General features: G+C 43.6%; 1 protein-coding gene across 1 annotated transcript; it reads right to left on the bottom strand.

Annotated features, from left to right (window-relative positions):
- Nucleotides 1-38,049: 38,049 nt before the first annotated feature.
- On the bottom strand, nt 38,050-50,127 carry ATP5ME (ATP synthase membrane subunit e). The gene is made up of 4 exons (XM_073655143.1): nt 49,906-50,127; nt 41,017-41,071; nt 40,376-40,471; nt 38,050-38,208 (listed from the first exon to the last, which is right to left on the bottom strand). The coding sequence occupies exons 1-4, from the start codon at nt 50,110-50,112 to the stop codon at nt 38,183-38,185; spliced, it is 384 nt and encodes a 127-aa protein (XP_073511244.1). The 5' UTR covers nt 50,113-50,127; the 3' UTR covers nt 38,050-38,182.
- Between the last annotated feature and the right edge of the window lie 21,962 nt (nt 50,128-72,089).

The raw sequence follows: 72,089 nt of genomic DNA, 5'->3' as shown, positions 1-72,089 counted from the left end.
GAAGAAACTGAGTATTATCTAACAGAATTGCAGGGGTGCCAATACTTTTGGCCAGCACTGTATAACATTTATTTATTTTTTTATATAACATTTTTTGATCGCTTTCTATTCTGATTTTTGGGAGGCAGAATAAACAAAAAACAGCAATTCAGGACATTTTTTTTATGCCGTTTCTCATGTGGAAAAAGTGATAAGGCAGCTTTATTCTTACGGGTCAGTACGATTACAGCAATACAACATTTATGTAATTTTTTTATGTTTTTGCGCTTATTAGTGTTGAGCGAGTATATTCTGTTCAGAGTATGCTCGGGCCGAGCTCCGAGTATTTACAGCTGCTCGGTGATGTGTTTGAATCGCTCCCGTGTGCATGATTTGCAACTGTTTGACAGCTTTATTACATGGGAGGAATGTGTAAGAAATAGACATTCCTCACATGTAATAAACCTGTCAAACAGTCACAAATCACCCACACGGGAGCGATTCAAACATATCACCGAGCAGCTGTAAATACTCTGAGCTCGCCCGAGCATACTCGCCGAAAGGTTTAATAGAAATACTCGCTCAACACTAGCGCTTATACATAATAAAAACTTTTATAGAAAAAATAATTATTTTTGCATTGATGTATGCTGAGAGCTGTAACTTTGTAATTTTTTCACTGATGGAGCTGTATGGCGGCTTGTTTTTTGCCGGACAAGATGACTTTTTCAGCTATACAATTTTTATTTACATTCGTCTTTTTGATCGCGTTTTATTCCACTTTTTTCCAGAGGTATGATGAAAAGCCATAGTTTGCTATGTTTTTTGTTTGTTTTTTTACAGCGTACACTGAAGGGTTTAACTAGTGTAACATGTTTATAGATCCAGTCGTTTTTTTTACAGCATTGCATTGCATTATACCTATGCTGAAAGCTTCTTTTAGTTCATGCTTTGAGCATGGTCTCAGAAGCTTTCCGTAACTTGATGAACTGGCGGTCGTCACGACCCCAGGTCACCATGGCAATGATCGGGCCCCCGTGATGACGTCGTGGGGGCGCTGATCTGAAGCTCCCGTCCCTCTGCCTGCCTCCGGAATGTTGCGATCGCAGCATTTAACGGGTTAACAACTGGGAGTGGCACTGACACCGCTCCTGGCTGTTAGTGCAGGAGCTCGGCCACTGGCAGCTCTGAGCTCCTGCTCTGATCAGGCAGCAGGTGCTGATATTTCCGCACCTCCTGCGCGATTATGCTGCGATCGGTCAGTCAGATTGACTCACGGATCACAGCCCTATAAGTGCGGGGACCGAAGGAATGGGTCCCCACACTTGCTCCAGTGCCGCTCAGCTGTTAGTGACACGCAGTAACAGTTTCAAAGTCATAATGGGCATAGCACGTCATGGTGCGGGAAATCGTCTGTCATTGGTCGTAAAGGGGTTAAGGGTGCTTCATCATGTATGGACAGTAGTATACAAAAACAAATGAGAAAGGCCAATACATAGTGATGAGCACACCGAATTAGATATAGAGAATATACATGTCTTTATTAAACACCATTAAACATACACAATAAAACATTTAAAAAACATATCAAAACAGCTATTAAACACCCCTGAGTCTAAAATAGACAAAAACCCATAGAAGTACATGATATGGGGCTGCCAGTGTATTGAGTAGACAATGGTCACCCTTACGGCTCTTTCACACGTCCTGATATTTCTGGTACCGGAAAAAACAGTACCGGAGATGTCCGTGTGCACCTGTTTGGCAGCCGTGTGGCACATGTGTGCCGCATCAGGAGCACACGTATCTGCGTTTGGGAATCAGCGGTACAGTTAGAGCTGTTCCGAAGTGCCGGATGCTGAACGCTGCCCTCATCATTGTCCCCTACTGGTGCTGCGATCAGCGTGAGAAAGGGACAATGCTGAGAGTAGTAGTCTGCTCCCGCAGTTTTCAATTGTAAAAATAAGAATAACATAAAAAATTCATATACTCACTCGGCGCTTGGGAACAGCACAAACTGTACACTGATTCCCAGGCACTGGTACGTGGCATCCTTGTGTAGTATGTGTTTACATGGACCCATTGACTTGAATGGGTCTGTGTGATCCGTGCTGCTGGCCAAAATGTACATGTCAGCGTGTGGATCACACGGACACACGGAAGGTGGAAACACACTGACATGTGCGCAGACCTATTCATTTGAATGGGTCTGCGTGTGTCAGTGTCTCCGGTATGTGTGGAAACTGTCACCACACGTACCAGACACATTGACTTGTGAAAGAGCCTTTAGTGCAGATACCCAAGATAGCAGGAACCTAGATTCTATATAATACTCCACAATACCCAATACTTGTATATAGTGACACACTGCGATTGTAAAAACAGTTAGACCACCCTCATGTAAGATGGAGACTGGAAACTGCAGAATACAGACAATTATCGCATAAACTTGTCCAAACGGGCTACCCCATATACTTGATATTCCGGTAGGGTATACAAATGCAGTAGCCCAATTGAGTACGCATAAAATATGTGCACAAAACAAGAAGAGGGTGCATGGTATATGTACAGGAAGGGAGAGTAAGAAGGAGCAATCTAGCATGTAAGGAGTCCACAGGAGTGGGTAATGCAAAATAATGTATGGCCAAAACCACCATAACTCACGTTGCTCGAGTAAACGAAAATAAAAAGCTGTTATCAAAAAGAGGAACGGGTGAGAGGACGAACCCCACACATATCGCTGTGACAACAGCTTCGTCAGGGGAGATGGAGTCAATACAAAAAAATAGACAAGGTAAGTAGTTACCGGTGATTTGTGATGTCTATGATATATCTGGAATCAGGTATGAGAGAAGCATGTGCAATAGGTTGAAAGGTGAAGTGAATACATAATTAGCCACACTGCACAGCATTCCCAGGGGGGAGGAAGTAAGGAATACAGATCACGCATGCCCCAGAGGCTGAATGGACTAGTAAGGGCAGAGTAGTGATGGGCAGTCCGGCTCTTTTTGATGATCTGGCTACACTCACCAAAAAGAGCCAGCTCTTTTGGAACCTAAATGGATCCCTATTAAATATGTGTTCACAATAGGTGAACAGATATTTAAGATGATGCTAATGCGGCTGAAACCCCGCCCATCCGTGGCCAAAACCCCACCCACCTGTGGCCGAAACTCCACCTATTTGCAGTTAACTGATTAAATTTATGAGTGGGTGGAGTTTTGTTAGCGGTGAGCGGAGTTACGGCCAGTAACTCTCACTGGGGTGGCTGACTCACTGGGGTGCTCTCACTGGGGTGCTGACTCCCATCGTTAACAGCAGGGAGCCAGCTCTTTGTCTTGGTTCTTTTCTGAACAACCCATCACTAGGGCAGAGATCCTGCCAGTACTATGTATAATGACGTCAGAAGGTTTACGGCGTACACAAATATCACTGGTCCTGGCAGCTCGAGCAGCAATAAGTGGCAAAAAGCTGCCAAATCTTATCTAATGTATAGGCAGTAACAGTATGATCGGGCAAACCCGTAATATTGGAAAAGGTATGAAAACATTACATATTTTACTTGATCGTGATCATCGTACTGTGAAGAGATTTGTAGCTGATACAGAGCACAGACAGGTTCGTGCTGATAAAGGCATAATGAGGAAGGTTTCTGCCATACAAAATCATTGGATTAAGAGAGCAGCTGCTAAAATACCATTACAAAGCAGCAAACAGGTATCTGAAGATGCTGGTGCCTCTGGAGTCCCGCGAACAACAAGGTGTAGGATCCTCCAGAGGCTTGCAGTTGTGTATAATCCTACCGTTCAGCCACCCCTAAACAGTGCTCACAAACAGAAATGATTGCAGTGGCCCAGACATACATTCACACTCATTTTATAACACTCTTGTTTATTGATGAGTGCCATGAAACCCTGGATGGAGGAGTGGATGGTTGTTGGATGGCCACCATGTCCCAAAAGGCTGCGACATCAGCAAGCAAGTGGTGGAGTCCTATTTTGGTCCAGAATCATGGGGGAGAGCTGATAGTCCCCTTTTTGAGTCGCTAAAGGTGTGAAAATGACCTTGGCAATGTATATAGCGTTTTTGACTGATCACTTTGTTCCATGGTACAAAAAGAAGAACAGTGCCATCCTTAGAAAAATAATCTTCATGCATGCCAATGCACCATCTCATGCTTCAGAGAATACCTCTGAGTCATTGACTGCTGTGGGCATAAAAGGAGAGAAACTCATGGTGTGGCCACCAACCTCTCCTGACCTCAACCCTATTGCGAATATTTGGAGTATTGTCAAGCAAAAGATCTATGAGGGTGGGTGGCAGTGCACATTAAAAGACTAATCTGACAACCTGCAAAAAAGTCAAGCAGAAACTATCCAAAAACTCACAAATTCAATGGCTGCAAGAATTGTGAAGCTGATATCATAGAAGGGGTCCTATGTCAACATGTAACTTCACCTGTTAATATGTTTTTGATTGGACAAGCTTTTGATTTCAGTAACTGTGACCTCTTATTGCTGCAAATTCAACAAATGAGCATTTTCAGTTCTTTACAAGCTATAAAATGTATTGAAACGCTGTTGTGCATAAACAGTGGAACAGTGCATTTTGAGTTATTTTAGTTTTGAAAAAAAATACTGTTATCATTGGGAGATTTGTCCAATAAAATGTGATTTATACTCTAATGGTTGATGATTGGAACATGATACTGACTCATAAGCATTGCCCATTTAGGAAAATCAGAGAAAAATAGAATTTGCATAATAATTTGGAATGCGTTGTATAGTATTACATGCATCGTTCAGATGAATTGCCATCATGCAATACTTGGAACGCTCCTCAGCGAAGTGCAGCTTATTAGCTGGTCTATGCGATAGCTCATAGAGCTGACCTCTCCCACCAACCCCTTGACATCCCAATAAAAGCTATGTCCAAACACTATCGCTAACTTTTCTGCATTTTAAATGGATCTGTTATGGTCTGTTCAAACATCAGGCGCACAGTGGGATCATCTCTAGGCTCCAGTTGTTTAAAAAATAAATTAAAAAAAAAACACTTCGAAGGAAAGTGTCATTGACGATACTTTTCCTACAGTAAAAAAGGATGTAAAAAGTATATTTTTGGCATATTCTGGGTGCATGAAAGTGAAGGATTTGTCGCAGATGTAGTTAAAGGTCCCAACATAGTGTATACCTCTATGTATAGAAAACGGTCATAAACACAAATGTAGTTCACTGATCTCACATTTCCCTTATTGGATTGCAATTTGACTGATATGACCTTAATTTCTACTGTTATGTATTCTACAATTATGCTATTTGTGATTCAGGTCATTACTTATTTTTCTAAACAAATTCATACATATGTGGCACTCAGCAGGAAGTTTAGAACCATGGCCTAGTTGTTTGTTAATATACTGCCTAGTCAGTAGTCTATGACTCAAAGTCATGTATTCTTTCAATCAGTTTTGTAACTGTCCTTGAAAACAAAAAAATAAATTCCTGAAGTTGAGCCAATGAAATGCATTAGCTTACTATATTTGGGCTGTATTACTTTAGATGCCGTGTCTTGTATGCCATCTGGTGGTCAAATGAATGTAGTGCAGATGTTATGGTTCTTCATTCAATTTGAGTATATATTTGTATTTCTTCAGATACTTTGTTATGCCTGATGAAGAGACCCAAGTAGTCTTGAAAGCTTGCTTTGTAACATTACTTTTTTATTTTTGTTAACCATTAAAAGGTATCATAACTATAAGATTATTATTTTATTTCTCCCTCTGAGAACAATCAATCTTTTTTCAACTGACTAAGGCGCCCTTCACATGTCCTGATATTTCTGGTACTGGACAAACCAGTACCGGTGCTATCCGTGTCCATGTGTACAATCCGTGTAGCATCCGTGTAACACGTACTGGCATAGAATACATGGTTATTGGACCCTTCCCAGCCTAAAAATTCCAGCACGCAGGAGCCCCAGAATTGGCGTATTACATTAGATGCGCTAATTCTGTTGCTTTGCCTCGGCTCTTCACAATTGCCCTAGTGCAATGTCAGTAAGTATCAAGATCAGGGGTTAGTAATGATGAGGCATCTATCAGACACCCCCATTTCGAACCCATTGAGTTAAAAGGAAAGAAAACACACACATAAATATTTTATTTAAAAAAAAAATCCCTGGCTCCCTGGTTTACCAATTAAGTAATAAAAAAAGCCATTCTGGTCTGAAGTAGTCCAAGGATTCCGACGTAGTCCACAAATGGCAACCTGAAAGACATAAAAAGTGAAAATTAAATAAAGACAAGGGACAGTACCTTGTTTACCAAATTATTAGATCCATAAAAAACCATGCAGCTCCGACGTAATCCATGGTGATCCCACGATGTCCACTGATTCTGTATTAACCCCTTCACCCCGAAGCCTGTTTTCACCTTCATGACCAGGCCAAATATTACAATTCTGACCAGTGTCACTTTATGTAGTAATCCACTTCAGACGGATCCCACTAAATTTCAGACTGTTTTTTTCATGACATATTGTACTTCATGATAGTGGTAAAATTTCTTCAATATGACTTGCGCTTATTTGTAAAAAAAAATTGGAAATTTGGCAAAAATTTTTAACATTTTCCAATTTTCTAAATTTTAATTTTTATACCCTCAGGCTACGTGCCCACGATGCAGAAATGCTCCGGATTTTTCCTGAGCGTTTCTGCATCTCCCTGGCAGAAAAAACGCATGCGGATTGTACATGCGGATTGTGCATGCAGATTGTACATGCGTTTTTCCTGCCAGGGACAAGCGGAAGTGAAGCGTTCTTCACATGCATTTCCGCATGCCGGTTGTCAAGCGATTTTAGCATCACTTGGAAAGTGCTTGACAACTTGGTCACACTATATAAATCCATACAACCACCATTGATTTATATAGTGTGACCCCAAAGAATGGTTAAAAATAAAAAAATCTATACTTACCTTCCGATGGCCCCCGCAGTCTTGCTTCGCTCCGTCCTGGCTGCTGGCAGATCACGGTACACTGAAGGACCTGCCGTCACATGATTATGACGTCAGCGCAGGTCCTTCAGGCCATCGCGATCTGCCGACATGGGAGGACGAGCGCAGCGGGGGCCGTCAGAAGGTAAATATAATATTTATTTTTTATTTTATTCTTTTTTTTTACAGGTTCTATGGTACCCGGGTCTGGAGGAGAGTCTCCTGTCCTCCACACCCGGGTACAATCCGCACATTGAAACGCGTGGAATGCGCATCTACATATGCAGTGGTGCGTAATCCATGCATTCCAATGCAAGTCAATGGCGGCGAAAACGCAGCGCTTCCGCAAAATAATTGGTAGTGCTGCGTTTTTTTCCGCAATGATAATCCGCAGCGGAAATCTCCGCAGCATGTGCACAGCACATGCGGATTATCATTGGGGAACATGGCAGGCCTTCTACCATGCGTTTTTTAAGCGTTTCTGCACCGTTTTTACCGCTGCAGAAACGCTTAAAAAACGCATCGTGGGCACACAGCCTTAAACCAGAGAGTTACCTCACACAAAATAGTTAATAAATAACATTTCCCACATGTCTACTTTACATCAGCACAATTTTTGAAACATAATTTTTTTTGTTAGGAGGGTTAAAAGTTGACCAGCGATTTCTCATTTTTCCAACAAAATTTACAAAACCATTTTTTTAAGAAACCACATCACATTTGAACTAACTTTGAGGGGTCTATATGACAGAAAATACCCAAAATTGACATCATTCTAAAAACTGCACCCCTCAAGGTGCTCAAAACCACATTCATGAAGTTTATTAACCCTTCAGGTGCTTCACAGGAATTAATGTGGAAGGAAAAAATAAACATTTAACTTTTTTTCACAAAAATGTTATCTTAACTCAATTTTGTTTTTATTTTCACAGGGGTAACAGGAGAAAATGGACTTCAAAATTTGTTGTGAAATTTCTCCTGAGCACTCCGATTCCCCACACGAGGGGAATAGTTACTGTTTTGGCGCACGGCAGGGCTCGTAAGGGCGCGAGCACCGTTTGACTTTTTGACTAGCTGGAATTGAGAGCGGACGCCATGTCACATTTGGGGAGCCTTTGATGTGCCTAAACAGTGAAAAACCCCCACAAGTGACCCCATTTTGGAAACTAGAATCCTCAAGGAATGTATCTAGATGTGTGATGAGCACTTTGAACACTGAGGTGCTTCACAGAAGTTTATAACGTTGAGTTGTGAAAATAAAAAATAATTTTTCCCACAAAAAATTTATTTTAGCCCTAATTTTTTATTTTCACAAGGGTAACAGGAGAAATTGTACGATACAATTTGTTGTGCAATTTCTCCTGAGTACGCCGATACCCCATATTTTGAGGAAAACCACTGCTTGGGTGCACGGCAGGGCTCGGAAGGGAAAGAGCACCTTTGACTTTTTAAATACAAAATTGGCTGGAATCATTAGCGGACGCCATGTCACGTTTAGAGAGCCCCTGATGTGCCTAAACAGTGGAAACCCCCACAAGTGACCCCAATTTGGGAACTAGAATCCTGAAGTAATGTATCTAGATGTGTGATGAGCACTTTGAACACTGAGGTGCTTCACAGAAGTTTATAACATTGAGTTGTGAAAATAGAAAAAAAAATTTCCCACAAAAATTTTATTTTAGCCCTAATTTTTTATTTTCACAAGGGTAACAGGAGAAATTGTACCATACAATTTGTTGTGCAATTTCTCCTGAGTACGCCGATACCCCATATTTGGAGGAAAACCACAACTTGGGTGCACGGCAGGGCTCGGAAGGGAAAGAGCACCTTTGACTTTTTAAACATAAAATTGGCTGGAATCATTAGCGGACGCCATGTCACGTTTAGAGAGCCCCTGATGTGCCTAAACAGTGGAAACCCCCCACAAGTGACCCCATTTTGGAAACTAAAATCCTAAAGGAATGTATCTAGATGTGTGGTGAGCACCTTTAACCCCCAGGTGCTTCACAGAATTTTACAACGTTGATCTGTGAAAACGAAAAATTATATATTCTTCCCACAAAAAATGTTTTGGCCCCAAAATTTTTCATTTTCACAAGGATAGCAGGAGAAAATGGACCCCAAGATTTGATGTGCAATTTCTTCTTAGTACACCGATAGTCCCCTTTTTGAGTCGCTAAAGGTGTGAAAATGTACTATCAGCTCTTCCCATGATTCTGGACCAAAATATGACTCCACCACTTGCTTGCTGATGTCGCAGCCTTTTTGGGACATGGTGGCCATCCAACAACCATCCACTTCTCCATTGTTATTTATGTTCTGGCACTTTTACGCAATAAAAACTATTTTATAGAAAAAATAATATTTTTTGCATCTTTTATTTCTGAGAGCAATAACTTTTTTATTTTTTCACTGATGGAGCTGTATTGCGGCTTGTTTTTTTGTGGGACAAGATGACGTTTTCAGCTACCGTATTTTTCGGACTATAAGACGCACCAGACCATAAGACGCACCTAGGTTTTAGAGGAGGTAAAAAGAAAAAAAAATGTAAGCAAAAAATGTGGTCATGATGCCCTGTTAAGGGGGAGGGGGTCTGCTGCTGACACTGGTATTGGGGTAATGTCCCCCAATTCTGTTAATATCCTCCATCCTGGTATGTATGGCCCCTCCTTCCTGGTATATGTGGCCCCCACCCCATCTTGGTATACGTGGCCCTCATCCCTATCCTGGAATGCATGGCACCCCTTGATCCCCCATCCTGGTATTCATGGCACCTCCTTGATCTACCATCCTGGTATGCATGGCACCCCCTGATCCCCATCCTAGTATTCATGGCACCCCTTGATCCCCCATCCTGGTATGCATGGCACCCCTTTATCCCCCATCCTGGTATGCATGGCACCCCTTGAGCCCCCATCCTGGTATGTATGGCACCCCTTGAGCCCCCATCCAAGAATGCATGGCACCCCTTGATCACCCATCCTGGTATGTATGGCCCCCTCATCCCCATCCTGGTATGCATGGCACCCCTTGATACCCCATCCTGGTATGCATGGCAACCCCCCCTGATCCCCATCCTGGTATGTATGGCACCCCTTGATCAACCATCCTGGTATGTGTAGCACCCCTTGTGCCCCCATCCTGGTATGTATGGCACCCCTTGAGCCCCCATCCTGGTATGCATGGCACCATTTGATCACCCATCCTGGTATGTATGGCACCCCTTGATAACCCATCCTGGTATGTATGGCATCCCTTGAGCCCCCATCACGCTGCCCACAAAAAAAATAAAACAATTATACTCACTTCTCTCCTCCAGCGCTGTCCCGCTCTGCTGCCAAGACTATCACTGTGTGAGCCGCGCATGGCAGGGCGTGAATGGCATCCCTGCCATGCGCCCTCACACAGTGTGAGATGCTGTGCTGGAATAGTCACTGCTCCCCATGCCGGGACTCTGTGCGTGGGGAGCAGTGACCATTCAGTCTGTTCAATAGCCGGCACACTGTACCGCAACTCAGCTCCTGCTGCCGCTCTGCGGTCAGTGTGACTGCTATTAAAGACCATGAATATTCTCTACAACCCATGGGAGCGGGTTGTAGGGAATATTCATGAACTTTAATAGCGGGCACACAGACCGCAGTGTACAGTGTGTCGGCTATTAACCCTAGAACGCATACCTGGGGCCTCGCAGGCCCACCCTGTTAATTGTTTTCTATTTTCTACAAGATTACTTTAGTTAGAATTTTGAAACTCTAGGTATTCCTCAGGTATATAGTTGTTTGTCATTTCCAGTTGTTCATTTATTTTTATGTTACAGGCATTTTCGGTATAACAACTCTTTTTTGAAAATACCCATTTTTATGGTCATTCGTTCTAGGGTTAAGGAAAATGAATATTCCCTGCTCCCCAAAGTGACTTTGAGGAACTTATTTGTCAGAAAAACACTAAACAAGACCCCTTCGTAAAAACGGCACTCTTCACAGTATTCAAAACTGCATTCACAAAGTTTGTTAATCCTTCATGTGCTTCACAAGATTAATAGAAAAGCACCAAATATTTCATTTTCACAAGGGTTACACAAGGGTAACAGGAAAAATTGCACAACAAATTGGGTAGTCCATTTTCTTCTGAGTACGCCTACACTCCAGATGTGTTGGAAAACTACTGTTTGGATGCACAGGAGGGATGAGAAGGGAAGGAGTGCTATTTAACTTTTGGAGCGCAGATTTGGACGGAGTAAACTGCGAATGCCATGTCGCATTTGAAGAGCTCCCAAGGTGCCAAAACAGCAGAAACTCCCCACAAGTGAACCCATTTTGGAAAATATACCCTTCAAGGAATTTATCTAGAGGTGTGGTGAGAATTTTGAACCCACAGGTGCTTCAAAGAAATTTAAAACATTGAACCGTAAGAATGAAAAACTTAAGTTTTTTCCCAAAAAATGTTACTTGCGGCCCAAATTTTTCATTTTCACAAGGGTAACAGGAGAAAAAGGACCATACAATTTGTTGTGCAATTTCTCCTGAGTACGCCAATGCCACATATGTGGGGTAAAACTGCAATAATAAAGAATGGTATATATATAATCTCCTCCTGTATAGAAAAGTGCAATCTGCTGTGCTCTCCTATACTGATACATAAGTGTATGTCGGCCAGACGGAGGCTGAAAGATTAAACTTTAGCGTGCATCTCGTGAATGGTCAGTCATGGTGATTTTACAGTATACGTCTGGAAAAGTTTCCAGACATATACTGTAGTTTAGGAGCTGGGAGACAGTGTGCACCTAGCCTAAGCCTAAGAACGGAAGGCACGAGTAGGGTGGTATTCGGAGACGAGGGAGGAGATGTAGGGGGGTGCTGACCTGTGGAGTGCTTTGTGGGTGAGAGTGATAAGTTTATATTGAACTCTGTATCGGATGGGCAACTAGTGCAACGACTGGCACAGGGTAGAGGCATTGGTGTAGCGGTTGGAAAGGAATATGATCCTGGCTGCTGCATTCGGGACGGATTGAAGAGGGGACAGTTTAGTAAGAGGGAGACCAATTAGTAAAGAGTTGCAGTAGTCCAGATGAGAATGAATAAGAGCTACAGTAAGAGTTTTTCCAAGTCAAAGGTAAGAAAAGATCTAATTCTAAAGATGTTTTTGAGGTGTAGGTGACATGAGCGGGCAAGTGATCGGATGTGGGGAGTGAAGGAAAGATCTGAATCAAAGATGGCACCAAGACAGCGGGCATGTTGCCGGGGAGTAATGGTGGAGCCACACATGGAAATGGCAATATCGGGCATAGGTAGGTTAGTGGAGGGAGGAAACATGGGGAGTTCAGTTTTTGACAGATTCAGTTTTAGATAGAGGGAGGACATAATGTTAGAGACAGCGGAGAGACAATCACTGGAATTTTATAATAATTGAGGGTTGATGTCAGCAGACAATGTGTATAATTGGGTATCATTGTCATAGAGATGGTAGTGAAAACCTAATCTATTGATTGTTTATCCAATAGGGGCAGTGTACAAGGACAAAAGGAGGGGGCCTAGGACTGAACCTTAAGGAACCCCAACAGTAAGGGGAAAGGGAGCGCAAGAGGAGCCAGCAAAACATACAGTGAAGCGGTCAGAGAGGTAGGAGGAGAACAAGGAAAGAACAGTGTCCTTGAGCCTGATAGAGTGGAGCATAGTGAGGAGGAGCTGGTGATTCACAGTGTCGATTGCTGCAGAGAGATCCAGGAGAATCAGCAGGGAGTAGTGACCATTAAATTTTGCTGTTAGTAGATCATTAGAGACTTTAGTGAGGGCAGTTTCAGTAGAGTGTAAAGAGCGGAAACCAGATTGTAAAGAGTCAAGAAGAAAGTTTTCTGAGAGATAGCGGATTGGACGGTAGTAAACCAACCTTCCTAGAGTTTAGAGATGAAGGGAAGATTGGAGACAAGTCTGTAGTTAGCAGTGCAGTTCTGGTCAAGGGATAGTTTTTTAAGTAATGGATGTATGCTGGCGTGTTTAATTGAGGAAGGAAAAATACCAGATGAGAGGGAGAGATTAAATATTTTAGTTAGGTTAGTGGTGACAGCAGGGGAAAGGGACTGGAGGAGATGTGCGGGAATAGGGTCACTGGTGCAGGTAGTAGGGTGGGAAGATGTAAGGAGCCTGATTACTTCTTCTTGCATGACTGCTTCAAAGGCAGAAAGTGAGCAAGATGCATTGCAGGAGGGAGGAAAATGCATAAAATTAGGGGATTAGGAAAAAAATTTCTGTTGGAAATTGGCCAGATCATCAGCATTGAGGTCGGTAGTGGGGGCCTGTACTGTTTGAGAGGAGAGAATAAAACATGTCAAAGAGTTGTTTAGGATTATTGGATAGTGAGGTGGTGAGGGTGTTGAAGTAAGTTTGTTTAGAGACGTGAAGGGTGGAGGTGAAGTTTTTTTTGGTGCTATTTGGGGTACTTAACATTTTTTATTTGCTTTTCATTTACATTTGGAGAAACAGAAAGAACAAATAAAAAGCAATTTAGGAATTGTCTCCAATTTTTTTCTACGCCATTTTACACTGTGCAACCGTGCAGTAAATGTGATAAGACAATATTTTTCTTCATTTGAGTACAATTACAGCGATGCCAGTATTTTAATATTTTGTATGCTAAAACACTGATTTTCAAATTATTTATTGCATTGCCATATTCTGAGAGCTATAACTTTTTTATTTTTCTGCTGAAAGATCTGTGTTGAGGCTTGTTGAAGTTTTTATTCGTACCATTTTGATCTACATAACATTTATTTGATCACTCTTTTTTAGAGATGAGCGTTGTTCTACTCGAACTGTTCGCCAATCTCAAATTCGAGCTGTTTTGGGCGGTGTTCTAGCCGTTCGGCGAACACGAACAATTTGAGAAAAATTCGGCTGTTCGAGGTTATGTTCGATAACTGTTCGTGCAACAAAATCATAACTGGATTTTTTCTCAGTAATGATGAAAATTAATGTTAATACGCAGTTTGAGTGTACAGCGGGGTGGGGGGAGGGGCAGGGGATGGATCTCTGCAGGAATAATGAAGATCTCCATTTTTTTTTTCTCTTTCCCGCATTTACAGTGGGGAGGTGCAATCTGTCAGCCTATCAGCAGCGCACACACGGAGCGAAGTGCTTTTTTTCACACAAGCAAGGGCATGTGTCATTGGCAGTGTATGTCACATGTCCTTGCCCTATAAGACCAAGCCATTTTCCCCGTCGCCACCATTTTCTCACTGCTACAGCTGCGTGTTAGACGGCACCGCTGTTGCTGTGTGCGCTATACCTTGTTAATTTCAAGCCAATTTTCGCACAAATCTACAGATAGCTTGGGAGTAGGGAATAGTTGTGATTGCAGTCCTTTTAAGGACTAGGTTACAGCATTTCCTACGACTTTTATCAGGCAGGTCTGTGCTCTTAAATAGATAGGTTGTGGGAGTAAAGACTAATTGTAATTGGAGTCCTTTTCAGGACTAGGTTACATCAGTTCCTATCAGTTTTTGCCAGGCAGGTCTGTGCCAGTGCTGTGCAAGTTTTTTTGACAGCATTTGGCTGAATCTAGCAAAGCTAATCCTTTTTGGCCTATTGCAGAGTGTGTTAGTCAGTGGAGTAGCCTATCTGTGTTGCAAGATATACCACCTGTGTATAGAATACCAATTTTTTTACTGCACCTAGTGAAGTAAAATCTTTTGGGCATAGCATCATTCTATTAGTCCATCTATACTGACCTCCATCAGGTTGCAAATTGAATATAATTTTTTTCTGCATCTAGCTCTGAAAAAATATTGGGCTTCTAGCAGTGTGTGGGACTTGTTGTATTAGTCCATCTATACTGACCTCCATCAGGTTGCAAACTGAATATATTTTTTTCTGCATCTACCTCTGAAAAAATATTGGGCTTCTAGCTGTGTGTGGGACTTGTTCTATTAATCCATCTATACTGACCTCCATCAGGTTGCAAATTGAATATAATTTTTTTCTGCATCTAGCTCTGAAAAAATATTGGGCTTCTAGCTGTGTGTGGGACTTGTTGTATTAGTCCATCTATACTGACCTCCATCAGGTTGCAAACTGAATATATTTTTTTCTGCATCTACCTCTGAAAAAATATTGGGCTTCTAGCTGTGTGTGGGACTTGTTCTATTAATCCATCTATACTGACCTCCATCAGGTTGCAAATTGAATATAATTTTTTTCTGCATCTAGCTCTGAAAAAATATTGGGCTTCTAGCTGTGTGTGGGACTTGTTGTATTAGTCCATCTATACTGACCTCCATCAGGTTGCAAACTGAATATATTTTTTTCTGCATCTACCTCTGAAAAAATATTGGGCTTCTAGCTGTGTGTGGGACTTGTTCTATTAATCCATCTATACAGACCTCCATCAGGTTGCAAACTGAATATATTTTTTTCTGCATCTACCTCTGAAAAAATATTGGGCTTCTAGCTGTGTGTGGGACTTGTTGTATTAGTCCATCTATACTGACCTCCATCAGGTTGCAAATTAAAAATAATTTTTATCTGCATCTACAGTACCTCTGAAAAAATATTTGGGCTTCTAGCTGTGTGTGGGACTTGTTCTATTAGTCCATCTATACTGACCTCCATCAGGTTGCAAATTGAATATAATTTTTATCTGCATCTACCTCTGAAAAAATATTTGGGCTTCTAGCTGTGTGTGGGACTTGTTCTATTAATCCATCTATACAGACCTCCATCAGGTTGCAAACTGAATATATTTTTTTCTGCATCTACCTCTGAAAAAATATTGGGCTTCTAGCAGTGTGTGGGACTTGTTCTATTAGTCCATCTATACTGACCTCCATCAGGTTGCAAATTAAAAATAATTTTTATCTGCATCTACCTCTGAAAAAATATTTGGGCTTCTAGCTGTGTGTGGGACTTGTTCTATTAATCCATCTATACAGACCTCCATCAGGTTGCAAACTGAATATATTTTTTTCTGCATCTACCTCTGAAAAAATATTGGGCTTCTAGCTGTGTGTGGGACTTGTTCTATTAATCCATCTATACAGACCTCCATCAGGTTGCAAACTGAATATATTTTTTTCTGCATCTACCTCTGAAAAAATATGTGGCCTTCTAGCAGTGTGTGGGACTTTCTCTATTAGTCCATCTATACTGACCTCCATCAGGTTGCAAACTGAATATAATTTTTTTCTGCATCTAGCTCTGAAAAAATATTTGGCCTTCTAGCAGTGTGTGGGAGTTTCTCTATTAGTAAATCTATACTGACCTCCATCAGGTTGCAAATTCAAAATAATTTTTAGCTGCATCTAGCCCTGAAAATAATTTTTCCCAATAGTGGTAGCAATAGAAATATGGGGCGCGCGCCTGGCTAACAAAAATATACGCTTCATAACACAAAACACCAGCCTAGCGCACTGCATTAATAAGATGGCATCATCGTCTCTCCCAGTGCTAGGCCTACTACGCAGGCTAGTATTCCTGTGCCTAAAACACAATGTATGGGTCCGCGCTAGCCACTATGCTGAGGGGTATAAAGCTGCTGCTAACGCTTTATAACAATTCAATTGGCAGATTTTCACAGAGCTCTTCCACAACGCCCACCCATCGGGCAACAGTTGCCCACCCTCCCTATGGGATCTAGTGGCGAATAGTTGATGCCATTAATCAGAGCGTCAGTTGCCCCGTCAACGTGGCAAGCATACGGTAAGGCATGGGAAGAGTGGACACGACTAGTAGCAGGCAGACGGGTTGACCAATGTGAACAAGCCAGATCACAAGTCACCATAGAATTTCTCCACCAGCTAATGATGAGGGGCATATCAGGGGCGTCAGCGCAGCGGTGTCTGACCGGAGTAGCATTTCACTTCCAACTACTGAATTGGGGAGATGTGACAAAGATTCATCATCAGACAATCCATAAAAGGGTGGAAAAGGGGTCAGCCAAGTCAGGAATGTAGACGTCCCGTCCCGTGTCACTAAAACTGATTTCTCACATCTTATCCCTAACACCATTAACATGACACTCACAATTTGAAGCAACACTAATGTCTACTGCATTTGTGATCGCCTTCTTCGGGGCGCTATGTATAAGCGAATTAGTCCCTCAATCCAAAATTACCACCAGTGGACGCTTATTACACCAGGAAGTAGTCATAGCCAATAATGCAATACGTGTACGCATACACCAATCGAAAACGGTTCCAGCGGGCAGGGGTACTTGGGTACTTCTACAACCCACAAACGGTACACTGAGTCGGGTAACAATAGTAAAAACATATCTAACCATCAGATCACAAAGTAATTTCTTCGTATCACACATTGATGGAACGCCATTATCAAGATACCTGTTCCAAGCTATATTTAATAAATGCATAACATCGGCAGGGAACCACCCCAAAGATTACGGGACACACTCATTCCGCATAGGTGCGGCCACGGAAGCAGCAAGAGCAGGACTGTCAGAAACGGAAGTTCAGAGGATAGGGAGATGGCGATCCACGTGTTTGGTGAGATACATAAGACCGGACTTGTTATCCTAACGTGGTTTGTTTCTTTTACAAGTGACGCTAAGCCAACAGTGTGAGTGATAGGCCACTCGTATATATATTGGGCACAAAAAAGGGCGAAAGTCCGCCCAGGCGGGAGGAAATTAGAGTTTCATAACACATATTTCAACTGGAGAGGTATTAGAGGCCTGCTATGGCCACAGGTACTAATGGAGGTAATCAAGGTAGGGAGAGAGGCAAGAGGTCCGGTCATCTTAGTTATACAGGCCGGGGGAAACAACCTAGGTCATCACAAGAGCGCATAACTAATGGCAATAATGAAACTAGACACTGAGCGCTTCAGAGAATTTTTCACAAAATTAGCTATAGTATGGTCAGAGATTGTGCCGATAGCGGTATGGCAAGGTGCGCGAGACATCACGGCCATCGAATGGACAAGGCGGGTAATAAATATTCGGATGGCAAAATTTAGAAGAGACAGAGGTGGTGTAGTGATACGACACCGACAACTGGAAGGAGATAAAGCAGGTCTCATACGGCCCGACGGTGTTCACTTAATAGATATTGGACTGGACATATTCCTGTCAGGACTCCAGGACGGAGTGGAACAAGCGTTAAGAGTGATGGGTGGGGGTCAGAGTCCTGCATACGAGTACGCTGGATCCTCCGTGGCCTGGAAATAGAAAGGACATGTTGGAGAGTTACACTTGTTGGCCAACTTGCCGGAGTGGGGACCCAGGGCATGCTGCAACAAGCTGAAATATTTTAGAAATAAAATGCCTTTCTAATGGAATGAGTATAAAGAGTTAATAAAGCTGTGACCGATCCTCATCCATCCAGTTGTAAGAGTTACATTATTGGGTTGTCCATGAAAGGGGGGCGGTAGGGGGGCTGAGCATCTGGGTTTGGTTGGAGGTCCCCACAGTCTGCCTAGGCTAGATTAATTTAAAAATTCTTATTAGATACACAGGCGGTGCAGCTTGCTTCGCAGCTGGGCTACTACGCCCAAAGTATTGCCTAGGCTAGATGCAGTTAAAAATTCTACGCTGACTAGCAGACACTGAAGATTTGGAGCAGACCTCTGAGTAAACAGCTCTTCAGACTCAACCATCTGTGTCACCCCAAGCCATAGTGTATGTAGTTTCTTACAGTTAAAAGGGGGGGGTGCGACCCAACCCACCTGGAATTGACGATGCCAACGTCACGTAAGACACAGCAAGGGGACTCCCAAAATTGTGGCACAGACACCACTTAACCCTAGAACGCATACCTGTGGCCTTGCAGGCCCGCCCAGTTAATTGTTTGCTATTTTCTGCAAGATTGCTTTAGTTAGAATTTTGAAACTCTAGGTATTCTTCATGTATATAGTTGTTTGTCATTTGAGTTTGAGTTATTCCATGTTATTTGCACACGGGCCTAAAGGGCCCCAGGTATGTGAAAGTGTAGATTTTTATGGTCATGCGTTCTAGGGTTAAGTGGCATCAATTGCCCCACTGTTGCTTAAAACGGTTGGTGAGGTGATTTTACCAAATCCCCAAGCTTTTAGTCTCCCAAGGATGACACAGGGGTAGAAATGTCCTTGCGAATCCATGATTTGATCCTCTTTATGAACGTGAGTCTGTCTACATTCTCAGTGGACAGCCGCGTGCGCTTATCTGTCAGCACACCACCAGCAGCGCTGAACACACGTTCAGAGAGAACGCTGGCTGCATGGCATGACAAGATCTCCAAGGCGTGAGTGGCGAGCTCCGGCGATTTTTCAAGATTGGAATACCAAAATGAGCAAGGGTCCAGTGACACAGTCATGGCTTCGATGTTCACTTGGAGATTCTCCTGTACCATCCTCTCTAGGCATTGACTATGTGTCAGACTTCTTGTCTCCTGTGGCCTTGCAAAGGATGGTCTAAAAAAGTGGTGAAACGATTCCACAAAATTGCTGTTACCAGCAGATACTGTGTTACTGTTACTGTTTGAGTGATGAAGACTCGACAGTCCCACCGTTGGCAAGTTAGAACTGTGAGATTCACTACGTGCACCACTGGTGTTTTGTGGAAAAGCACATGTAAGATTCTGCAACAGATACTCCTGCATTCGTCAATACCTTTTTATGGCAGGAATTATTTCGGCAAATATACTTTTGTACCGGGGATCTAAGAGTGTGGCAACCCAGTAGTCGGGATTACTTCGAATTCTGACAATCCGGGGGTCATGTTGCAGGTAGTGCAGCAAGAAGGCACTCATGTGTCTTGCGCATCCAGAAGGACCAAGTCCTTGTTGTGTTGGTAGCGAGGTAAGAATCATGCTTCCTTCCTCTGCCCTCTCCCTCCAACCTCGCACAACAGAAATGTGATCAAGGTCTCCCTCATCTGATGAGTCTTCCATGCCCATTGCCAGTTCGTCCTCCACTTCTTCCTCGGCTCCTGCACCTTTCTCAACAGTTTGGCTGCTACCATGCGCCCTGGTTAATCCCTCTCCCCCACCCTCCCATGCCTGCCGCCTTGGTGCTGCCAACCGTCTGGACCTTGGAGATGTTATCCCTTCCGCATACGACTCCTCCTCTACTTCCTCCACCTCCTCTTGTCCCACCACCTGACTCCGAATTCTGTTTAACATGTGCTCCAGCATGTAAATCACCGTAATAGTCATGCTGATAATGGCATCGTCAGCACTAAACATCTTCGTCGCCATTTCAAGACTGTGCAGAAGGGTGCATAGGTCCCTGATCTGAGACCACTCCTCCAGCGTGATTTGCCCCACCTCTGGATCTCGTTGGCCCAGGCTATACGTCAGAACGTATTGCACCAGGGCTTGTCGGTGCTGCCACAGTCGCTGCAACATGTGCAGAGTTGAATTCCACCGTGTCGGCACATCGCATTTCAGCCGGTGAACTGGCAGGCCCAACGACTTCTGTAGAGATGTAAGTCGTTGAACTGCGGGATGCGAACGGCGGAAGTGAGCACACAGCGACCGTGCACTCTGCAGAAGGCCATCTAGTCCGGGATAGTGGGCTAAAAATTGCTGGACAACCAGGTTCAACACGTGAGCCATACAAGGCACGTGTGTGACATTGCCCCGGCGAAGTGCCGCACCCAGGTTTGCAGCATTGTCGCACATGGCCTTCCCTGGTTGCAGGTCCAGTGGACACAACCTTTCATGAAACTGGGTCTCCAGAGCTGACCAAAACTCCTCAGCTGTGTGACTCACATTTCCCAGACATTTCAAAGTAAACACTGATGCGTTGAGCCCTGCTGCCAGCATAGTAAGGAGGTGTGCAGGATTCCTTCTGCGCAGTTAGAAAGCAGGTGGCATTACCAGACAGGCTTTGGGTGCAGGTGGAGGACCGAGAGGAGGTTGAGGAGGCAGAAGCAGTGGAGGAAGTTCGAGATAAAGAGGATTAACACACAACTCGTGGGGACGGTAAGACTTGGACAGCAGCCCCTTGTCCTGCTGTCACCATAGTTACCCAGTGCCCAGTCAGCGACATGTAACGCCCCTGTCCATGCCTTCTCGTCCAAGTGTCTGTGGTGAAGTGCACCCTGTCACACACAGAGTTTCTCAAAGAAGCGGTGATGTTGTGTGCGACATGCTAGTGGAGCGCAGGCACACCTTTCTTTGAGAAGTAGTGCCGACTGGGCATCTGGTACTAGGGCACTGTGACGGACATAAGATCTTGAAAATCCTCTGTGTCCTCCAGGTGGAAAGGCAGCATTTCTGTAGCCAAGAGCTTGCAGATGGTGAAATTCAACCTCTTAGCTTTCTCATGGCTAGGAGGAAATGGTCTTTTACTTTTCCACATCTGAGGGACCGAGGGCTGGCTGTTGTGCTTAGACGGTGTTGAGTAGGGTGTCCCCGGCAACTGCCGGTCTGTGAGGAAGATGCAGGCGGACATGTTAGGTTGCCTTGATCCAAAGGTGGTGCTCTCGATGTCGGAGAGCGCTCAACACTAGCAGGTGTTTCCACTTCTCAATGAACTGACGACCTGCCAATCACACTGGCTGTTGCGGGTAAAGAGGTGGCAGGTCTGCGTCCAAAAACATGTGTGACTGCTGTCCCCCCAGTCACAGAGGATGAAGAGGCTGCGGATGCACAAGATGGGGCAGACGGTGGTTGGCCCAGCCGGCTAGGCCGCATTGTAGCACAGTGAGCTTCCCACTGCAACTTATGCTTCATATCCATGTGACGGTACATGCATGAAGTACTCAAACTATGTATTTTTTGGCCTCTACTTAGCTTTTGCTGACAAATATTACAGATAACACGAGTTGGGTCATCCTTATCGATCTGAATAAATGCCCAGGCTATGCAAGGCTTAGAGCCCATGTGACCTGAAGAGCCACTACGACTTGTGGTCAGAGGCAGAGTTGTGGTTGAGGATGCAGTTGTTGACGTGCTTCCAGTACTCCGTCTCTGTTCAGGAAGGCGCAACCTAACCTCGTCGTCAATAGCATCTGTGATGCCCCGCTGCGCTTGGTATCACAGATCCTACAAGAGTGCATTGATGGAATCCTCCACAAGAGGCCCCCATAAACATTCACACATCTCCACCTTCCACCTCAGACCAGCAGAGGGAGCCCGTTAGGAGATATAAATAGGGAAGGTGGAGCTAGGTAGTTCAGTTCCTCTGAAGAGTTCCTGCAGTAGAGAAGCCTAAGAGAGGTCAGTCTGCAGTGGAGCTCAGTCTAGTCTAGAGAACGCAGTTAATAGTTCAGCAGTGGAGCACGAGGCTCCTGCTTGCTAGATTCAGGGAGCCCAGATAGAGCTTAAGGTGTGCCGGTGCCGTAAGATCAGTGAAGCGCGGCAAGCTGCCGTTAGTGTGTATAGCCTAGTGAGGGCCCGAGTAGGCGGAAGGCGAGTGGCGAGTTAGTACATAAGGGGCAGAGGAGCTTAACCAGCTCACCCCGAAGCATTTACCGGACACAGGATCCGAGCTTACTGGTATCTCTATGACCCAGTAAGGCATAACCGGAATCCCTGGAGAACTACAAGTCCCAGGATCGCTAAGGTGCTGATATGTAACAGAGCCAGGAGACGCTTAGGCCCCGCATACTGGGAGCGTGAACTCCAAGAGAAGGCCCTACCACAAGGTCAGCCAGCGCAGGACAGAGACAAAGTTAGGCCTAGCTCCAGGCAGGTCAGAAACTTACTACGCAGAGGCAAGAAACAGGAGGCCCTACACCCGCTCATTGGGGAGGATCCTGATATGCACCCTTCACCCTACAGTGCTCCGGGATGTGCCTGAATTTCCACCAGTAAAAGGTACTGAAGTGACTACCGTGTCCGTTCCCGTTCTTGCTCTGACCCAGCTGGGTCTCGCCTGTCCTGCATTCCCCCTGCATACGCTGCCCTGAGACCTAGCTCCACCTGTGGGGAGCTATACCATCGAGCTGCCTTATCACCGCCCTCAGTGGACTGCTGCAGCGCTGGTGCTTGTCACCAGATACCACAGGTGGCGTCATGAACTCTTATAAAATTAACAATTATCCACCCTTTTAAAGAGAGACCCCAGGGTACGGGCCAGGGAGCCGACCACCGCGACATCCCCAAGGCCAGGCAAATGCCCGGCTACCGAGTCATCCCCATCCCCAGGGCTAGTCACATCCTCCTCCACCTCCTCTGCTGACCTCATCGACTGTCTGACTGTGGGTTGACAGTAAGTGGGATCTCCAACCTCGTCATCATCACCCTGTGTGTTATCACACCCGTCGCCCTCAGAGCCAACCTCTTCCTGCCCTGACCGAAAAGTCAAGTTGTCGCTCCAATCAGGTATTTGAGTCTCATCATCGTCTTCATCATTGTCTCCACCAACAGGAGTTACAGTTTGGGAACAAGGGTCTACATTATGCTCAGAACCTTCTTCATCTGGTCCTGGATCCAACTTATAAAGATTCTGGGCATCGGATCAGATCATTTCCTCATCTGGATTAACAGAAGCTCTGGAGCAGACCTCCGTTTCCCAGGCTATAGTATGAGTAAACAGCTGGGCAGACTCAGCCATCTGTGTTACCCCATACTCAGACGGGCAGCTGGAGACTTGGGAGCTGTGAGGAAGCAAGTGCGATTGGGGTGACACCTCTGAGGACTGGAGTATTTGTGATGTTGAAATTGAGGTGATGGAGAGCCCACTTGAAGGAACACTTGATATCCGTTGAAGCACCTGCTGTTTTTGTGCCTCATCTAGAATTTGTAGCGATGGGCGTGTCCGTAAGAATGGGATCGTATCACATTGTCCACGAAAAGAAGTCTACATCTTAGTTTGGCTGGAAGATGGTCTTTCTTCTGCAGATGTTACCCCCCCCACCGTGGGGGGCCTCGACCCACCGGCGGACAGGCACCAGTATTGGGATAGGGGGCTGGCCGTCAGGGTCCACCGCGGCTCTGGCACAAACCCGGCGACACAGAGGTGGCACAGGCAGGAACGGACTGGCCGTGTCGGCTTCTCACTTTTTGGATTTTAGAAGGGCATGACATGCCTATACCTGTGTCTCCCCCTTCTTTTACTCCTCCACCTCTTTTCTTTTCGCATGACTATATGTACTTGTCACTTTTCCATGTGTTAGTTGTGTCTTCTGAGCAGTTTGTCAGCTTTTGGACACCTTTGAAGGTGTTTTCTATGTGTTTCTATGTGTTTTTGTTTGCCTGCCATTGGTTTTAACGGTGTTCGAAGGTGTTCGACGAACAGTTCGACGAACAGTTCGGCGAACACACGGGTGTTCGACGAACCAAACCGAACTCGAACACTACGGGGGTGGCTCAACACTACTCTTTTTATTATTTTTTGGGTGGCAGAGTGAACATAAACCAGAAATTCAGAAATAGTTTTCATTATTTTTTTTTACGCCATTCACAGTGTGCTAAAAGTGATCAGGCAACTTTATTCTTCAGGTCAGTACGATCAATCGCAGTGATATGAGATTTATATTGGCTTTTTATGTTTTGCTACTTTGTCACACTGAAATCAATTTCTTACAAACAATAATTTGTTTTTCCTTCGTCATACTCTGATAGCTGTAACTTTTTTATTGTTTTGTCGACAGAGCTATATAAGGAGTTGTTTTTGGCGGGACAAGGTGACGTTTTTATTGATTCCATTTATTTTGTATGTGATTTTTTGATCACTTTTTATTCAATGTTTTGTGTGCCAGTATGACAAAAAAGCTATATTTCTGGTTTGTTTTTTACTATTTTTTTTACCATGTTCCCAAAACAGTTTAAATAATTTGACAGTTTTCTAGATTGGTTCATTCCAGATTTGGCGATACTAAAATATGTATTCTTTTTTTACTTTTGTTTTTACAGAAAACTGCATTTTTACTTGCAAAACAATTTTCCATTTTTTTTTGTACCTAGCCATTTTCACATTTTTACAAAATTTATTTTACTTTTTTTTTTCTTTTTTTTTTTTACTCTTTTACTTAGTCTCATTATGGAACATCAACTTTCCCAGCTCTGATTGCTGGTCTATTACTCTGCAATGCTTTGCTTCTGCATTAATCATAGGAGGTGTCCTAATAAGTATTCATTGAGACTAGTGATGAGCGAGCGTGCTCGCTACTGCTCGGTACTCGCCCGAGCATCTCACTGTTCGAGATGCTTGATGCTCGGCGAGTTCCTGGATGCTGGGGCAGGAGCTCGAGTCCCCACCCTGCATGCTTGCCGCTGTTTAGACAGCGAATAAACATGCAGGGATTGCCTGCCACTCACAGTAATGCCGCAGCCATGTTGGTTGTGGCATTACAGTGATTGGCTGGCCGCATAGCGTCATCGGGTCTATATCAGACCCGGTGACCCTATGCTCGTCACAGTCTACCCTTCAGATGGGCAGAGTAGGGGGGGGGGGGTGCTGTTGAGCTAGGGAGAGAATTGGCGGTTTATTAGTTAGTATAGGTATTCCACAGCAATAGATATATATATATACACATCTGAATTAACAGTCCTTCTAAGGACTAATCCAGCTGCATATATTAATTCTGGTGATAGCAGGAGCTAGGGATGCATAGTTTGTGGAGAGTGTATAACGCAGAATAGGGTCCATTACACGTTCTATCTGCTGCTGCTGCTGCTGTTACAGATATTCATAGCCCTAAATATCAGGGCTAATTTTCTTTTTGCTCTTAATCCTGATTATTTGCTTAAAAATCAATATAGTACACAATTTTTACTGCTCCATTTGCTTATTAGCAGAATATAGCCAGATATGGTTGATCTTATTCACATTGCTGTATTGTGGAAGCAGAGAAACTTGTCCATCATCAGACGTAATCCGATATTACTGTGGTAATAATCGTGAAATTTTTTGGAGCGTGCCAAATATTACACTAGATTTAAAGTCTGCCAGTTGTGTGTTGTTCAACTTATTCACACTTGGTTGCTGACCAATGCCATATCCATAAGGCCAATGCCTTAAACTGTGGTCATCAGACGTGATCCCATATTACTTGGGTAATAATTGTGACATTTTTTGGAGCGTGCCAAATATTACTCTCCATTTAAAGTCTGCTAGTTGTGTGTTGTTCAACCTAGTCACACTTGATCTCTGACCAATAGTAGATCTATAAGTCCACTGCCTAAAACCGTGGTCATCAGACATGATCCGATATTACTGCCGTAATAATCGTGACATTTTTTGGAGCGTGCCAAATATTACACTCCATTTAATGTCTGCCAGCTGTGTGTTGTTCAACCTATTCACACTTGCTCACTGACCAATACCATATCTATAAGTCCACTGCCTAAAACCGTGGTCATCATACGTGATCCGATATTACTGCTGTAATAATAGTGACATTTTGGGGAGCGTGCCAAATATTATACTCCATTTAAAATTGTCAAGGCGCGTGGCAAGGGATGGAGAAGTGGACGTGATGGTGATGGTGCACGCAGAGGCTGAGGCCGTGGGCAAGCTGAAATTGTGCCTGCTGAGGGAGAATAACAAGCACCCACATCATGTCGCCCACCTTCCTGTCCCACTTTGCAGGGGGCCATGGAACACCACTATTGAAGCCAGAGAAGTGTGAAAAGGTTGTTGGTTGGATAGCAGATAATGCTTCCAGTCAGTTTGCTGCCACCACCACCACCCTTTCTTTCATACGGTCCAGTCTCAGTAGCCATGAGTCTGGACCACATATTCCTCACCCTGATCCTCCTCCCTCCCACCATGCCGATTGCGCAGAGACAAGTGATCCTGCACTTGGACACTCCAAAGAGCTGTTCACTATTCCATTTATAGATTCAGGCCTCTCGCTTGGCCAGCTTCAAGCGGGGCAAGAGGAGATCGCATGTAGTGATACCCAAATCTTTGAGCAGCCACAGTCACATGAAGGCAGTGGTGGGAAAGTGCAATTACTGTCGCAAGAGGTGGAGGATGATGATGAGATACAATTGCCAGCAAGTCGGAGGAGCCCCAGGGTGCGTACGTGGAAGACAAGGTGGTGGACGATGAAGTCACTGACCCAACCTGCAAGGTGACATGCATAGCGAGCCACAACAGGCAGGAACAAGCAGTGGGGTTGCCACAGACACAAGGCGGGCAACTGTTCCCCGGAACACCAACACGAGGGAAGTTTCCAGTCCAACTGTTAGGTCTTCCAGAGTCTGGCTCTTTTTTAAAGACTATATATCAAATAATGAGGAATATGGCACTTCTACATTAAATACAAAGCAAGCTCAGACTGAAATGAAGTCCAAGATACAAAGTGATTCATGATAAAAGATAGATTTTATTTCAAGGATTAAAAACTAAAAATTAAAAAGCAGAATGTCCACCAGGGGACGCAGTGGTGACCATAAATCCAGACTAGAAGTACAAATGTGGGGGTTAGCAAACCCCAACAAGATAAACAAGATACAGCTGTGGTATAGGGCTGTCTATCCCAGGCTAGTGATCAAATAAGACCAAAACGTAACAAGCCCCTCTCTCAAATAACAGCATGAAATGTATAATACCAATGCAAATGAAAAATAGTATATACACTGCTCAAAAAAATAAAGGGAACACTTAAACAACAGAATATAACTCCAAGTAAATCAAACTTCTGTGAAATCAAACTGTCCACTTAGGAAGCAACACTGATTGACAATCAATTTCACATGCTGTTGTGCAAATGGAATAGACAATAGATGGAAATTATTGGCAATTATCAAGATACACTCAATAAAGGAGTGGTTCTGCAGGTGGGAACCACAGACCACATCTCAGTACCAATGTTTTCTGGCTGATGTTTTGGTCACTTTTGAATATTGGTTGTGCTTTCACACTCGTGGTAGCATGAGACGGACTCTACAACGCATAGAAGTTGCTCAGGTAGTGCAGCTCATCCAGGATTGCACATCAATGCGAGCTGTGGCAAGAAGGTTTGCTGTGTCTGTCAGCGTAGTGTCCAGAGGTCGAAGGCACTACCAGGAGACAGGCCAGTACACCAGGAGATGTGGAGGGGGCCGAAGGAGGGCAACAACCCAGCAGCAGGACAGCTACCTCCGCCTTTGTGCAAGGAGGAACAGGAGGAGCACTGCCAGAGCCCTGCAAAATGACCTCCAGGAGGCCACAAATGTTAGAAACCGACTCCATGAGGGTGGTATGAGTGCCCGACGTCCACAGATGGGGGTTGTGCTCACAGCCCAACACCGTGCAGGACGCTTGGCATTTGCCACAGAACACCAGGATTGGCAAAGTCGCCACTGGAGCCCTGTGCTCTTCACAGATGAAAGCAGGTTCACACTGAGCACGTGACAGACGTGACAGAGTCTGGAGACGCCGTGGAGAGCAATCTGCTGCCTGCAACATCCTTCAGCATGACCGGTTTGGCAGTGGGTCAGTAATGGTGTGGGGTGGCATTTCTTTGGAGGGCCACACAGCCCTCCATGTGCTCTCCAGAGGTAGGTTGACTGCCATTAGGTACAGAGGTGAGAGCCTCAGACCCCTTGTGAGACCATATGCTGGTGCGATTGGCCCTGGGTTCCTCCTAATGCAGGACAATGCCAAACCTCATGTGGCTGGAGTGTGTCAGCAGTTCCTGAAAGATGAAGGCATTGAAGCTATGGACTGTCCCGCCCGTTCCCCAGACCTGAATCGGATTGAGCACATCTGGGACATCATGTCTCGCTCCATCCACCAACGTCACGTTGCACCACAGACTGTCCAGGAGTTGGTGGTTGCTTTAGTCCAGGTCTGGGAGTAGATCTCACAGGAGACCATCCGCAACCTCATCAGGAGCATGCCCAGGCATTGTAGGGAGGTCATACAGGCACGCGGAGGCCACACACAATACTGAGCCTCATTTTGACTTGTTTTAAGGACATTATGTAACATCCCTGGCGGCGTGCTGGCATGGCTTACCATCTCCCACCATGCAAGACCGCCAACTTACCTATCAGTCCAGGCTGCACACTTTGCTCCAGTACTTGCTGTGTGCATGTCTCTTGTCTGATTGCTTAGGGCGGCGGCGCGGTTACTGCGTGATTCTTAAAGTTACAGTGTGCGCACTCCTAATGCGTCCCCAGCCTACTGCTGTGAGTCACTGGATACTTAAAGCCCCTCCACCCAGTAGGAGGTGCCTGAGCAACACTTTCTTTCAGTGTGTTCTGTGCAACTGAGTTGCCAGGTCCTGTCCTGCATCTTGTCTGTTTCCGCCACCCTGGGGGCTGTATACCCAGGCCTGTTACCTGTTTCTGTGACTTCTAGTATGTTTCCGCCACCCTGGGGGCTGTATACCCAGGCCCGTTACCTGTATCTGTGACTTCTAGTCTGTTTCTGCCACCCTGGGGGATGAGTTCCAAGGCTCGTTCCTGTATCTTGTTCCTGGTTCAGTTCCTGTCTGAACTGTGTCCTAGCCCGTTACCTATTTGTCTCTATGTCCGTACCTTCCCTTTTCCTGCAGTGTCTGAACCTGCACCTAACTCCAGCTCGTTGTCTCTGTACTTCTGTTTGTGAGTTTTGTGTCCACTCGCTACTTCATTGTAAGTACCTTGTGTGTATCTGGTTCTGCTTGTCCCGTTTCCCTGCCTCCATATCTACCTCCTGTGTTCTAACTATCTTCCTGTGTTTCCCAGTCTGTTCCATGTGAACAGTGCCCTGTTCTGTATGCCTGCACCTTCTGCTCTGCGGTTTCGCTCTGCTCTGTTCTGCTCCGCTTGTTCCTCCGCACTTGCGGTTTCGCTCTGCTCTGTTCTGCCTCGCTTGCCGGTTTCGCTCTGCTCTGTTCTGCCTCGCTTGTCCTCCGCACTTGCGGTTTCGCTCTGCTCTGTTCTGCCTCGCTTGTCCTCCGCACTTGCGGTTTCACTCTGTTCTGCCTCGCTTGTCCTCCGCACTTGCGGGTTTCGCTCTGCTTTGTTCTGCCTCGCTTGTCCTCCGCACCTGCGGTTTAGCTCTGCTCTGTTCTGTCCTGCTTGTCCTCCGCACCTGCGGTTTCGCTCTGCTCTGCTTGTCCTTCGCACCTGCGGTTTTGCTTTGCTCTGTTCTGCTCTGCTTGTCCTCCGCTCCTGTGGTTTCACTCTGCTCTGCTTGTCCTCCGCTCCTGCGGTTTTGCTCTGCTCTGCTTGTCCTCCGCACCTGCGGTTTCGCTCTGCTCAGCTTGTCCTCCGCACCTGCGGTTTCGCTCTGCTCAGCTTGTCCTCCGCACCTGCAGTTTGTTCCTGTATCCCAGTCTGTACTGGTCCTTATCCAGCCTGCTTTCCTACCTGCCAGTACCCGCCTGTCTGCATACCAGCCGTGCCTGCCAGTACCCGCCTGTCTGCATACCAGCCGTGCCTGCCAGTACCTGCCTGTCTGCATACCAGCCGTGCCTGCCAGTACCTGCCTGTCTGCATACCAGCCGTACCTGCCAGTACCCACCTGTCTACATACCAGCCGTGCCTTCCAGTACCCACCTGTCTGCATACCAGCCGTGCCTTCCCATTCCCGCATTCCCTGGTGTGGGTCAACAGCTGTGACCGGGGTCTGACCTGGAGTAGCACCTGGGCCACCTCCTACGTCCCTCCTCAGACCACGGAGTTGATTAAGCCGCCGTGTGTTCGTGGTCGGATCTGGCAAGGCCCCTAGTCACGCCCCTCCAGGCACTCCTCGGTTCGTGGCCCAGTGGGACCACTAACCACGCTCACGCCAGTCAGTCCGGGCATGAGCGTAACACATTACATCAAAGTTGAATCAGCCTGTAGTGTGTTTTTCAACTTTAATTTTGGGGGTGGCTCCAAATCCAGGCCTCCATTGGTTAATAAATTTGATTTCAGTGATGATTTTTGTGTGATTTTGTTGTCAGCATATTCAACTTTGTACAGAACAAAGTATTCAATGAGAATATTTCATTCATTCAGATCTAGGATGTGTTATTTGAGTGTTCCCTTTATTTTTTTGAGCAGTGTATATCAAATGCATATAGATCTAATATGGATCATGCTGGGTAATGAGGATCAATGTCCGTGTGAAAAGAAAGTGAGGTACATAGAGTCAATAATACATGTAGGTGCCTGTGAATGGCAAATGCCTAGAGGTACAGTCAAGAATTAATGTAGTAGCAATACCTGTATATAGAATAGGGCGTAATAGTCCTGAGGGTGGAAATGGTCACCGGCCACGTCCCCTCACCCCAACGCACGTTTCGTCGCCAGCTTCTTCTGACTACTACCTAACATCGTTTGAATAGCAACCCTCTTGTATATATTCTGTACATACTTACACTTACTAGTCTGCATTCCTCTAGGGCAGGGTTTCCCAAACCCCATCCTCACGGCCCCCCACAGGTCATGTTTTCAGGATCTCCTTAGTATTGCACAGGTGAGAGAATTCCTGATGCCTTGATGATACTTCAATCACCTGTGTAATACTAAGGAGATCCTGAAAACATGACCTGTGGGGGGCCGTGAGGATGGGGTTTGGGAAACACTGCTCTAGGGGCTGCATTATGGTCTTCTCAGATTTTACCTCCTTGTTGTTCTCATTATAATTGTATTTTCATATTTAAATACAATTTGCAATTTATTGAATTAAAGTTCTCCAATTGTTTCTTGTTGGTTCATACATTCAGGGAGAGCAGCTTATCAGCAGCTGCATCTCCATAGTCTTCAATGGGCAGCTCAGGCTGATAGGAGATAAAACACTTGTATTCCTGATAAATACTGGCTCCAACTGTGAAGGGCCCCCTCACCTCCACTACAGGCAGCCTTCAGATGGGATATTCTTGGTGCTCCCCAAAGTGCTCTTTTACTGTCCCACCACATAGTCTGCTGCCTCTTCACTTTTGTGTAAGTGTTAATCATTGCCTCCCCCTTTGCACCAAGGTTGTGTGTTCTTGTGCTGTGTTGTATGTCCTGTACAGGTGAGGTAAGGGTTAAAGGGGTTGTCCGGTCCAAACCTATAAGTCTGCAGTCACTCTGTGTCATTCTGTGTCATTCTGTCCAAACATGTGATGTGGCTCTATGCATGTGAAACAGCGGTGGGCAAACAACTTTTTTCCAATGCTCCTAATTTATATATTGCTTGACAAAAACTGCTTATACAAGTTGCGGTAAACTTTATTGCAACAAATATTCAGGCTACATTTACACAACTGTATTTTCGGTCCAAGTGTCCGTTAAAGAAAATAAACCTGACCACAGAGGGACAGCACTAGGGGCAATGATATACAATTGAGCTATTCAATTTAATACAGATCAAATATCTGAATATACAGTGGCATGTAAAAGTTTGGGCACCCCTGGTCCAAATTACTGCTATTGTGAACAGTTAAGCAAGTTAAAGATGACACATTTCCTTTGTATTTTAGGCAAAGTATATATATATATATATGTCATCTTTAACATTTAAGTTTGGGCACCCAGCATGGTTAATACCTAGTAGAAAGTATCGCAGCCTGTAAACGCTTTTTGTAGTTTCTTAGTTGGAAAATTCTTCCAGTTCTGTGAGATTCCTGGGTCGTCTTGCATGCACTGCTATTTTGAGGTCTAGCCATAGATTTTCAATGTTGTTGAGATCAGGGGACTGCGAGGGCCATTGTAAAACCTTCAGCTTGAACCTTTTGAGGTAATCTATTGTGGATTTTGACGTGTGTTTAGGATCATTTTCCTTTTGTAGAAGCCATCCTCTTTTCAACTTCAGCTTTTTTTTTACAAATGGTGTTATGTTTGCATCAAGAATTTGTTGAAATTTCATTGAATCCATTCTTCCCTCTACCCGTGAAATGTTCTCCGTGCCATTAGCTGCAACACAACCCCAAAACATGATTGGTCTACCCCCATACATAATGGTTAGCGAGATGTTCTTTTCCTGAAATTTGGTGGCCTTTTTTCTCCACACATACCTTTGATCATTGTGGCCAAAAAGTTCTATTTTAACCTCCTCGATTCACAGGACTTGTTTCCAAAATGCATCAGCCTTGTTTAAATGTTCCAAAGAAATGAACTGGAATATAAATTTATGTGCATGAAGCATGTAAGAGCATGTTCACACATGGCCACTAAACAGAAAAAAAACAAAGACAAAAACATAATATGCAAATAACCTGCAATAAATAAATAGCAACAGTGCATGAAAAAAATATAGGGTACTTAGCTAACATAATTCTGATCAAAATAATGCAAAAGCCATCCCACCTCGTCACGATGACCCTATTTGGTACAGTCCTAACTGTAATATTTAAAACCTTACCGTTTGTCAAGTGTTTTTTTTTTCAGTTAAGTGTGCACAAGTACATATAAAAGGTGTGGCCTGCCTTTTCTTTGAGCTGGAAAGTCTTTCTCTCAACCCTTATCCACATGCATGTCACTTGACAAACGGTAAGGTTTTAAATATTACAGCTAGAATGGTGCCAAATAGGGTCACCGTGACGAGTTGGGTTGGCTTTTGCATTATTTTGTTCTAAATTATTTTAACTAAGTACCCTATATTATTTTCATGCACTATTGCTGTTTATTTATTACAGGGTATTTGCATATGTTTCTGTCTCATTTTTTTTGTTGTTTAAATGTTCTTTTGCATACTTCTGACACTGAATTTTACGGTGAGGACGCAGGAGAGGTTTTCTTCTGATGACTTTTCTATGAAGGCCATATTTGTGCAGGTGTCTCTGAACAGTAGAAAAATGTACCACAACTCCAGGGTCTGCTAAATCTTTCTAAAGGTCTTTTACAGTCAAGCGAGGGTTCCGATTTGCCTCTCTAGCAATCCTATGAGCAGCTCTCACTGAAATTTAGCTTGGTCTTCCAGACCTTATCTTGACTTCCACTCTTCATGTTAACTGCCATTTCTTAATTACATTTCAAACTGAGGAAAGGGCAACTTGAAAACACTTTGCTATCTTCTTATAGCTTTATCCTGGTTTGTGGGCTTCCACCATTTTCAGAGTGCTAGGCAGCTGCTTCGAAGAACCCATGGCAGCTGTTTTTTGGCACAAGATTAGAGGCGGCTTTTTTTATAAAGCTGGGACATCTGCATCTACTAGCCTTTCCTAACGTTGATAGTGAACAAGCTATAACACTAACAGGCTAATTAACCCCTTCATCCCAAAGCCTTTTCGTGACATATTGTACTTCAAATATCCAAAGAACTTCAGCACTCCAATATAGATGCAAAAATTGATTTTTATTAACACAATTCCCCATAAGTGAGAAGCAGGCCAACGTTTCGACCTTACATGGTCTTTCTCGGGGCCTTTGCTAAACATAAACAAGAATAAATCCATTATTATTGGTATATATAAACAAAAGAAAAAAAGGGAGAAAAAGGGAAAACAAAATATACACATACATATAATTGCTGTGGAATAACTCACAAAAGATTCTGAAACAGATTCGTAAGGTACAACGGAATATGCAGGTGGCATGCGTTTTTGTATATACAGTACAGACCAAAAGTTTGGAGACACCTTCTCATTTAAAGATTTTTCTGCATTTTCATGACTATGAATATTGTACATTCACACTGAAGGCATTAAAACTATGAATTAACACATGTGGAATTATATACTTAAAGTGTGAAACAACTAAAAATATGTCTTATATTCTAGGTTCTTCAAAGTAGCCACCTTTTGCTTTGATGACTGCTTTGCACACTCTTGGCATTCTCTTGATGAGCTTCAAGAGGTAGTCACCGGAAATGGTCTTCCAACAATCTTGAAGGAGTTCCCAGAGATGCTTAGCACTTGTTGGCCCTTTTGGCTTCACTCTGCGGTCCAGCTCACCCCAAACCATCTTAATTGGGTTCAGGTCTGGTGACTGTGGAGGCCAGGTCATCTGACGTAGCACCCCATCACTCTCCTTCTTGTTCAAATAGCCCTTACACAGCCTGGAGGTGTGTTTGGGGTCATTGTCCTGTTGAAAAATAAATGATGGTCCAACTAAATGCAAACAGGATGGAATAGCGTGCCGCTACAAGATGCTGTGGTAGCCATGCTGGTTCAGTATGCCTTCAATTTTGAATAAATCCCCAATAGTGTCACCAGGAAAGCACCCCCACACCATCACACCTCCTCCTCCATGCTTCACGGTGGGAACCAGGCATGTAGAGTCCATCCGTTCACCTTTCCTGCGTCGCACAAAGACACGGTGGTTGGAACCAAAGATCTCAAATTTGAACTCATCAGACCAAAGCACAGATTTCCACTGGTCTAATGTCCATTCCTTGTGTTCTTTAGCCTAAACAAGTCTCTTTTGCTTGTTACCTGTCCTTAGCAGTGGTTTCCTAGCATCTATTTTACCATGAAGGCCTGCTGCACAAAGTCTCCTCTTAACAGTTGTTGAAGAGATGTGTCTGCTGCTAGAACTCTGTGTGGCATTGACCTGGTCTTTAATATGAGCTGCTGTTAACCTGCGATTTCTCAGGCTGATGACTCGGATAAACTTATCCTCAGAAGCAGAGGTGACTCTTGGTCTTCCTTTCCTGGGGCGGTCCTCATGTGAGCCAGCTTCTTTGTAGCGCTTGCTGGTTTTTGCAACTGCACTTGGGGACACTTTCAAAGTTTTCCCAATTTTTCAGACTGACTGACCTACCTTCATTTCTTAAAGTAACGATGGCCACTCGTTTTTCTTTACTTAGAATTTATATTATGGCAAGAAAACAAAAGCAGCTAACAGTCTATCCAGTAGGACTATCAGCTGTGTATCCACCAGACTTCTGCACAACACAACTGATGGTCCCAACCCCATTTATAAGGCAAGAAATCCCACTTATTAAACCTGACAGGGCACACCTGTGAAGTGAAAACCATTTCCGGTGACTACCTCTTGAAGCTCATCAAGAGAATGCCAGGAGTGTACAAAGCAGTCATCAAAGCAAAAGGTGGCTACTTTGAAGAACCTAGAATATAACACATATTTTCAGTTGTTTCACACTTTTTTGTTAAGTATATAATTCCTCATGTGTTAATTCATAGTTTTGATGCCTTCAGTGTGAATGTACAATTTTCAAAGTCATGAAAATACAGAAAAATCTTTAAAATGAGAAGGTGTGTCCAAACTTTTGGTCTGTACTGTATATAGGCTTAAAAATAATGGTATGATGGAAAACCTCATGTTGCCACAAGAGTAATATATTCGCATCTATGCATGAAGGACAAACGCTGTCAGATGATTTGCCAGAAAAGAGGGTAAAATTTGTATTTAAGCACATACATACATACACAAACGCATGCCACCTGCATATTCCGTTGTACCTTACGAATCTGTTTCAGAATCTTTTGTGAGTTATTCCACAGCAATTATATGTATGTGTATATTTTGTTTTCCCTTTTTCTCCCTTTTCTTTTGTTTATATATACCAATAATAATGGATTTATTCTTGTTTATGTTTAGCAAAGGCCCCGAGAAAGACCATGTAAGGTCGAAACGTTGGCCTGCATCTCACTTATGGGGAATTGTGTTAATAAAAATCAATTTTTGCATCTAGATTAGAGTGCCGAAGTTCTTTGGATATCTGTACTACTTATTTCTTCAGAGCACCCTAAAAGTTTGATACAGTGAAGCGATCCCTCTTTTTTTTTTCATATTGTACTTCAAGATAGTGATATAATTTCTTCTATATGATTTACGGTTGTGAAAAAAAAAAAAAATTGGAAATTTAGCGAAAATTGTGAAACTTTCAAACTTAATTTTTATGCCCTTAAAATCAGAGTGATGTTACATAAAATAGTTAATAAATGACATTTCCCACACATCCACTTTACATCAGCACAATTTTTGAAACCATTATTTTTTGTTAAGAAGTTAGAAGGGTTAAAAATTGACCAGCGATTTCTCAACAAAATTCGCAAAACTTTTTTTTTTTTTTTTTTTTAAGGGACCACATCACATTTGAAGAAGTGACTGGGGGGTCTATATGACAGAAAATACCCAAAAGTGCCACAACTCTAAAGACTGCACCCCTAATGGTGCTCAAAACCACATTCAGAAAGTTTATTAACCTTTCAGGTGCGACACTGGAATTAATGGAATGGGGACGGAGAAAAACGAACATTAACTTTTTTTCACAAAAAATTTGATGGAAGGGAAAAAAGTGAAAATTTTAATTTTTCCCTCACAAAAATGTTCTCATGAGTACGCCGATACCCCATATGTGGGGAAAACTACTGTTTGGACCCAGGGCTTAGAAGCCCTTGATGTGCCTAAACAGTGGAAACTTCCCACAAGTGACCCCATTTTGGAAACTAGACCCCCTCAAGGAATTTACATAGATATGTGGTGAGCACCTTGAAACCACAGGTGCTTTAATGAATTTTACAATGTTGATCTGTGAAAATGAAAAAACAATATTTTTCCCCACAAAAATGTTTTGGCCCCCAATTTTTTAATTTTCACAAGGATAGCAGGGAAAAAACAGACCCCAAAATTTGTTGTACAATTACTTCTGAGTACACCGATACCAGATATGTGGGGCACAGTGCAAAGCTCAGAAGGGAAGAAGCACCATATTGGAGTTCAGAGGTGCTAAACACACTTTTCTCTGTAATCAGACCTCTACTATGGGCCATACAGGCAAGTAAAGATTTACTTTTCTATAACCTGTGTGCCCATAGTAGAGGTCTGATAACTCCCAGGGGGTGACAGATTCCCTTTAAAGCTGGAAAGAGCACACTGTCACTGGGCATTCAAAAGGAATAGCACAAGGAGCTCATACTGTGCATATGTCAGAATTTACAATTAACGCATTATCAGTAGAGCAGGGACCAGTCCGGCCCCTCAAACAGAAGTCCTTAATGCCACTTAGTTTCAGAGAGGGAGCAGAGGCAGCCTCTGCCCCCTGATGGCTCATTTGAGTATCTCAGAATGCACTGGGAATTCAAACAAAAAGCTATTGGAAGTTAAAAAAAAAAAAAAAAAAAAAAAAAAACAACCAGGCAGGAAGTTAGACTGGAGAGGGTAGGTTAGAAAATTTATAACTGAAGTTTATCAGAAGAAGAGATTAGATCACTACATTAAATAGACATTTAGTATGAAGTTCACCTTTGGTTTCAGACCGCCCCTTTAAAGATCAGCCGATTGGTTCGAACCTCCACATCAGTGCCAGTTTCTCATGTGGCCCCTTGGGAAAATTAATTGCCCACCCTTGAACTAAATAAATTTCATTAGCAAAATTATATAGGGAATCTGAACAATTCACAAACAGTTGCTTTTGGAGCAGTTGAAACTTTTATTAAATGGGTCACATAAATTTGAAGTGCATTTACAAAAGCTGTATTTATGCAACAATAATAGTTGACTGCAGTGTTCCTGTGAGGGTCATTGAAGGTGTTGATAGAAATATCACTTCAGAATTGTGTCTTCTTGGGCTGTAGTTAAACAAGAAAGACCACAATATTTTACTATACATCACTCACTTAAGTGTAACAGTCATAAGTAACTGGCCCCTCATGTATAGACCTTTTTAAAAAATTAACAGTAGCAAGGAGCCACCTAACAGGTTGAGAATTTTTCACATAAGTTATTATATTTCCCTGGTGGAAGCAATTTCTGGTTTAGCAACATAAGTGACTTTTAATTTTATGCAGAGATCAGAAAGAAAATTAAAAGAAAGAGCCGCATTTTTAATTTTTTTCATGGACTTAATACCAGGGCTGTGGAGTCAGAGTCAGTATAAAATGAACCGACTCCAACTCCTAAAATCTATAATAAATTGGGTACAGTAGTTCAATGCAGTTTGTGGGGAATATTTTTCATAAGAATTTGGGAAAGTTATGAAATGTCCTACAAATGTCTCTCCTATTCCTGTATCACTTAAACATGAGCCATGTATGAGGGAGTCGGAGTCATGGAAATTGAGGAGTCAAAGGTTTGGATTACCGACTCCACAGCCCTGCTTAATACCACTAGCCCATTCATCAACTTGCTTTGTCAAAAAAAAAACAAAAAAAAAAAAACAAACCCCAGAAAGATGCTTATGCATACCTTTGTGTGCCACTCCATCTTAATCCAGACACGAATGGTTCTCTATGAACAGTCATTTTGCGATGCCCACAGATGGCCTAATGCAGATTTGTCTATTATCCAGGACTGATCCTAGTATAACAGCACAGGCATACCTAGCTGTATAACATCTGATGTGCCATTTTTTGTGTAACAAGTTGTAAAAGCTGTTGAACAGAGTGAGCCTGGCTTCCCCCAACCAAAGAAGAGGAATGACTGTTTTGCAGTAGTGGCATCTACCGTATTTTTTGGACTAAAAGACACACTTTTTTCGTGTGTGTGTGTGTGTGTGTGTGTGTGTGTGTGTGTGTGTGTGTGTGTGTGTGTGTGTGTGTGTGTGTGTGTGTGTGTGTGTGCGCACTGTGGGGGTTTGGAGGGAGCAGTAGCGGCGGCCTGCTGAAGCCTACTGTCCCCGCTGCTAAAGAAAATAAATATTCACTGCTCCCCATGCCTATCGGCGTGGAGAGGGGTGAATATTCATGCTCTTTAATAGCAGGCACACGCGATCGCCCGGCCGCAGCAGGAGCACCTTGTGAGTACAGGGACATCATGTGCGGCTCACATGGTGAGATCAGTGCTGGCAGCAGAGCAGGAGCACAGGGAAGAAAGGGGAGTAGGTTTTTTTTTTTATGTGCAGCATGATGGGGTGCCATGCATAATAGGAAGGGGGAGGAGGGTGGCATATATTCCAGGATGGGGTATATTAACAGAATTGGGGTACATTACCCCTATATCAGTGTCAGCAGCAGACCCCCTCCCCCTTAACAGGGCATCATGACCACATTTTTTGCTTACATTTTTTTTCTATTTTCCTCCTCTAAAACCTAGGTGAGTCTTATAGTCCGAAAAATATGGTATATAGTTAAAAGTCAAACCGCATGTAAGGGCAAAATTTGCCAACTTCTATTAACTCCTGGAAGTGTGACTTATGGGGAACATGCTTAGCTTCAACCAATGCTTATTTGGTTAAGATTTTGTACAAGGTGTAATTTAAATATATGCTCCTGAGAGCTGTGTAAAACATCACAACATGGAGAACTGTCAAAGGCACTTTTCATTGACTGACTGTCCTAGACAAGATGAGGTTTATAAATAGAGAGGAGGTTAAGAACTGCTGTAAAACAACCTTTACCGTGCTGACAGCATGTAGGGTAAGATTTGGTGACATAAAAGACCTACCATCACCATATGCCTTCCTGAGTTTCCAGATGACTCGAGTCAACATATGAGAACTTATTTTAAAAATGTCCTAAGGCTGAATTCAGATGGCTGTGAAACACAGACCGTATCTCCTCTCCTAAACTGAGCAGCCATATATATATGCCTATGAGGCTGTCAAGTTTGTGTCCGTTAACCTATGGCCAGTTCTTGCTTGGTGGACTGTGCTTCATTATCGCATTTCGCATGCTGGCTGCAGGAGAAACGCATGGCTGACTAGTGCTTCCCACAGCAAGAACAGCCGATTGTGCCAGAATCAATGAAGAAAGGCGTTGTCGTGTTGGGACATCCCCTAAAGGAAAGTACATTACACACCTGCCAATTCTCTTGCAACACGAGCTGCTTCCTCCTGCTTCTTTTTCTCCTCAACTTCTATCCTTCTATCCTCTTCAGCAAATGGTTTTAAATATGCTAGATAGATTAAAAGAGATAAATGAAACAAATATAAATGCTAAAAAATAAACTACTAAGCAGCAACAAATATACTATGTGGAAAAAAAGTGCAGGGAAGGACAGACATAACAGAGCTCTGTAATTTAGCTGAAATCTGTCACCACATTTGACCTATCTAAATTATTAATATGGGCATACAGGTAATCAAGTCCTACCTGTATACCTCATATCAAATACTTTGTTGTTGAGAAATAATCTTAGCACTTTATATAAATGACCTCTTCCAGGCCATCTCTGATAGACTGCAGAAGTGGCCAGTAACCTTGGCAATTAATAGGAAACTATACAATTCTTGAGAATAGAAAGGATTTTTGATAATAGGTAAATTGTATTTAACACTTGGCAATTTTACCCTTTCAATCAGATGAAGCAATCACTTTATATACAAGTGTCCAGGCAAAATATCAAATTGTATTTTTTCCAATTCATGTCAGCACCAGATTGCCAGTACAGAGTTTCCAAAAAGAATTACATAGGTTCAGTGGCAAAGCGAGAATACTTACAGAACCTTAGACTTCCATATCCAATCCCAAGCAATAGCGCAGAGTATCTGGCAAACTAAAAGATAACAAAGGGTTAGGGGTAGGCGTTTAGAAAAATAGATACACATAAATAGTAGCTGTTTCAAATGACTGTAATATCTTCTGCTTGAAGTGGCTGTTTATCACCCCACAACTACAATAACAAACTCCTGTGTCCTCTGTTGGAATGGGACATTGATCAATCATGCAAATTACTGCTCTGGTAAAATCTTTGGGAATGACTGAGCACTGTATTCTCATCTCCTTCCCCTCTAAAGACCTTGAGAATTAACCCCTTCATGACCCTGTAATTTTCAGGTTTTGTCCTTTGTTTTTTCCCCTCGCCTTATTTCAAGAGCCATAACTTTTTTTTTTACTTTTCTGTCCCCCTAGCCGTACGGGGGCTTGTTTTTTTTTGCGAGAAGAGTTGTGCTTTTGAACAATATCATTCATTTATGATCATGTGATGCACTGGAAAGCGGGGAGAAAAAAAACAAGTGTTCTACCTACAGCCGTTACTGTTAAATCCCTCTGTGAATGTCTGACCGTGGCATTTAACACAAGCAGACAGGAGCACGTGTCAATCCACGCTCCCATCAGGGTGCCTGTGATACGATGATGGGTTGCCATGACAGCCGGGGGTCCACTGAGACCCCCATGCCTGTCATTACAAGCCTCCTGTGAACACCGACCCATGGCTGACGTTCATAGGAGATCGTGATTTCTACCAAAGCTGTGGAGTCTGAATAAAATGGACCGACTCCTAAAATATATAATAAATTGGGTACAGTAGTTCAGTGCAGTTTGTGGGGGATATTTTTCATAAGAATTTGGGAAAGTTATGAAATGTCCTATAAATGTCTGTCCTATTCCTGATCTAAGGGTCTAGACTTTTAGCGGAGATGAATCTGCTACAGTAAATTCATCACTTAACCACTTCGCACCAGAGCCTGTTTTTGCCTTCGTGACCGGGCCAATTTTTTCAATTCTGACCACTGCCAGTTTATGAAGTAATTACCCTGGAACGCTTCAACGTATTCCCCTGATTCTGAGATTGTTTTTTCGTGACATATTGTACTTCATGATAGTGGTAAAATTTCTTCGATATAACTTGTGTTTATTTGTGAAAAAAATCGGAAATTTGGTGAAAATTTCGCAATTTTCATGCCCTTAAATCAGAGAGATATGTCACACAAAATAGTTAATAAATAACATTTCCCACATGTCTACTTTACATCAGCACAATTTTGGAACCAAAATTTTTTTTTGTTAGGGAGCTATAAGGGTTAAAAGTTGACCAGCGATTTCTCATTTTTCCAACAAAATTTACAAAAACATTTTTTTAGGGACCACATCACATTTGAAGTCACTTTGAGAGGTCTTTATGACAGAAAATACCCCAAAGTGACACCAGTCTAAAAACTGCACCCCTCAAGGTGCTCAAAACCACATTCAAGAACTTTATTAACCCTTCAGGTGCTTCACAGGAATTTTTGGAATGTGGAAGAAAAAAATGAACATTTAACTTTTTTCACAAAAATGTTACTTTAGACCCAATTTTTTTTATTTTCACAGGGGTAACATGAAAAAATGGACCCCAAATTTTTTTGTGCAATTTCTCTTGAGCGTGCTGATACCCCATATGTGAGGGAAAACCACTGTTTGGGCGCACTGCAGGGTTCGGAAGGGAAGGAGCGCCATTAGACTTTTTGAATGTAAAATTTGTCTGAATAATTAGCCGACGCTATGTTGTGTTTGGAGAGCCCCTAATGTGCCTAAACAGTGGAAACCCCCCACAAGTGACACCATTTTGGAAACTAGACCCCTTAGGGAACTTATCTAGATGTGTGGTGAGCACCTTGAACCCCCAGGTGCTTCACAGAAGTTTATAATATTGAGCCGTAAAAATAAAATTTTCACATTTTTCCCCATAAAAAATGTTTTTCATTCCCTAATTTTGCATTATCATAAGGGTAATAGGATAAATTGCACCATGAAATTTGTTGTGCAATTTCTCCTGAACACGCCGATACCCCATATGTGGAGGCAAATTACTGTTTGGGCACATGGCAGGGTTTGAAAGGGAAGGAGCGCCATTTGACTTTTTGAATGTAAAATTTGTTTGAATAATTAGCGGACGCCATGTCACATTTGGGGAGCCCCTAATGTGGGGGGTTACCACTGTTTAGGCACAAGTGCCACCATTTTGGAAACTATACCCCTTAGGGAACTTATCTAGATGTGTGGTGAGCACCTTGCACCCCCAGCTGCTTCACAGAAGTTTATAATATTGAGCCATAAAAATAAAATTTTCACATTTTTCCCATAAAAAATGTTTTTCATTCCCTAATTTTGCATTATCATAAGGGTAACAGGATAAATTGCACCATGAAATTTGTTGTACAATTTCTCCTGAGTACGCCGATACCCCATATGTGGGGGAAAACCACTGCTTTGGTGTACGGCAGGGTTCGGAAGAGAAAGGAGCGCTATGTTGGCTGGGATAGGTTGCAGACACCATGTCACATTTGAAGAGTCGCTGACATGCCGAAACAGCAGAAACCCCCACAAGTGACCCCATTTTGTAAACTACACCTCTCAAGGAATTCATCTAGGGAAGTAGTGAGTATTTTTTAATTTTTAAATTTATACCATTGGGCAGTGAAAAAAGCATAATTGTATTTTTACCACAAAAAAATGTTTTACCCTCAGATTTTACATTTTCACACAGGGCAATGGGTAAAAATGGTGCTGAAATGTGTCACACAATTTCTTCTAAAAGTGGCAATACCCCATATGTGGCTGTATCGTACCGCTCAGCCATACGGCGAGATCTGGGGGGGACGGAGCGCTATTTGACAATTGGAGAACAAATTATTGTAGAATAGGCATTTGGATTTGGGAGCACAAAATTTTCTGAATTTCTTTTGGGGGGCAAGGGCCATTTCGCTTTTCCAGAGCCTTTCTGCTACCAGTAACTTGGAAGTCCCTTATATTTTTAACAGATGACGGACCTGAGTGGGGACTAGGTTTTTTTGAGGACTGAGTTGAAGCTTTTATTGGGAACATTTTACGTAACATTTATCCGGCGCTCTAGGCTGAGCACTTACATCGGGGTTTCCATCTAAATTTCCAAGTGATGTAATTCAGATGAAACCCCTGCGGGATCCATTCACTGTAATGAGGCGGCAGAGTTACTCTGGACTCCGTCTGGCCTCTGTTTAGCGGTGTCCTTTTTTTCAGAAGTGCACAAAACTGTGGCCAACCGCACTTTTATGCACGCCTAAAACAAATGACACCGTGGGATCCCAGGCTAGACGGCGTCCACAGTGGCCTATATCTGCCTCATTACAGGGAATCTTCCATCATGGGTTCCGTCTTAATCACGTATTTCAGAGATTTACACGGAAACTCTGGTGTAAGTGCTCAGCGCAGAGCACAGGATAAATGTGAGCAGAGCCTTACTGGGATCTTTGGGAGACATAATAAACAAATCAGTAGCAGGTGAATAATATTTGTTTTATTTATTTTTTATGCCGTTCCTAGTGTGATATAACCGATTAGATTACTTTATTCTTCGGGTCGGTGCGATTACAGAGATACCAGATTTATATCGGGTTTTTATGTTTGGCAGCTGTCACACACTAAAATACGCTTTTTTTGCAAAATCTAGTTTTTGCATCACCATATTTTGAGAGCTATAATTTTTCCATATTTCGGCCGATAGAGTCATGTGACGGCTTGTTTTTTGCGGGACGAGTTGACATTTTTATTGGAACCATTTTTGGGTACGTGACATTTTTTGATCGCTTTCTATTCTGTTTTTTGGGAGGTAAAGTTAACAAAAACAAACACTTCAGGAATTGTTTTTTGAGTTTTTTTTTATGCCGTTCTGCGTGTGGTAAAAGTGATCAGGCAGCGTTATTCTTCGGGTCAGTACGTTTACAGCGATACTACACTTACTGTATTTTTTTTATGGTTTGGCGCTTTTACACAATAAAACAATTTTATAGAAAAAAAAATATTTTTTTTGCATTGCTTTATTCTGAGCGCTATAACTTTTTTATTTTTTGGCTGATGGAGCTGTATGGCAGCTTTTTTTTGCGGAACAAGATGAAGTTTTCAGCGGTACCATTTTTATTTCTATTCTGCTTTTTGATCGCATTTTTTCCACTTTTTGTTTGGCGATATGATGAAAAAGCATAGTTTTTTGCTCCGTTTTTTATTTATTTTTATTACGGTGTGCACAGAAGGAGTTAATTAGTGTGACAGTTTTATAGCTCGGGTTGTTTCGGACACGGCGATACCAAATATGTGTACTTTTTTGGGTTTTGTAATAATACGGATTTATTGGTTTAATATTTTATTTATTTATTTATATTTATTTTGTGGTTTTTTTTTTTTTTTTTTTTTTTAATAGTTTAAAAACTTTTTTTTTTTACATTTTTACTTAGTCCCTGTATGGGACATTAATTTTTATTTTTCTGATCACTGATCTCATGTAATGTAATAGACATATATTACATTACATGAGATCTTCACTGACTGTTTCAGTCAGTCTCCTGTCTGGCATCAGCTACATACAGGCTGAAGCCAGACAGGAAGGACACCATATATGGCAGAGCTGGAGGCGGTCATGTGACCTCCAGCTGCCATAGCAACCCCAGGTCCTCAAACGAAACGGAGGTCTTCGGAGGTAAGTAAGACGACCCCCTCTCCTCTTGCTGTCTCCTATATGCCGCGATCACTATAGATCGCAGCATATAGAAGACAGCAAAGGGTTAACATCACTGGGACCTGATCTAATCAGGTCCCGATGATGTACCCTGTCAGAGCTAACGCTCTGCACTGGAATCGCAGTGCTTGCAGGACCCTGGGGGTCCTGAGCACTGCGAGACCACCCACCGTTTTTAAACGTCGGCGCTGCACAGAGCCCGGCAAGCGCCGACGTTTATCTACAGTGGGCGGTCGGGAACCGGTTAAACATGAGCCATGTATGAGGGAGTCGTGGAGTCATGGAAATTGAGGAGTCGGAGGTTTGGCTTACCAACTCCACAGACCTAGTTTCTATTACACATAGCCGTTTTAAAAAAAAATTAAAAAAAAGTTAAAAATCACCCCCCTTTTGCCCCACCGAAAATAAGAATTAAAAAAAAAAAAAAAAAAATACACATTTGGTAACGCTGCATTCAGAAATGTATGTTCTATCAAAATATAAAATAAATTACTCCGATCAGTAAAGAGCATAACGAAAGGTAAATTCACAGCGCCAGAATGTGTTTTGAATGTGTTTTTTGGCTGCTACAACATTGCAATAAACCCAAAATGGTATCAGTAAAGTCAGCAGCTCAGGGTGCAAAAAAAATAAGCCTTCACACAGCCACATATCCCGAAAAATTTAACACTACGGGTGTCGGAAAATGGCTCCAAAAAAAAAAAAATAATAATTTTTTTTTCCCCATACAAATTCCAGAATTTTTTCACCACTTAAATAAAAAACCCCAAAAACGAACAAAACAAAAACTATACATGTTTGGTGTCTGTGTACTTGTACTGACCTGGAGAATCATATTACCAGGTCAGTTTTACCATGTAAAGAACAATCGTGTAATAGCACTTTCTTTGCAATTTCACCGCACTTAGAATTTTTTTTCCTGTTTTCCAGAGCATCACAAAATGAATGGTGTCTTTCAAAAAACATATGGCCATGGGGATGGAAAAAAATACAAACGTTATGGCTCTTGGAAGGAGGGGGGAGGAAAAAAAGAAAAAAAAATTTGGAAAATGGCCTAGGGTTGAAGACAAACCAATAACTTATTCTAGTCAGTACAAAGCTGCAATTTGCCCACTTTGATGCCAGCTTTTAAGACCAAAATCATTTTGGCCAGCCTTAAAGGGAACCTGTCATGTCCTGTGTAGTATCTAAACTGCCCCCATAGCGTTGTTAGTGATGCAATGTTCATCACTAACACGCTCTTTAATTTAAATCTGCGCTAATGTCCTGAGTATAAAACACTATGTCCTTATATCCTACCTGCTTGTTCAGTCACAGGGGTGTGATCCTGGCATTCAGTCAGGGCTGGCGCTGCCCACTCGTCACAGCGCATGCGCGGCTCCCAGCACTACAAGCTTTCCTGGCCATGACCTAGTGCACAAGCGCCCCATACTTCAGCGTGAGCCCGGAGCAGAATTCAAATGCGTGGGCAGCGCCAGCCCTGACTGACTGCGAGGATCACACCCCTGTGACTGAACGAGCAGGTAGGATATAAGGAGTGATTTAACCCTTAAAAACATTACTTATTCATATTTGTGTAGCTGTCCACTTTGATGGCCAGGAGCCATTCATGCCAGGCTGGAGTGTCCTGCGTATGAGGACAGTCATCCCTGTGTGTCTGCAGTGGGAGATCCGTGGTCCACTTTCATTTAACAATTTCGATACCGCCCTCTGATATGTCTTTCGTGCCACTGTTATATTTTTTCTAGTTGCTTTTAGATATAGTCACATGTGGGCACCTCACTGCATTGTATTATTGTGAGAATTCAGATATTAAATCTGTAAACAAAAAAATAAATAAAATGTGTACTTAAGAAAGAGCTGGAGAAGCCATCATGGAGAGGTGCCATGAGCAGCCTCTATGCCAGGCACACAACACTGGCCCAGGGGCCCTTCTGGAGCCATGCCGCCTGCCATGTCACAAATGGGGCAGCTCACCCACCCCAGCTGCGCCGAGCCTCCTACAGGGACCAGAGCCGCAGGTCCTGCACAGTGCCAGCAGCAGCAGCAGCAGGTCCTGCACAGTGCCAGCAGCAGCAGCAGCAGGTCCTGCACAGTGCCAGCAGCAGCAGCAGCAGGTCCTGCACAGTGCCAGCAGCAGCAGCAGCAGGTCCTGCACAGTGCCAGCAGCAGCAGCAGCAGGTCCTGCACAGTGCCAGCAGCAGCAGCAGCAGGTCCTGCACAGTGCCAGCAGCAGCAGCAGCAGGTCCTGCACAGTGCCAGCAGCAGCAGCAGCAGGTCCTGCACAGTGCCAGCAGCAGCAGCAGCAGGTCCTGCACAGTGCCAGCAGCAGCAGCAGCAGGTCCTGCACAGTGCCAGCAGCAGCAGCAGGTCCTGCACAGTGCCAGCAGCAGCAGCAGGTCCTGCACAGTGCCAGCAGCAGCAGCAGGTCCTGCACAGTGCCAGCAGCAGCAGGTCCTGCACAGTGCCAGCAGCAGCAGCAGGTCCTGCACAGTGCCAGCAGCAGCAGCAGGTCCTGCACAGTGCCAGCAGCAGCAGCAGGTCCTGCACAGTGCCAGCAGCAGCAGCAGGTCCTGCACAGTGCCAGCAGCAGCAGCAGGTCCTGCACAGTGCCAGCAGCAGCAGCAGGTCCTGCACAGTGCCAGCAGCAGCAGCAGGTCCTGCACAGTGCCAGCAGCAGCAGCAGGTCCTGCACAGTGCCAGCAGCAGCAGCAGGTCCTGCACAGTGCCAGCAGCAGCAGCAGGTCCTGCACAGTGCCAGCAGCAGCAGCAGGTCCTGCACAGTGCCAGCAGCAGCAGCAGGTCCTGCACAGTGCCAGCAGCAGCAGCAGGTCCTGCACAGTGCCAGCAGCAGCAGCAGGTCCTGCACAGTGCCAGCAGCAGCAGCAGGTCCTGCACAGTGCCAGCAGCAGCAGCAGGTCCTGCACAGTGCCAGCAGCAGCAGCAGGTCCTGCACAGTGCCAGCAGCAGCAGCAGGTCCTGCACAGTGCCAGCAGCAGCAGCAGGTCCTGCACAGTGCCAGCAGCAGCAGCAGGTCCTGCACAGTGCCAGCAGCAGGTCCTGCACAGTGCCAGCAGCAGCAGCAGGTCCTGCACAGTGCCAGCAGCAGGTCCTGCACAGTGCCAGCAGCAGCAGCAGGTCCTGCACAGTGCCAGCAGCAGCAGCAGGTCCTGCACAGTGCCAGCAGCAGCAGCAGGCCCTGCACCGTGCCAGCAGCAGCAGGCCCTGCACCGTGCCAGCAGCAGCAGGCCCTGCACCGTGCCAGCAGCAGCAGGCCCTGCACCGACCAGCACAGTGCTAGCAGCAGCAGCAGCAGGCCCTGCACCGACCAGCACAGTGCTAGCAGCAGCAGCAGCAGGCCCTGCACCGACCAGCACAGTGCTAGCAGCAGCAGCAGCAGGCCCTGCACCGACCAGCACAGTGCTAGCAGCAGCAGCAGCAGGCCCTGCACCGACCAGCACAGTGCTAGCAGCAGCAGCAGCAGGCCCTGCACCGACTAGCACAGTGCTAGCAGCAGCAGCAGCAGGCCCTGCACCGACTAGCACAGTGCTAGCAGCAGCAGGCCCTGCACCGACTAGCACAGTGCTAGCAGCAGCAGGCCCTGCACCGACTAGCACAGTGCTAGCAGCAGCAGCAGCAGCAGCAGGCCCTGCACCGACTAGCACAGTGCTAGCAGCAGCAGCAGCAGGCCCTGCACCGACCAGCACAGTGCTAGCAGCAGCAGCAGGCCCTGCACCGACCAGCACAGTGCCAGCAGCAGGCCCTGCACCGACCAGCACAGTGCTAGCAGCAGCAGCAGCAGCAGGCCCTGCACCGACCAGCACAGTGCCAGCAGCAGCAGCAGCAGCAGGCCCTGCACCGACCAGCACAGTGCCAGCAGCAGCAGCAGGCCCTGCACCGACCAGCACAGTGCCAGCAGCAGCAGCAGCAGCAGGCCCTGCACCGACCAGCACAGTGCCAGCAGCAGCAGCAGCAGCAGGCCCTGCACCGACCAGCACAGTTCCAGCAGCAGCAGCAGCAGGAGCAGCAGGCCCTGCACCGACCAGCACAGTTCCAGCAGCAGCAGGCGCAATGTCATCTCCAGGGACTTCTCCCCCAGGGCCTCATCAACGAGACTCGGGCGCACAAGCTCTCACCTTGATGAGCGGGGACACTTGTACCGGCGGAACCATCTTGTCTCCTCCAAGTGACACTGTGAGCGTGGAGCAGGCTGGGTAGCGCCTAAAATGGAGTTGATTTTTAGAGGGAATGAGGTCATCGGAAGGGGCGGAGCCTCCTTCTGAGCGCGGAGCAGGCTGGGTAGCGCCTAGAATGGAGTTGATTTTTAGAGGGAATGAGGTCATCGGAAGGGGCGGGGCCTCCTTCAGTCCAGTGAAGACCCAATAGCAGGAAGCAAGGTTGCGTCTAGATCGGAGTTGCTGGAGTGAGGGCCTCAGTAATCCCCTCCGATGTAGACAGTTCAGTACTGACACCACTAGATGGAGCTGCTCCACGATCCTCATACTCACTGCTGTCTTGTCGCCTTTTCTGGCTCTTTAATGCTTTTTTTATGGAATTGCTCATGTTTTTAATGGAGCAAACATCACAAGTCATATATGATTATTTTATACTGTTATATATTTTATGGATTTGAGTAAAATTCTTTTTTTCCTAATTAATAAAACTTACATTTTTATCACTTTTTGTAATATAAACAATGACACTCATCGCTGATTGTTCAGTTTTGCCAGAATGTGACTCTTCCCATTTGTCCACAGTCCTGTCCGCAGCACCGACATTGTGAAGAGTGGACGGAGCTCCACGGGGAGAGGCGTAAAAGAGCGCCCCCGACAGTCACCGTAATGTACAACACACAAGTGTCAAATTATTACAGGAATGTCTGCGGTCACATATACACAAACGAATGTCCGCGGTCACTGGAGAACACTGCTGGTAATATATACATACATACATACAGGAATGTCCGCGGTCACTGGAGAACACTGCTGGTAATATATACATACATACATACAGGAATGTCCGGGGTCACTGGAGAACACTGCTGGTAATATATACATACATACATACAGGAATGTCCGGGGTCACTGGAGAACACTGCTGGTAATATACACATACATACATACATACATACAGGAATGTCCGGGGTCACTGGAGAACACTGCTGGTAATATATACATACATACATACAGGAATGTCCGGGGTCACTGGAGAACACTGCTGGTAATATATATACATACAGGAATGTCCACGGTCACTGGAGAACACTGCTGGTAATATATATATATACATACATACAGGAATGTCCGCGGTCACTGGAGAACACTGCTGGTAATATATACATACATACAGGAATGTCCACGGTCACTGGAGAACACTGCTGGTAATATATACATACATACATACAGGAATGTCCACGGTCACTGGAGAACACTGCTGGTAATATATACATACATACAGGAATGTCCACGGTCACTGGAGAACACTGCTGGTAATATATACATACATACATACAGGAATGTCCATGGTCACTGGAGAACACTGCTGGTAATATATACATACACACATACAGGAATGTCCGGGGTCACTGGAGAACACTGCTGGTAATATATATACATACATACAGGAATGTCCACGGTCACTGGAGAACACTGCTGGTAATATATACATACATACATACATACATACAGGAATGTCCGCGGTCACTGGAGAACACTGCTGGTAATATATACATATATACAGGAATGTCCGCGGTCACTGGAGAACACTGCTGGTAATATATATACATACATACAGGAATGTCCACGGTCACTGGAGAACACTGCTGGTAATATATACATATATACAGGAATGTCCGCGGTCACTGGAGAACACTGCTGGTAATATATACATACATACAGGAATGTCCGCGGTCACTGGAGAACACTGCTGGTAATATATACATACATACAGGAATGTCCGCGGTCACTGGAGAACACTGCTGGTAATATATACATCCATACATACAGGAATGTCCGGGGTCACTGGAGAACACTGCTGGTAATATATACATACATACAGGAATGTCCGGGGTCACTGGAGAACACTGCTGGTAATATATACATACATACAGGAATGTCCACGGTCACTGGAGAACACTGCTGGTAATATATACATACATACAGGAATGTCCGCGGTCACTGGAGAACACTGCTGGTAATATATACATACATACATACAGGAATGTCCGGGGTCACTGGAGAACACTGCTGGTAATATATATATACATACATACAGGAATGTCCGCGGTCACTGGAGAACACTGCTGGTAATATATACATACATACAGGAATGTCCGGGGTCACTGGAGAACACTGCTGGTAATATATACATACATACATACAGGAATGTCCGGGGTCACTGGAGAACACTGCTGGTAATATATATATACATACATACAGGAATGTCCGCGGTCACTGGAGAACACTGCTGGTAATATATACATTCATACAGGAATGTCCGCGGTCACTGGAGAACACTGCTGGTAATATATACATACATACATACAGGAATGTCGGGGGTCACTGGAGAACACTGCTGGTAATATATACATACATACATACAGGAATGTCGGGGGTCACTGGAGAACACTGCTGGTAATATATACATACATACAGGAATGTCTGCGGTCACTGGAGAACACTGCTGGTAATATATACATACATACATACATACAGGAATGTCGGGGGTCACTGGAGAACACTGCTGGTAATATATATACATACAGGAATGTCCGCGGTCACTGGAGAACACTGCTGGTAATATATACATACATACATACAGGAATGTCCGGGGTCACTGGAGAACACTGCTGGTAATATATACATACATACATACAGGAATGTCCGGGGTCACTGGAGAACACTGCTGGTAATATATACATACATACAGGAATGTCCGGGGTCACTGGAGAACACTGCTGGTAATATATATATACATACATACAGGAATGTCCGGGGTCACTGGAGAACACTGCTGGTAATATATACATACATACAGGAATGTCCGGGGTCACTGGAGAACACTGCTGGTAATATATATATACATACATACATACAGGAATGTCCGCAGTCACTGGAGAACACTGCTGGTAATATATATATACATACAGGAATGTCCGCGGTCACTGGAGAACACTGCTGGTAATATATACATACATACATACAGGAATGTCCGCAGTCACTGGAGAACACTGCTGGTAATATATATATACATACATACAGGAATGTCCGCGGTCACTGGAGAACACTGCTGGTAATATATACATACATACATACAGGAATGTCCGCGGTCACTGGAGAACACTGCTGGTAATATATACATACATACATACATACATACATACATACAGGAATGTCCGCGGTCACTGGAGAACACTGCTGGTAAAATATATATACATACATACAGGAATGTCCACGGTCACTGGAGAACACTGCTGGTAATATATACATACATACAGGAATGTCCGGGGTCACTGGAGAACACTGCTGGTAATATATACATACATACAGGAATGTCCAGGGTCACTGGAGAACACTGCTGGTAATATATACATACATACATACAGGAATGTCCGCGGTCACTGGAGAACACTGCTGGTAATATATACATACATACAGGAATGTCCGGGGTCACTGGAGAACACTGCTGGTAATATATACATACATATATACAGGAATGTCCACGGTCACTGGAGAACACTGCTGGTAATATATACATACATACAGGAATGTCCGCGGTCACTGGAGAACACTGCTGGTAATATATACATACATACATACAGGAATGTCCACGGTCACTGGAGAACACTGCTGGTAATATATACATACATACAGGAATGTCCGCGGTCACTGGAGAACACTGCTGGTAATATATACATACATACATACAGGAATGTCCGCGGTCACTGGAGAACACTGCTGGTAATATATATATACATACATACAGGAATGTCCGGGGTCACTGGAGAACACTGCTGGTAATATATACATACATACATACAGGAATGTCCGGGGTCACTGGAGAACACTGCTGGTAATATATATATATACATACATACAGGAATGTCCGCGGTCACTGGAGAACACTGCTGGTAATATATACATACATACATACAGGAATGTCCGCGGTCACTGGAGAACACTGCTGGTAATATATATATACATACATACAGGAATGTCCGGGGTCACTGGAGAACACTGCTGGTAATATATACATACATACATACAGGAATGTCCGCGGTCACTGGAGAACACTGCTGGTAATATATACATACATATATACAGGAATGTCCACGGTCACTGGAGAACACTGCTGGTAATATATACATACATACAGGAATGTCCGCGGTCACTGGAGAACACTGCTGGTAATATATACATACATATATACAGGAATGTCCACGGTCACTGGAGAACACTGCTGGTAATATATATACATACATACAGGAATGTCCGCAGTTACTGGAGAACACTGCTGGTAATATATATATACATACATACAGGAATGTCCGCGGTCACTGGAGAACACTGCTGGTAATATATACATACATACATACAAGAATGTCCGCGGTCACTGGAGAACACTGCTGGTAATATATATATACATACATACAGGAATGTCCGGGGTCACTGGAGAACACTGCTGGTAATATATATATACATACATACAGGAATGTCCGCGGTCACTGGAGAACACTGCTGGTAATATATACATACATACAGGAATGTCCGCGGTCACTGGAGAACACTGCTGGTAATATATACATACATACAGGAATGTCCGCGGTCACTGGAGAACACTGCTGGTAATATATACATACATATATACAGGAATGTCCACGGTCACTGGAGAACACTGCTGGTAATATATATACATACATACAGGAATGTCCGCAGTTACTGGAGAACACTGCTGGTAATATATATATACATACATACAGGAATGTCCGCGGTCACTGGAGAACACTGCTGGTAATATATACATACATACATACAGGAATGTCCGGGGTCACTGGAGAACACTGCTGGTAATATATATATACATACATACAGGAATGTCCGCGGTCACTGGGGAACACTGCTGGTAATATATACATACATACATACAGGAATGTCCGCGGTCACTGGAGAACGCTGCTGGTAATACATACATACATACATACATACAGGAATGTCCACGGTCACTGGAGAACATTGCTGGTAATATATATATACATACATACAGGAATGTCCGGGGTCACTGGAGAACACTGCTGGTAATATATATATACATACAGGAATGTCCGGGGTCACTGGGGAACACTGCTGGTAATATATATATATACATACATACAGGAATGTCCGCGGTCACTGGAGAACACTGCTGGTAATATATACATACATACAGGAATGTCCGGGGTCACTGGAGAACACTGCTGGTAATATATATATACATACATACATACATACATACAGGAATGTCCGCGGTCACTGGAGAACACTGCTCTTAATACATACATACATACATACAGGAATGTCCACGGTCACTGGAGAACACTGCTGGTAATATATACATACATACATACAGGATTGTCCACTGTCACTGGAGAACACTGCTGGTAATATATATACATACATACAGGAATGTGCGCGGTCACTGGAGAACACTGCTGGTAATATATATACATACATACAGGAATGTCCACGGTCACTGGAGAACACTGCTGGTAATATATATATACATACATACATACATACATACAGGAATGTCCGCGGTCACTGGAGAACACTGCTGGTAATATATATATATACATACATACAGGAATGTCCACGGTCACTGGAGAACACTGCTGGTAATATATACATACATACATACAGGAATGTCCACTGTCACTGGAGAACACTGCTGGTAATATATATATACATACATACAGGAATGTCCACGGTCACTGGAGAACACTGCTGGTAATATATATACATACATACATACATACAGGAATGTCCGCGGTCACTGGAGAACACTGCTGGTAATATATACATACATACATACAGGAATGTCCACGGTCACTGGAGAACACTGCTGGTAATATATACATACATACATACAGGAATGTCCACGGTCACTGGAGAACACTGCTGGTAATATATACATACATACAGGAATGTCCGCGGTCACTGGAGAACACTGCTGGTAATATATACATACATACATACAGGAATGTCCGGGGTCACTGGAGAACACTGCTGGTAATATATATACATACATACAGGAATGTCCACGGTCACTGGAGAACACTGCTGGTAATATATATACATACATACATACAGGAATGTCCGCGGTCACTGGAGAACACTGCTGGTAATATATACATACATACAGGAATGTCCGGGGTCACTGGAGAACACTGCTGTTAATATATACATACATACAGGAATGTCCGGGGTCACTGGAGAACACTGCTGGTAATATATACATACATACAGGAATGTCCGGGGTCACTGGAGAACACTGCTGGTAATATATACATACATACAGGAATGTCCGCGGTCACTGGAGAACACTGCTGGTAATATATACATACATACATACAGGAATGTCCGCGGTCACTGGAGAACACTGCTGTTAATATATACATACATACAGGAATGTCCGGGGTCACTGGAGAACACTGCTGGTAATATATACATAAATACAGGAATGTCCGCGGTCACTGGAGAACACTGCTGGTAATATATACATAAATACAGGAATGTCCGCGGTCACTGGAGAACACTGCAGGTAATATATATACATACATACATACAGGAATGTCCGGGGTCACTGGAGAACACTGCTGGTAATATATACATACATAAATACAGGAATGTCCGCGGTCACTGGAGAACACTGCTGGTAATATATACATACATACAGGAATGTCCGGGGTCACTGGAGAACACTGCTGGTAATATATACATACATAAATACAGGAATGTCCGCGGTCACTGGAGAACACTGCTGGTAATATATACATACATACAGGAATGTCCGGGGTCACTGGAGAACACTGCTGGTAATATATACATACATACATACATACATACAGGAATGTCCGCGGTCACTGGAGAACATTGCTGGTAATATATATATACATACATACAGGAATGTCCGGGGTCACTGGAGAACACTGCTGTTAATATATACATACATACAGGAATGTCCGCGGTCACTGGAGAACACTGCTGGTAATATATACATACATACATACATACATACAGGAATGTCCGCGGTCACTGGAGAACACTGCTGGTAATATATACATACATACAGGAATGTCCGCGGTCACTGGAGAACACTGCTGGTAATATATACATACATACATACAGGAATGTCCGGGGTCACTGGAGAACACTGCTGGTAATATATACATACATACATACAGGAATGTCCGGGGTCACTGGAGAACACTGCTGGTAATATATACATACATACATACAGGAATGTCCGCGGTCACTGGAGAACACTGCTGGTAATATATACATACATACATACATACAGGAATGTCTGCGGTCACTGGAGAACACTGCTGGTAATATATACATACATAAATACAGGAATGTCCGCGGTCACTGGAGAACACTGCTGGTAATATATATATATATACATACATACAGGAATGTCCGGGGTCACTGGAGAACACTGCTGGTAATATATATATATATACATACATACAGGAATGTCCGCGGTCACTGGAGAACACTGCTGGTAATATATACATACATACATACAGGAATGTCCGGGGTCACTGGAGAACACTGCTGGTAATATATATATACATACATACAGGAATGTCCGGGGTCACTGGAGAACACTGCTGGTAATATATACATACATACATACAGGAATGTCCACGGTCACTGGAGAACACTGCTAGTAATATATACACACATACAGGAATGTCCACGGTCACTGGAGAACACTGCTGGTAATATATACATACATACAGGAATGTCCGCGGTCACTGGAGAACACTGCTGGTAATATATACATACATACATACAGGAATGTCCGCGGTCACTGGAGAACACTGCTGGTAATATATATATATATATATACATACAGGAATGTCTGCAGTCACTGGAGAACACTGCAGGTAATATATACATACATACATACAGTAATGTCCACGGTCACTGGAGAACACTGCTGGTAATATATACATACATACAGGAATGTCCGGGGTCACTGGAGAACACTGCTGGTAATATATACATACATACATACAGTAATGTCCACGGTCACTGGAGAACACTGCTGGTAATATATATACATACATACAGGAATGTCCGCGGTCACTGGAGAACACTGCTGGTAATATATACATACATACATACAGTAATGTCCACGGTCACTGGAGAACACTGCTGGTAATATATACATACATACAGGAATGTCCGGGGTCACTGGAGAACACTGCTGGTAATATATACATACATACATACAGTAATGTCCACGGTCACTGGAGAACACTGCTGGTAATATATACATACATACAGGAATGTCCGCGGTCACTGGAGAACACTGCTGGTAATATATACATACATACATACAGGAATGTCCGCGGTCACTGGAGAACACTGCTGGTAATATATATATATACATACAGGAATGTCTGCAGTCACTGGAGAACACTGCAGGTAATATATACATACATACATACAGGAATGTCCGCGGTCACTGGAGAACACTGCTGGTAATATATATATATACATACATACATACAGGAATGTCCGCGGTCACTGGAGAACACTGCTGGTAATATATATACATACATACAGGAATGTCCGCGGTCACTGGAGAACACTGCTGGTAATAAATATACATACATACAGGAATGTCGGCGGTCACTGGAGAACACTGCTGGTAATATATACATACATACATACATACATACAGGAATGTACGGGGTCACTGGAGAACACTGCTGGTAATATATACATACATACATACATACAGGAATGTCCGCGGTCACTGGAGAACACTGCTGGTAATATATACATATATACAGGAATGTCCGGGGTCACTGGAGAACACTGCTGGTAATATATACATACATACATACATTCAGGAATGTCCACGGTCACTGGAGAACACTGCTGGTAATATATACATACATACAGGAATGTCCGGGGTCACTGGAGAACACTGCTGGTAATATATACATACATACATACAGGAATGTCCGGGGTCACTGGAGAACACTGCTGGTAATATATACATACATACAGGAATGTCCGCGGTCACTGGAGAACACTGCTGGTAATATATATATACATACATACAGGAATGTCCGGGGTCACTGGAGAACACTGCTGGTAATATATACATACATACATACAGGAATGTCCGGGGTCACTGGAGAACACTGCTGGTAATATATACATACATACAGGAATGTCCGCGGTCACTGGAGAACACTGCTGGTAATATATATATATACATACATACAGGAATGTCCGGGGTCACTGGAGAACACTGCTGGTAATATATACATACATACATACAGGAATGTCCGGGGTCACTGGAGAACACTGCTGGTAATATATATATACATACATACAGGAATGTCCGGGGTCACTGGAGAACACTGCTGGTAATATATATATACATACATACAGGAATGTCCGGGGTCACTGGAGAACACTGCTGGTAATATATACATACATACATACAGGAATGTCCGGGGTCACTGGAGAACACTGCTGGTAATATATACATACATACATACAGGATTGTCCGCGGTCACTGGAGAACACTGCTGGTAATATATATACATACATACAGGAATGTCCACGGTCACTGGAGAACACTGCTGGTAATATATACATACATACAGGAATGTCCGGGGTCACTGGAGAACACTGCTGGTAATATATACACACATACAGGAATGTCCGGGGTCACTGGAGAACACTGCTGGTAATATATACATACATACATACAGGAATGTCCGCGGTCACTGGAGAACACTGCTGGTAATATATACATACATACATACAGGAATGTCCGCGGTCACTGGAGAACACTGCTGGTAATATATACATATATACAGGAATGTCCGGGGTCACTGGAGAACACTGCTGGTAATATATACATACATACATACAGGAATGTCCGCGGTCACTGGAGAACACTGCTGGTAATAAATATACATACATACAGGAATGTCGGCGGTCACTGGAGAACACTGCTGGTAATACATACATACATACATACATACAGGAATGTCCGGGGTCACTGGAGAACACTGCTGGTAATATATACATATATACAGGAATGTCCGGGGTCACTGGAGAACACTGCTGGTAATATATACATACATACATACAGGAATGTCCGCGGTCACTGGAGAACACTGCTGGTAATATATACATACATACATACATACATACAGGAATGTCCGGGGTCACTGGAGAACACTGCTGGTAATATATACATACATACATACAGGAATGTTCGGGGGTCACTGGAGAACACTGCTGGTAATATATACATACATACAGGAATGTCCACGGTCACTGGAGAACACTGCTGGTAATATATACATACATACAGGAATGTCCGCGGTCACTGGAGAACACTGCTGGTAATATATACATACATACAGGAATGTCCGGGGTCACTGGAGAACACTGCTGGTAATATATATATACATACATACAGGAATGTCCGGGGTCACTGGAGAACACTGCTGGTAATATATATACATACATACATACAGGAATGTCTGCGGTCACTGGAGAACACTGCTGGTAATATATACATACATACATACAGGATTGTCCGCGGTCACTGGAGAACACTGCTGGTAATATATATACATACATACATACAGGAATGTCCGGGGTCACTGGAGAACACTGCTGGTAATATATACATACATACATACATACAGGAATGTCCGCGGTCACTGGAGAACACTGCTGGTAATATATATATACATACATACTGGAATGTCCGGGGTCACTGGAGAACACTGCTGGTAATATATATATACATACATACAGGAATGTCCGCGGTCACTGGAGAACACTGCTGGTAATATATATACATACATACATACAGGAATGTCCGGGGTCACTGGAGAACACTGCTGGTAATATATACATACATACAGGAATGTCCGCGGTCACTGGAGAACACTGCTGGTAATATATATACATACATACATACAGGAATGTCCGGGGTCACTGGAGAACACTGCTGGTAATATATACATACATACAGGAATGTCCACGGTCACTGGAGAACACTGCTGGTAATATATACATACATACAGGAATGTCCGCGGTCACTGGAGAACACTGCTGGAAATACATACATACATACAGGAATGTCCGCGGTCACTGGAGAACACTGCTGGTAATATATACATACATACAGGAATGTCCACGGTCACTGGAGAACACACTGCTGGTAATATATATATACATACATACAGGAATGTCCACGGTCACTGGAGAACACTGCTGGTAATATATATATATACATACAGGAATGTCCGCGGTCACTGGAGAACACTGCTGGTAATATACATACATACATACAGGAATGTCCGCGGTCACTGGAGAACACACTGCTGGTAATATATACATACATACAGGAATGTCCACGGTCACTGGAGAACACTGCTGGTAATATATACATACATACATACAGGAATGTCCGCGGTCACTGGAGAACACTGCTGGTAATATATACATACATACATACAGGAATGTCCGCGGTCACTGGAGAACACTGCTGGTAATATATACATACATACAGGGATGTCCGGGGTCACTGGAGAACACTGCTGGTAATATATACATACATACATACAGGAATGTCCGCGGTCACTGGAGAACACTGCTGGTAATATATACATACATACAGGGATGTCCGGGGTCACTGGAGAACACTGCTGGTAATATATACATACATACATACATACAGGAATGTCCAGGGTCACTGGAGAACACTGCTGGTAATATATACATACATACATACAGGAATGTTCGGGGTCACTGGAGAACACTGCTGGTAATATATACACACATACAGGAATGTCCGCGGTCACTGGAGAACACTGCTGGTAATATATACATACATACAGGAATGTCCGGGGTCACTGGAGAACACTGCTGGTAATATATATATACATACATACATACAGGGATGTCCGGGGTCACTGGAGAACACTGCTGGTAATATATACATACATACAGGAATGTCCGCGGTCACTGGAGAACACTGCTGGTAATATATACACACATACAGGAATGTCCGGGGTCACTGGAGAACACTGCTGGTAATATATACACACATACAGGAATGTCCGGGGTCACTGGAGAACACTGCTGGTAATATATACATACATACATACAGGAATGTCCGCGGTCACTGGAGAACACTGCTGGTAATATATACACACATACAGGAATGTCCGGGGTCACTGGAGAACACTGCTGGTAATATATACATACATACATAAAGGAATGTCCGCGGTCACTGGAGAACACTGCTGGTAATATATACATACATACATACAGGAATGTCCGCGGTCACTGGAGAACACTGCTGGTAATATATACATACATACATACATACAGGAATGTCCGGGGTCACTGGAGAACACTGCAGGTAATATATATATACATACATACAGGAATGTCCACGGTCACTGGAGAACACTGCAGGTAATATATATATACATAAAGGAATGTCCGGGGTCACTGGAGAACACTGCTGGTAATATATACATACATACAGGAATGTCCAAGGTCACTGGAGAACACTGCTGGTAATATATATATACATACATACAGGAATGTCCGCGGTCACTGGAGAACACTGCTGGTAATATATACATACATACATACATACAGGAATGTCCGGGGTCACTGGAGAACACTGCTGGTAATATATACATACATACATACAGGAATGTCCGCGGTCACTGGAGAACACTGCTGGTAATATATACATACATACATACATACATACAGGAATGTCCGGGGTCACTGGAGAACACTGCTGGTAATATATATATATACATACATACATACAGGAATGTCCGCGGTCACTGGAGAACACTGCTGGTAATATATACATACATACATACAGGAATGTCCGCGGTCACTGGAGAACACTGCTGGTAATATATATATATACATACAGGAATGTCCGGGGTCACTGGAGAACACTGCTGGTAATATATACATACATACATACAGGAATGTCCACGGTCACTGGAGAACACTGCTGGTAATATATACATACATACATACATACAGGAATGTCCGGGGTCACTGGAGAACACTGCTGGTAATATATACATACATACATACATACAGGAATGTCCGGGGTCACTGGAGAACACTGCTGGTAATATATACATACATACAGGAATGTCCGGGGTCACTGGAGAACACTGCTGGTAATATATACATACATACATACAGGAATGTCCACGGTCACTGGAGAACACTGCTGGTAATATATACATACATACATACATACAGGAATGTCCGGGGTCACTGGAGAACACTGCTGGTAATATATACATACATACATACATACAGGAATGTCCGGGGTCACTGGAGAACACTGCTGGTAATATATACATACATACAGGAATGTCCGGGGTCACTGGAGAACACTGCTGGTAATATATACATACATACATACAGGAATGTCCACGGTCACTGGAGAACACTGCTGGTAATATATACATACATACATACATACAGGAATGTCCGGGGTCACTGGAGAACACTGCTGGTAATATATACATACATACATACAGGAATGTCCGGGGTCACTGGAGAACACTGCTGGTAATATATACATACATACATACAGGAATGTCCGCGGTCACTGGAGAACACTGCTGGTAATATATACATACATACAGGAATGTCCGCGGTCACTGGAGAACACTGCTGGTAATATATACATACATACATACAGGAATGTCCGGGGTCACTGGAGAACACTGCTGGTAATATATATATACATACAGGAATGTCTGCGGTCACTGGAGAACACTGCTGGTAATATATACATACATACATACAGGAATGTCCGGGGTCACTGGAGAACACTGCTGGTAATATATACATACATACATACAGGAATGTCCGCGGTCACTGGAGAACACTGCTGGTAATATATATATATATACATACAGGAATGTCCGGGGTCACTGGAGAACACTGCTGGTAATATATATATACATACATACATACATACATACAGGAATGTCCGCGGTCACTGGAGAACACTGCAGGTAATATATACATACATACAGGAATGTCCGCGGTCACTGGAGAACACTGCTGGTAATATATATATATACATACATACAGGAATGTCCGCGGTCACTGGAGAACACTGCTGGTAATATATATACATACATACAGGAATGTCCGCGGTCACTGGAGAACACTGCTGGTAATACATACATACATACATACAGGAATGTCCGGGGTCACTGGAGAACACTGCTGGTAATATATACATATATACAGGAATGTCCGGGGTCACTGGAGAACACTGCTGGTAATATATACATACATACATACAGGAATGTCCGGGGTCACTGGAGAACACTGCTGGTAATATATACATACATACAGGAATGTCCACCGTCACTGGAGAACACTGCTGGTAATATATATATACATACAGGAATGTCCGCGGTCACTGGAGAACACTGCTGGTAATATATACATACATACAGGAATGTCCGCGGTCACTGGAGAACACTGCTGGTAATATATACATACATACATACAGGAATGTCCGGGGTCACTGGAGAACACTGCTGGTAATATATATATACATACAGGAATGTCCGGGGTCACTGGAGAACACTGCTGGTAATATATACATACATACATACATACAGGAATGTCCGGGGTCACTGGAGAACACTGCTGGTAATATATACATACATACATACAGGAATGTCCGCGGTCACTGGAGAACACTGCTGGTAATATATATACATACATACATACAGGAATGTCCGTGGTCACTGGAGAACACTGCTGGTAATATATACATACATACAGGAATGTCCACGGTCACTGGAGAACACTGCTGGTAATATATACATACATACAGGAATGTCCGCGGTCACTGGAGAACACTGCTGGTAATATATATATACATACATACAGGAATGTCCGCGGTCACTGGAGAACACACTGCTGGTAATATATATATACATACATACAGGAATGTCCACGGTCACTGGAGAACACTGCTGGTAATATATATATACATACATACAGGAATGTCCACGGTCACTGGAGAACACTGCTGGTAATATATATATATATACATACAGGAATGTCCGGGGTCACTGGAGAACACTGCTGTTAATACATACATACATACATACAGGAATGTCCACGGTCACTGGAGAACACTGCTGTTAATACATACATACAGGAATGTCCACGGTCACTGGAGAACACTGCTGTTAATACATACATACATACAGGAATGTCCACGGTCACTGGAGAACACTGCTGGTAATATATACATACATACAGGAATGTCCACGGTCACTGGAGAACACTGCTGGTAATATATACATACATATATACAGGAATGTCCGCGGTCACTGGAGAACACTGCTGGTAATATATACATACATACATACAGGAATGTCCGCGGTCACTGGAGAACACTGCTGGTAATATATACATACATACATACATACAGGAATGTCCGCGGTCACTGGAGAACACTGCTGGTAATATATACATATATACATACATACAGGAATGTCCGCGGTCACTGGAGAACACTGCTGGTAATACATACATACATACATACAGGAATGTCCGCAGTCACTGGAGAACACTGCTGGTAATATATATACATACATACATACAGGAATGTCCGCGGTCACTGGAGAACACTGCTGGTAATATATACATACATACAGGAATGTCCGCGGTCACTGGAGAACACTGCTGGTAATATATACATACATACAGGAATGTCCGCGGTCACTGGAGAACACTGCTGGTAATATATACATACATACATACAGGAATGTCCGGGGTCACTGGAGAACACTGCTGGTAATATATACATACATACATACAGGAATGTCCGCGGTCACTGGAGAACACTGCTGGTAATATATACATACATACAGGAATGTCCGCGGTCACTGGGGAACACTGCTGGTAATATATACACACATATAGGAATGTCCACGGTCACTGGAGAACACACTGCTGGTAATATATACATACATACATACAGGAATGTCCGCGGTCACTGGAGAACACTGCTGGTAATATATACATACATACATACAGGAATGTCCGCGGTCACTGGAGAACACTGCTGGTAATATATACATACATACATACAGGAATGTCCGCGGTCACTGGAGAACACACTGCTGGTAATATATACATACATACAGGAATGTCCACGGTCACTGGAGAACACACTGCTGGTAATATATACATACATACATACAGGAATGTCCACGGTCACTGGAGAACACTACTGGTAATATATACATACATACAGGAATGTCCGCGGTCACTGGAGAACACTGCTGGTAATATATACATACATACAGGAATGTCCGCGGTCACTGGAGAACACTGCTGGTAATATATACATACATACATACATACAGGAATGTCCGCGGTCACTGGAGAACACTGCTGGTAATATATACATACATACATACAGGAATGTCCGGGGTCACTGGAGAACACTGCTGGTAATATATACATACATACATACAGGAATGTCCGCGGTCACTGGAGAACACTGCTGGTAATATATACATACATACAGGGATGTCCGGGGTCACTGGAGAACACTGCTGGTAATATATACATACATACATACAGGAATGTCCACTGTCACTGGAGAACACTGCTGGTAATATATACATACATACAGGAATGTTCGGGGTCACTGGAGAACACTGCTGGTAATATATACATACATACAGGAATGTCCGCGGTCACTGGAGAACACTGCTGGTAATATATACATACATACATATATACATACAGGAATGTCCGGGGTCACTGGAGAACACTGCTGGTAATATATATATACATACATACATACATACAGGGATGTCCGGGGTCACTGGAGAACACTGCTGGTAATATATACATACATACAGGAATGTCCGCGGTCACTGGAGAACACTGCTGGTAATATATACATACATACATACAGGAATGTCCGGGGTCACTGGAGAACACTGCTGGTAATATATACATACATACAGGAATGTCCGCGGTCACTGGAGAACACTGCTGGTAATATATACACACATACAGGAATGTCCGGGGTCACTGGAGAACACTGCTGGTAATATATACATACATACAGGAATGTCCGCGGTCACTGGAGAACACTGCTGGTAATATATACATACATACATACATACAGGAATGTCCGGGGTCACTGGAGAACACTGCTGGTAATATATATATACATACAGGAATGTCCACGGTCACTGGAGAACACTGCTGGTAATATATACATACATACATACAGGAATGTCCATGGTCACTGGAGAACACTGCTGGTAATATATACATACACACATACAGGAATGTCCGGGGTCACTGGAGAACACTGCTGGTAATATATATACATACATACAGGAATGTCCACGGTCACTGGAGAACACTACTGGTAATATATACATACATACATACATACAGGAATGTCCGCGGTCACTGGAGAACACTGCTGGTAATATATACATATATACAGGAATGTCCGCGGTCACTGGAGAACACTGCTGGTAATATATATACATACATACAGGAATGTCCACGGTCACTGGAGAACACTGCTGGTAATATATACATATATACAGGAATGTCCGCGGTCACTGGAGAACACTGCTGGTAATATATACATACATACAGGAATGTCCGCGGTCACTGGAGAACACTGCTGGTAATATATACATACATACAGGAATGTCCGCGGTCACTGGAGAACACTGCTGGTAATATATACATATATACAGGAATGTCCGCGGTCACTGGAGAACACTGCTGGTAATATATACATACATACAGGAATGTCCGCGGTCACTGGAGAACACTGCTGGTAATATATACATACATACAGGAATGTCCGGGGTCACTGGAGAACACTGCTGGTAATATATACATACATACATACAGGAATGTCCGGGGTCACTGGAGAACACTGCTGGTAATATATACATACATACAGGAATGTCCACGGTCACTGGAGAACACTGCTGGTAATATATACATACATACAGGAATGTCCGGGGTCACTGGAGAACACTGCTGGTAATATATACATACATACATACAGGAATGTCCGCGGTCACTGGAGAACACTGCTGGTAATATATACATACATACAGGAATGTCCGGGGTCACTGGAGAACACTGCTGGTAATATATACATACATACATACAGGAATGTCCGGGGTCACTGGAGAACACTGCTGGTAATATATATATACATACATACAGGAATGTCCGCGGTCACTGGAGAACACTGCTGGTAATATATACATACATACAGGAATGTCCGGGGTCACTGGAGAACACTGCTGGTAATATATACATACATACATACAGGAATGTCCGGGGTCACTGGAGAACACTGCTGGTAATATATATATACATACATACAGGAATGTCCGCGGTCACTGGAGAACACTGCTGGTAATATATACATTCATACAGGAATGTCCGCGGTCACTGGAGAACACTGCTGGTAATATATACATACATACATACATACATACAGGAATGTCCACGGTCACTGGAGAACACTGCTGGTAATATATACATACATACATACAGGAATGTCGGGGGTCACTGGAGAACACTGCTGGTAATATATACATACATACATACAGGAATGTCGGGGGTCACTGGAGAACACTGCTGGTAATATATACATACATACAGGAATGTCTGCGGTCACTGGAGAACACTGCTGGTAATATATACATACATACATACAGGAATGTCGGGGGTCACTGGAGAACACTGCTGGTAATATATATACATACAGGAATGTCCGCGGTCACTGGAGAACACTGCTGGTAATATATACATACATACATACAGGAATGTCCGGGGTCACTGGAGAACACTGCTGGTAATATATACATACATACATACAGGAATGTCCGGGGTCACTGGAGAACACTGCTGGTAATATATATATACATACATACAGGAATGTCCGGGGTCACTGGAGAACACTGCTGGTAATATATACATACATACAGGAATGTCCGGGGTCACTGGAGAACACTGCTGGTAATATATATATACATACATACATACAGGAATGTCCGCAGTCACTGGAGAACACTGCTGGTAATATATATATACATACAGGAATGTCCGCGGTCACTGGAGAACACTGCTGGTAATATATACATACATACATACAGGAATGTCCGCAGTCACTGGAGAACACTGCTGGTAATATATATATACATACATACAGGAATGTCCGCGGTCACTGGAGAACACTGCTGGTAATATATACATACATACATACAGGAATGTCCGCGGTCACTGGAGAACACTGCTGGTAATATATACATACATACATACATACATACAGGAATGTCCGCGGTCACTGGAGAACACTGCTGGTAAAATATATATACATACATACAGGAATGTCCACGGTCACTGGAGAACACTGCTGGTAATATATACATACATACAGGAATGTCCGGGGTCACTGGAGAACACTGCTGGTAATATATACATACATACAGGAATGTCCAGGGTCACTGGAGAACACTGCTGGTAATATATACATACATACATACAGGAATGTCCGCGGTCACTGGAGAACACTGCTGGTAATATATACATACATACAGGAATGTCCGGGGTCACTGGAGAACACTGCTGGTAATATATACATACATATATACAGGAATGTCCACGGTCACTGGAGAACACTGCTGGTAATATATACATACATACAGGAATGTCCGCGGTCACTGGAGAACACTGCTGGTAATATATACATACATACATACAGGAATGTCCACGGTCACTGGAGAACACTGCTGGTAATATATACATACATACAGGAATGTCCGCGGTCACTGGAGAACACTGCTGGTAATATATACATACATACATACAGGAATGTCCGCGGTCACTGGAGAACACTGCTGGTAATATATATATACATACATACAGGAATGTCCGGGGTCACTGGAGAACACTGCTGGTAATATATACATACATACATACAGGAATGTCCGGGGTCACTGGAGAACACTGCTGGTAATATATACATACATACATACAGGAATGTCCGCGGTCACTGGAGAACACTGCTGGTAATATATACATACATATATACAGGAATGTCCACGGTCACTGGAGAACACTGCTGGTAATATATACATACATACAGGAATGTCCGCGGTCACTGGAGAACACTGCTGGTAATATATACATACATATATACAGGAATGTCCACGGTCACTGGAGAACACTGCTGGTAATATATATACATACATACAGGAATGTCCGCAGTTACTGGAGAACACTGCTGGTAATATATATATACATACATACAGGAATGTCCGCGGTCACTGGAGAACACTGCTGGTAATATATACATACATACATACAAGAATGTCCGCGGTCACTGGAGAACACTGCTGGTAATATATATATACATACATACAGGAATGTCCGGGGTCACTGGAGAACACTGCTGGTAATATATATATACATACATACAGGAATGTCCGCGGTCACTGGAGAACACTGCTGGTAATATATACATACATACAGGAATGTCCGCGGTCACTGGAGAACACTGCTGGTAATATATACATACATACAGGAATGTCCGCGGTCACTGGAGAACACTGCTGGTAATATATACATACATATATACAGGAATGTCCACGGTCACTGGAGAACACTGCTGGTAATATATATACATACATACAGGAATGTCCGCAGTTACTGGAGAACACTGCTGGTAATATATATACATACATACAGGAATGTCCGCGGTCACTGGAGAACACTGCTGGTAATATATATATACATACATACAGGAATGTCCGGGGTCACTGGAGAACACTGCTGGTAATATATATATACATACATACAGGAATGTCCGCGGTCACTGGAGAACACTGCTGGTAATATATACATACATACAGGAATGTCCGCGGTCACTGGAGAACACTGCTGGTAATATATACATACATACATACAGGAATGTCCGGGGTCACTGGAGAACACTGCTGGTAATATATATATACATACATACAGGAATGTCCGCGGTCACTGGGGAACACTGCTGGTAATATATACATACATACATACAGGAATGTCCGCGGTCACTGGAGAACACTGCTGGTAATACATACATACATACATACATACAGGAATGTCCACGGTCACTGGAGAACATTGCTGGTAATATATATATACATACATACAGGAATGTCCGGGGTCACTGGAGAACACTGCTGGTAATATATATATACATACAGGAATGTCCGGGGTCACTGGGGAACACTGCTGGTAATATATATATATACATACATACAGGAATGTCCGCGGTCACTGGAGAACACTGCTGGTAATATATACATACATACAGGAATGTCCGGGGTCACTGGAGAACACTGCTGGTAATATATATATACATACATACATACAGGAATGTCCGCGGTCACTGGAGAACACTGCTCTTAATACATACATACATACATACAGGAATGTCCACGGTCACTGGAGAACACTGCTGGTAATATATACATACATACATACAGGATTGTCCACTGTCACTGGAGTACACTGCTGGTAATATATATACATACATACAGGAATGTGCGCGGTCACTGGAGAACACTGCTGGTAATATATATACATACATACATACAGGAATGTCCACGGTCACTGGAGAACACTGCTGGTAATATATATATACATACATACATACATACATACAGGAATGTCCGCGGTCACTGGAGAACACTGCTGGTAATATATATATACATACATACATACAGGAATGTCCACGGTCACTGGAGAACACTGCTGGTAATATATACATACATACATACAGGAATGTCCACTGTCACTGGAGAACACTGCTGGTAATATATATATACATACATACAGGAATGTCCACGGTCACTGGAGAACACTGCTGGTAATATATAAACATACATACATACATACAGGAATGTCCGCGGTCACTGGAGAACACTGCT

The sequence above is a fragment of the Phyllobates terribilis genome, unplaced genomic scaffold, assembly GCF_046119375.1.
Source record: "Phyllobates terribilis strain yellow unplaced genomic scaffold, ASM4611937v1 Scaffold_1__5_contigs__length_1240528914, whole genome shotgun sequence".
NCBI lineage: Eukaryota > Metazoa > Chordata > Amphibia > Anura > Dendrobatidae > Phyllobates > Phyllobates terribilis.
This window is presented reverse-complemented; position numbering and strand designations above follow the sequence as displayed.

Excerpts from the sequence above, each read along its gene's own strand:
- ATP5ME (XM_073655143.1), bottom strand. The coding sequence starts at position 50,112 with ATGACCTCATTCCCTCTAAAAATCAACTCCATTCTAGGCGCTACCCAG. Across the intron at positions 40,472-41,016 it reads ATATGGAAGTCTAAGGTTCT|CATATTTAAAACCATTTGCT; the intron begins GTAAGTATTCTC and ends TAATCTATCTAG. Across the intron at positions 38,209-40,375 it reads TGTTGCAAGAGAATTGGCAG|CCCAAGAAGACACAATTCTG; the intron begins GTGTGTAATGTA and ends GTTTAACTACAG.